Source organism: Aedes aegypti, chromosome 2 (assembly GCF_002204515.2).
Source record: "Aedes aegypti strain LVP_AGWG chromosome 2, AaegL5.0 Primary Assembly, whole genome shotgun sequence".
In the NCBI taxonomy this organism is placed as follows: domain Eukaryota; kingdom Metazoa; phylum Arthropoda; class Insecta; order Diptera; family Culicidae; genus Aedes; species Aedes aegypti.
In genome coordinates, this window is record NC_035108.1 from 105,127,960 (window position 1) to 105,200,048 (window position 72,089).

General features: G+C 35.9%; 4 long non-coding RNA genes across 4 annotated transcripts; 2 read left to right on the forward strand and 2 right to left on the reverse strand.

Annotated features, from left to right (window-relative positions):
- Positions 1-11,304: 11,304 nt before the first annotated feature.
- LOC5566367 lies at positions 11,305-22,173 on the reverse strand. The gene is made up of 2 exons (XR_002499878.1): positions 22,046-22,173; positions 11,305-11,678 (listed from the first exon to the last, which is right to left on the reverse strand). It is a non-coding gene; the product is annotated as an uncharacterized LOC5566367 (long non-coding RNA).
- A 6,177-nt stretch (positions 22,174-28,350) lies between these two features.
- On the reverse strand, positions 28,351-28,900 carry LOC110675232. The gene is made up of 2 exons (XR_002499301.1): positions 28,741-28,900; positions 28,351-28,661 (listed from the first exon to the last, which is right to left on the reverse strand). It is a non-coding gene; the product is annotated as an uncharacterized LOC110675232 (long non-coding RNA).
- Positions 28,901-30,366: 1,466 nt separating this feature from the next.
- Positions 30,367-30,959, forward strand: LOC23687699. The gene is made up of 2 exons (XR_002499302.1): positions 30,367-30,527; positions 30,628-30,959. It is a non-coding gene; the product is annotated as an uncharacterized LOC23687699 (long non-coding RNA).
- Positions 30,960-62,627: 31,668 nt separating this feature from the next.
- Positions 62,628-63,191, forward strand: LOC110675238. Its single transcript, XR_002499309.1, has 2 exons — positions 62,628-62,787; positions 62,866-63,191. It is a non-coding gene; the product is annotated as an uncharacterized LOC110675238 (long non-coding RNA).
- The last annotated feature ends 8,898 nt before the right edge of the window (positions 63,192-72,089 follow it).

The following is a 72,089-nucleotide window of genomic DNA, read 5'->3' on the forward strand; positions in this document are numbered from 1 at the left end:
TCCTTTTATAACAGGCATACTTTACACCAGCCGTAAACTTAAGTTTGCCGAAAAATACACACTAAATTTTCATCAAAAAATTGCCCAAAACCGGGTTAATTGTAAAATACTCAAAAATAGCAGTTTTTCGCAAAACTAAGTGGAAATATAAAATTTTGGTGACAGTTTTCACACGATCAGACAAATATAACTAAATTTGAAGATAATATGTGGATTTTGGGCAATTTGCAAATTTTTCCGTGATTTTATACATGGGTCGAACTTTTGCCCCGCTGATTCGAACTTTTGCCCCACTATGGGCCAAAAATTGTTTTCAAGCATTTATGCAAAATCGAATACACTTCAAAGCAACCTTATGATAGGCCTACAAACGCCCTTACATAAAATATTTAAAAAGATTTTATCTTCAATTGGTTCCATGCAACGAAAGTTTGACCAAAAATTACAATATTCACGTCGAAAAACAACAAATAGCCATAACTTTTCCAAGTCTCAATCGATTTTTATGATATTTGGAGTAAAAGTCTCTTACTTGAATAGCATTCGAACCACAATGACATTTATAAGATTTGTTTTGAATTGAGCTAGAAATCTTAATAAGAAACTCTTACCCCACTTTACTTGGCCTGCTTTTCTTACCAAAAAAAAAAACAATGCTGAAAAGTGCTACTTTTCAGCACTGTTTTCGGTGCTGAAAAGTAGCACTTTTCAGTACTGTTTGTGAGGCGTTAGCCAAATATCCCAGTCTATTCTGCCATAGCATCTGCTTTTATATGTGATGTGCGATCCAGATTCAGAACTGGTGGTATTGTCGACGCGATAAAAAGTTAGAATAAGTTTCTCGCCGAAGCTAGATTTCTCTCAGAATCTATGCGAGATACCTAACTTCGGTAGTGGTGCATTCGATTCGCATCCGAATGCGCTCCAATACGCCCTGCTTCCGAAATCTAGGGTATTTTGCATGGATACCGCGAAAAATCCCTCGGCGAGCCTCGTTGGATAAATGTACAACTCGTGCTGAAAAAATCATAATTTTGCAACTTGTTGCATAAATAACTATTTTTATGGTTCAGAAAAGTATTGTATTTTGCCATATAAGAGAAACGAAGAATTTTGTATGAAGACTGCCAGCATGTTGAAAAATAAAAAGATTTACACTAAATTTGGTCGGGGTTCTGCTAAACCGCACCAAGTGCCATTTTTTCCCAAATTGAGTTTTTCACACCAAAGGACTTAAATAATCATAACCTCACTACCATAAAAATATCGAGTGATTTGAACAATCCCTTGTAATCTTAGATCATAAATTTTGTTTGGAAGAACACGTAAAACTGTAATGTTGTTCAGCCAGAGTGAACCATAAACCAACGCACGTCATCAGAGAGAATTCATTTTTCAGATATAAAGCTATATTTTTCCAATTTCCTTCTATATTCTTACAATTTATCCATTCCAAGCAACTCATAGAAACAGAGGCCACTGAAATTTGGCAGCAATTGATTAATTAAAATTAAATATTGTTTCGGTGGCGTTGATCTTTTTTCTTTGAAATTTTATCCAGCCACACCGCACTAAGTACTGTTTATCTGAAAATCACATTTAGACATGAAGTAAAGGCATTTTCATGCCATAAATACTTGCATTTGCTTGTTATATAACATTTTTATCAATCCACACAGAAGCCGTAATGAAAAAACGAATTCATTTAATCTGTTACTGTGTTAACAACTCAGGTGGACTTGGTGCGCTTTAGTTGTTCAGAAAATGGCATTTTTGCCATCAAACCCCGTCAGACAAAGTGTACATTACATGATTCAAGTTTATCACCGTTCCTTCAAGAAGTGAAGATGACCTAGTGGTAGCACACTAGAATACCACTCAGAAGGCACGAGTTCGAATCCCGATGAAACTTTTTTTCTGATGTTCTATCCGATGGTGATGGAAATCAAACAACTTTTAGAATCTGTGGTTATTTTTATATTGCAGTAAAACATCAGCAGGTCAATGTACATCTGAAATGATGGTCATTCCTGGTGAACACTACGCATTGAACTGTGAACTTGATCAGCAAAGGTGCACAAAATGGGAGCAACTTGGCAGAGCAAATTCATGGTTTTCTTCGATCTTTAGGATTTATGTATGAACACGTGAGAACCTTGATTCAATACATACGAATCCTTCCCATAAACACTTGTGACATGGATTCCAACATGCACGGTGATGATAAGCATCATTTGTAACCAATTTTACTTGTGTTGTTGAAAACTGTGAAACACATCCAACCATACCGAACCAAGAACCATATTTTTCAATTTTTGTTCAGCCAGAGTGAACTGAGTGCTTCATATTGTTTAATGAAATCCAATTACATCGTTAATTTTTGATGATTTACTAGTATATTTAATCTCGGTGTACTTATTGAACACTGTTAATCGCATGTGAGCGATAAAAAAAAATTAAATTATCGTCCGCGATAAACTAGTACAGGAAAAGACTTTAAGGTAAAATATCTCGGAATAAAGATTTTGGCACTTGGTGCGGTTTAGCAGAACCCCGACCATTTAATCATGAAATTTTAACTAAATTGTATTTAAATTGATAGTTCAAGCGCTTTTTTTATGTTTGGTAGATTATATCACAAAAATGTTTGATAAATCATACTTTAAATTTCAGGTTAACATCAATAAAACCAATGTTTTATACAACTTTGGCGACCTGTAGCTAAAAATTGTGACGTGCTGGAACATGTCTGAGAACGGTATCAGATTCAGCGACCCAAAATCTACTAGAGACACATAATTTGATCCTTGAGACACGCAAAAATGTCATTTTTGTTACGCTGTGTATTAAATCGACAATAAATAACTAATGAAATAACTAACAATTTATCCGATTTTGAGTTATTTATTAAAAACATTATCAAGATGCTATGGAAGCTAGGATTTTTTTTTGTAATCTGAGTCGCTCTAATGTACATAATATTATAACATCAGCGAAAACAGGTTCACCTCTATATCTGATGAAGCGCTCCGTCGCACCATCTCATCAGAAATCTGGTACCGGTATGCGGTGGAAGCACAGAAGGGGTGCGATGCATCGTGTCACTACCATACCCTATGCAATACTTAATACCCACTGTCGAAGATTAATAGCATTTCAAGTCGGCAGATTGATACTGCTGCGATTGTCATCTGATTTGATTCGCATAATTATTCCATCGGTGTAAATAGCAACAAGTCTTCGGTAGGAATTTATGGAAATCGATATGCACCTGCGGCATATCGGGCACAGTGATGGTGGTTCTGAACTGGATGGAAAGAATTCCTTCCATATGACGAGAACGTTGTTTGTGGTTTGGTACTGTTGCAGCGCGACAAGGAGTGAACTTGAACTAGAAATTTATTAGACTTGTTTCAAATGAAGGATCACCAGTTTTGCAAAGGGGTTCCTTGCCTGTGCAGATGTTGAAGTCTTTCGTTCTGGTGGGCAAGGCGCCAAGAATCCATGGCGCCCAAGTTTTCAGAAGTGCTCTTATACGTGCTTCTTAGTGCAGCAATGGTTTCCTAGAATTACAGTGTTATAGATTTCCGTCTGGTCGAGGATGTTATCGGATAGAAAATTTACTAGACTTGTTGAGAATAGCGTATCATTGGGTGGTATGAATAAAAACCGCTTCTCTTTGTTACTTGTAGCATCTACTCAAAAATAAAATCCACACAGTTTACTATATTTTTGGTATGAATTAAAAACCTTTCGAACATGTAGTACTTACTACTTTCGAACATAAGCATTTACTACATGCGTGTACCAGTGAGCTGTCAACTGATGCTGCTCATAAGGTGGATGCAATACTAGGATGAACATCTGAATGGTGCGGGTAAAACAAGTACAAATGACCACAAACAAAACCACTCTACCTGTCTTATTGAGTGAAAACTGACACTTGGCAATTAATCAACTAATGGGGGAGTTGTGGCAAGTGAATACCTATATGTCCTCTTCTAGAATGTTATAAGATTCAGCGGTCAATCAATTAACGTCGTTTCGATCCGACATTCGCAAGTGTATAATTTCCTTTGTTATGATCCGCGGTAGTATATCAATCATATTTAGGGACTCAAGTGCTGTTTGCAAGTTTTGACCTGCGCCAACGAATTTAATTCATTTGAACATTACCGAAAAACTTGCCACCTCACGGCAGGAGGCTTCCCGACGCCAGTCGCCATCTATCCATTTTGTCTCGGTTGGGGGCTGAGATTAACACTCATCATTGGTACGGCAATCGACGAGACGGGTAATTATTGAACGTGATGTTTACCTTTCCGGGGTAGGAAAACGAAGCGCAGAGGGAGGGTGGGAGCCCAGTATAGTACAAACAACATTTGAAGCGTTACAGTTGTTTCTGCCAATTATGGACTCTCGTAGTCACGCACGTTCGGGGCTTCCTTTAATAGATGCAATCAAAGTATGATTGGTTTTTGACACCTTCCAGTGAACAGTGTTTTATTTCATTGAATTCGTTGTCGAAATGGAAAAGCTCCTAAATTGACAATTTCATAAACAAAGTTCATTCAGAAATAGACACTTATCATACAAAATTTCTTTCTTTTTGGTCAATTTATTAAGAAAATAAAATAAAATAAAATAAAATAAAATACTATACAATGTCAGGTATGAACGGCTTCTCTGAAAAAATCACACAGATCAGTTGAGTCTTAACATTCTTCAATCCAGTTTCAATAACAATGATGTCAAACAGTAATTTAGTTGTGGATTTCTATGTGTATGTTAAACCCATTATCAAAGTGACCCCAAAAACATGTATAAACTTTCAATCATATGTAATTTTTAGTAAATATTTAATAGGGTAAATGATGGCTTCGGCACCCTGAGGGTATTTTCGGCAACACTAACTTATCGTCCTTGTTTAAATTTATCTAAGGAGCAAGAGTTAACTTCAATGTACTCAACATATTCCTTGATTTATAATCTTCCATGTAAATCACATCTTTCACAAAAATATTATATAACATGGGTTTTATCATTAAATCAAATAAATGCTTACGAAATTATCGTCATTCGTGAGCTGCCGAATAAAACAACACAAGAACAGCTTACAAAAACTCACCACTTTAAACGGTCCAATTCTCAGCTCCAATGCCAATTTTTTCAAACAAGCTACGCACCGATGCACTATTGAACTTCTGATTTGTATATAAAGCACTCGAAAATACTTAATTTTTATGCTTTAAATCACAAATTGAAATTAATGCACTTTGATTTCCTCGGCAATCAATTTTTATTGCTGGACTAGGTTGCCAGAAAACCATATTCAATTGCGGTGTATTTATTATTTACGATTTAAATTCACCGAAAAAATAGAACACCATTAATTAATTTATTGGAATTAGCCAACAAATCATGCATTGGTAACAATTGATCCTTTTAATACTTTCTTATTAGTAGATTGTAGGGCATAATCTTCAATATACTGAAAAACATATAAAAGATACGTCTTTTAATAGTTGAACTATTTTGGCAACACTCCTGTTGTTCTACAGGCAATCAGAGGATGATGTTTTTGTGTCAAGTCATAAGTGAATTGATTTGCAAAGGGCATATTCTGATTTTCTCATACACTAAGAATAATAGGAACGCTAATCAATTTTACTGGCAAAGTTGATCCGAATGGATCGAACAATATTCATAAACCAGAAAAAAATCGTGGATCATTGAAAACAAATGTGCAAGTACCGTCGTTGGGGGTGAAATCTGGCCAAAAAGGCGGAAGTCCTCATTTATTTTTGAACAAATTTCGCAATTTGACTTGATGTGTTCGGCTAAAAAAAAATATGTATTCTCATTGCAAAAATATATTTCACGGGTAGGCATCAAAATTATCAGATAGACGATGATACTATCATCTATCTGATAGACAACTGATGCTACCAGTTCAGCCAGATGATACTATCACTTCTTGTCCATCCTGATAGTATCACTGAGAGAATGGTTCCTATCAGAGAAAGAGGATAGAGTGATAGTATCCCTATCCCAAAAAAATCTTATGATGATACTATCAGTACAACATCTCTCAAATAACAATGATAGAGGTTCTATCTTTATCAATTGATAAAAATAGAATAAAAATTGTTGGACGATGGGTATAGAAAATTAACTAAATTCCATATTTAGCAACCCAATGTGGCGGCTTCAGGAGCGTAAGAATTGTTGGAAAGCCATGCAATATGGGCATTTTCGGAACGGGCGCGAGGAGGGGATGACGAGAATCGATGCTCGACGCCATTTTGAAATCCAAGATGGCGGCATTTGGTCAAGGAAAATTGTTGAAGACCCATGCAATATGGGTATTTTCGGAACGGGCGCGACGGGGGGATGATGAACATCGATATTAGACGCCATTTTGAAATCCAAGATGACGGCCTCCGGATTAGTAAAAGTACAGAAAATACCCATGCATTTCAATGAATTTACAAACCGGAGCCCGCCATCTTGGACTTCAAAATGGCGTCGGACATCGATTTCCGTCATCCCCTCGTCGCGCCCGTTCCGAAAATACCCATATTGCATGGGTTTTCAACAATTTTCCTCGACCAGATGCCGCCATCTTGGATTTCAAAATGGCGTCGAGCATCGATTTTCGTCATCCCCTCATCGTGCTCGTTCCGAAAATATCCATGAGAACATACCTTGATTTATTTTAATTGGCCTTTTCCCATTATGCGGAAGATTTTGGTTTCAGTATTTGTATCAATGATCGGATAGATAGGGATAGCTATAGAATTTTGCAAATAGTATATTTTTACCCAAAGATAGATGATAAAGATATGCTTGATCCAACAGTGATAAAAAATGCTGATAATATCTCCATCCATATATCAATTGATAGAGATAATATAGTCTATTTTCTATTCATCATTTTTCAAGAAGATAGGGATACTATCCCCTATCACTACCCATAGTGATAGTTTCATTTGATAGTATCAAAAGATAGACGTGATAATGGCATGGGCGTAAATAGCCATCAGACTTGAGGGGGGCCACGGTCTCTTCTCATGAGAAATAAAAGTCGTAAAAGATAACTTAACAATGCTTGTTTCGATTATATTTGTGAACTGATTATAGTGGTGCACATTCATACAGAGGTAGATCAAAACCTAAAAATCGTCCAAAACCGATTAGTTGAACAATTCCTAGATACCAAATGTCACTTTTATTGGAAAATAGTAAACGTATTTAAAAATCTATTTTTTCTTTTTATATTGCCAAGATGACGTATTCAACCGAATCTCAAAGATCTCGGATAGAATACAAAGATTTGAAAACAGACTAAAATCAGAATTTACCATTCCAATTCGATTTGAACTAGAATTTTTTCAAAGTTGTAAAACAAGATAAAGATTTAAATGTATCAGTTCAGTTAAGGTTCAAGATCAATGTGAAATTCAAAGCTCTTGAAGCCGACAAGTCGAAAAAAACCCAAGCCATTGAAAAAAACAACACTTGCTAGTTTGAAAATATGGATTATTGTAACTCAGCATTTCTGTAGCGAATGATTCATGTCTCCAAACCTCTCGAAACCAAAATTTGTCTAAAGCATTGAATATTACCGTTTTTGTTAAAGTTAAAACTTTAAATCCTAAAGCTGCTTGGCTACTCATATTGAAGGATTGAACGATACAAAAATTCAATCAGAGTAAGATAAGGCAAAAGTTCGACCTTAGTGATACAGTTAACTCTCCCTTACTCAATATTCCGTATCTCAATATCGAGTTAGAGAACCATAGTAAAAGTTGGTTTTCATGGCTAACTCGATGGTCCCTTGGATTGCAGTTGCATTGGTTTTGTGTTCTGTAACTCGATACCTCCCTAACTCGTTGGTCCCTTCAATATCGAGTAAGGGAGAGATGACTGTATAATCAAAATTTTCATAAAGACAATACCATACCGTGAACCTACAACATATTTGCTGTGATTTCACTGATTGTCTTAAACGAACTTTTGCCCCACCGGTGGGGCAAAAGTTTGCTGGCCGAAATACAAAATACCGGCACTTTTAGGACAGACATACTTTATACCTGCCATAAACTTATGTTTACAGATAAATGCACACTAATTTTCCATAAAAAAATTGCCCAAATCCCAAAAAAAAGCAGTTTTTTTGCAAAACTAAGTGAAAATGTGAAATGTTGATGACTTTTTTTCGCACGATCAGGCAAATTTCGCTAAACTTGAAAATAATATGTGAATTTTGGGTAATTTGTAAATTTCTCTGCGAGCTTATATGAGTCGAACATTTACCCCGCTGATTCGAACTTTGGCCAAATTATGGGCCAAAAATTGGTTCCAAGCAATTACGTAGTAACTAATACACCTCAAAGCATCATTATGATGCCTAAAAACGCCCTAACATAAAAAATCAAAGAAGATTTTATCCCTTTTTATTTTCATACAATGAGTTTGACCAAAAATTATTATTTTTACGTCAAAACACAACAAATAGCCATGATTTTTTCAAATCTCAATCGATTCTTATGATATTTGTAGTTAAAGTCTCTTACTTGAACACTATGGCATTTATAAAAATAAAAATCTTGTCCCACGCGAACTTTTGCCCCACTCTCTCTAGTAATGTTCAATTTTGGGCTACTAAAAATCGAAAAATAAATCCGGCTGGTCTTAAAATATAAATGTACGACTGATAAATACATATTTACTGAAAAATACATTAGCTCATGCTTGAAAAGTAATCAGTTTTTATACACTAGATTGACATAGATTGAATGGTAAAGGTCGCCAAACAAACGTGTTTCATTGGACTTGGTAAAATGAGGAATCTGAGCCATGAGAAATTTAAGAATGTTTTGTGATTTTACATGCATAAAATTCTAATGTTAGTGTGACTTACAGAAAATTGATTGCATGCTTTCTCGATTTGTTCAAACTTGAAATAAAAACATCGTCGATATCTCGTCATTGATCTAGAAACAAGTTTTATCAATTTGTCACATTTTAATGCAACTGCTTCACTGTCGTCTATTTACCAGCAGTTCATATCTGTTCCCTACGTCTCGGAGACAAATTTATCGAATGACTCATAAATTTTAATATGAAACATTTGGAAGTTCGCGAAAAGTTTATATAAACTAAAATTGGCTTGCTGCACCATTGTTTATTTTTGAGATTTTTTTTACCACTTTAACAAAACTCTCATACACAAACATTTACCAGTAACTACGATTCGTTCTAGATAATTGATCACAAAATATCGCAGCTTATTTTAAAAAATGAAGAGACTTTGGTTTTCCAATTAAAATGGATCAAGCCAGTTCTGCTAATTCTAAAACATGCTTCAATGAATTCCAATGTCGGGGAAGGGCAAAAAGGGAACAGTATGGATATATGTGACGATTTAAAATTACATATTGCTATTGCCTGTCAAACAATCATCATTCATAAATTTATATTCAAACTGTACCAAACGCTTTAAGTATCATAAGTGCATGTTTGATACTAAAAACTAGTTTTAACTATATTGTCATTTTTTCTCCATTTTTTTTTCGGGGGGGGCTAAGCCCATGATTCAGGGGGGCCAGGCCCCCCCTGGCCCCTCCCTATTTACGCCAATGGATAATGGTAAATGAGAGAGATAAATTTGAAGCCTGTTACCTGGAATCGAACCAAGAACCTTGTGATCGATAGGCTCGTGCGCACTCCCCTCGTCTATCGGGTTTATGGACAAAAGGTCGAAGGACAAAAGGTCGAAAGGACAAAAGGACGAAAATGATTTGCTTGGTGGGAAATTTTTCCTTCTTTGAAAAAATATTTTCGAGCCTTTGTCTCCCCTTTTTTGTTCTTCGACCTTTTGTCCTTTCGACCTTTTGTCCTTTCGACCTTTTGTCCTTTCAACCTTTTGTCTTTCGACCTTCTGTCCTTTCGACCTTCTGTCCTTTCGACCTTTTGTCATAGATTCCGTCTATCGACGCCTTGATGTGGGGTGATGCTAAAACGATAAATAAAGCTTTCTATTGCAATCGTTCCATCTTTCTTAAGGCAAAATGTATGAATTTCTATAGTCCAGATCGCCGCTTGTATAATTGATACGCAATAAGAACAAATCAAGAGAACCGTGTTCGACCATTCCCCCCTCCGCAACAGTCATTGTATGAAAAAGTAAATTTTGTGTTTGAGCCGCAACGTTTGAGCCTACCCCCCCTCCCCCTAGAGCGTTACGCTATTTGTGGACGGCGCCTTAGTCTGCACAAATTAAGTGACGTTGTGTATTCAATATGACTCTCAGCTATTCTATATATGTTCTCAGTGTAGTCTGTATTTTTCTGCATTGGTCCTTTCAACGAGTAGAACATAATGAGTGACGTTATATTTCAGGCATTGTCAACAAATACGAAAAGTTACCAATACATAACCTAGTTTTTGTACTTTTTTGGATTGCCGAAGAGAACAATTTTGTTGCCGACAATAGTAATTGCATTGCCGATGAAAGAACAAGTGCCTCGTGACTTTGGTGAGGAAAAATAGACGATTTAGAGAACAAAATAGTGTTTTGTGCATAATAATTAATAAATTAAGTGTGCTCAAGTGTAGTTCAGGTGTCTTCTTTTAATTGTTGTGCTTTGTTGTTGTGTATATTTGCCTTCCTAAAAGTTCAACTGCTTAGGCTGCCGACAATACGTAAGTTCCCCTATACAAAATAAAAATGTTTGAACCAAAATGCTGAAATAATTAGCGTTTCTTCCGAAAATCCATCAAACTCACCCCGTTTAACGGTACTCGATACATACATGCAGTTTGGTGACCGCTGCATTAACCACTCGATCGGCACAATAATTTTCCTACTAAAAATATTTTTGCTATTTCTATTTACTAGCCTACTATTAATCAATAAAATGAGCCGTTATCTATTTTTCCTAACAAACGAATCAGAACTCTCTGTCGGGTGACTGTATTAACATTTGCTACCATTTTACCGGAGCTATCGGTAAACTAACTGTTAATCTTAGTTCTGAAATAAAAAAATCATGTGTTTCTTACCTCACTTGATCATCAAGCTGTTACTGTTAGAATAAGGGATTTTAAAAATTAAGATACTTTTTCAGAGAAAAACTTTGTTGATAAAATTTACAACAAACGAGCTATTTTATTGAGTCCATGAAATCAGCGGAAAAAGAACACTGTGCAGCGCAGTGGAAAGATGAGGTGGCCGGGAAGTTGTAGAACCTCCAAATAGGGATGGGGGTTTCGGATGGTCATTGCGGCACTAAGAGATTTCCTACTTATCGTACAAAGCATTTCGTTTATTGAGGATCATTCTGAACATATTGGCTATTGTCATGACTGGGCAGATTTGTGATTAAATTAGTGTGGTGGAAACAGGATTCTGTTTTTGCCTAATATATCTATACGGCTTATAGAGTATTTCAATTAACCTAGGAATGGCACACGGTCCGGGTAACGCATCGAAAAGCATCGGCTTAACCCAGGAACAGCAGTTTCTTCAGCAGAAGCTTCTTCTTCAGCAGGAGGATTTCCGAGGGATCCTGTGGGTTGACGACCTCATCGGCACCATGACCTCCCAGGATGGTTTCATCGTTGGTAGCGGCAGACACCAGGGCGAAAGCCAGAACGAACAGGCAGATGGTCTGTGAAAATACGGATGAAAAAGAGCATAATGAAATTCGGTTGTTTCTTCTTCTTCTTCTTGGCATTACATCCTCACTGGGAAAGAGCCTGCTTCTCAGCTTAGTGTTCTTATGAGCACTTCCACAGTTATTAACTGAAAGCTTTCTTTACCAAAGTTGCCATTATCGCATTCGTATATCGTGTGGCAGGTATGTCCAGGGATGTCAGGGACATTTTCATTACGAAAAGATCCTGGACCGACCGGGAATCGAACCAAGACACCTTCAGCATGGCTTTGCTTGGTAGCCACGGACTCTAACCACTTGGCTAATAAGTTAGCTACCAATGTTAATATTCACCCGTAACGCTGGTAGATTACCTTTCCGTGGTGCGTTACGGGGTAAGATCTACCAATGTGAACCCTAGTCTCATCTTGTTTGTCAGGCTATGATAAAATGTTCTGGTAATTTTAATTTGTAATGAACGCTTGTTTTTATTCAATAACACGAAAGAGCATGTTTTTGCAACTTTTATTTTTAACACTGGGGTTGTCCTATCTGACATTTTGGAAGGGCCACGGAAAACGATACACCCGAAATTTGAGTTTAAATCAAGGGATGTGAATTTGAAATTGTTTTTTTTGGACTTAAACTAACGATAGGCATTTAAAAATTGAGTAAATATGTGTTTCTGGCCTGATCTTCAGCGTTTAATACTAAAATTAGGATGGGGCTTTAGCACCTTTTCCAAGGACTCACGTGAATATTGACTACTGAACAAATTTTCTTCTTTATATTTTAGTGTAAATTTATCTTCAAATTATTCAAAGGTGTTTTTCAATAACCATTCCAATATTCATTCCTCACAGTAGCTCGAATTTCTCCATCGAGTCCAACCATATCTCAATATATTTTGGTGCCTCTTAAATTTATTTCAGAAGTTAATCATTTTTTTTTAATTTATCCGAGATTTTCTATAAAATCTTTACTAAAATTTTGGTGAAGGGACAAAATGTCGAAAGATGAAAAGTTGAATGCCAAAACGTCGAATAACAAAACGTCGAAACGACAATACGTCGAAAGGGAAAAATTTTTAACATTGTTTTTCAGATTTCTTATTTTACATTTACAAATGTGTTCATCAAACTCTCTCCATTCGACGTTTTGACTCTTCGTCGTTTTGTGCTTTCGACGATATGGTATTCGACGTTTTGGAATTTGATGGTACGTCTTTCGACGTTTTGTCACCCAAACAAAAATTATACTAATTTCCTCAATGTGTTATAAAAAAGTTCATCCAAAAGATCCACAACTCCAGAAATTGTTATTGTTGTATGTTTCTTGGAATTCCTCTTAAATTAAAACTGGAATTCCTCTATTAATAGATTCAAAATAGTTCAGATATTTTCCAGGACTCCATATGGTTTTACTAAAATTTGTCTCTGAATATCTCTAAGAATATTATTAAAACTAATATGCAGAATTCAAGCGAAATTTATCAAGATTTTGCTTCTGGAATTCCATGAATTTCTGCTTGGGACATTCGTAGAAAAAATCCTGGATAAATTCTTCAAGGAGTTCCCAAAAATTCTTTCACACGCAGAAAATTCTTGCACGATTGACATAACTTTTCCGATAGTTGCTTTAACATGCCTGGATACAATTGTTACAAGCATATTATCGGTGCTTCTAAACTGACAGTATGGTTGGCCCAATCGCTTTTGCTAAAAAAAAATAGAAAACTTTGAAAAAAAAAAAAAAAAATTTTACACATTAAAATATATGAAAATTTCTAAAAAAAAAACTCACGTTTAAACAAATTTTTAAATTTTGTGTGAATAGTTGAAATTTTAAGCTTTCATTCCATACAAAAAGATTGGAAATCGGTTAAGCTGTTCAAAAGTTATAATTTTTTTTAAACATTACAAATCTCATGCGCTAAGACCTACAGTGTGTGCCGATAAAAAATGACTGATTTTTTATTGTCAAAAAAATATACAGGTCAGACTTGATTATCCGGAGACTCGATTACCGTTTTGTCTCAAATTCCGAACAGACTCATATTCCGAACACTTGGTTTTTGTATGGCGATTTGGTTGAAATGTTTCGCTGAAATATGTCACCAAATAACAAGGAAATGGCAGTCAATTGCATTTCAATTTCAACGTCTCCAATATAATTTATACCGTGGGAGTAGTGATGATTCTCTAGTTTGTGACCAGTATAACAAGCTCACATTTATTTATTTGCCAAATTATTTCATATGAGACAGAATGAACACAGTGTTCGGCATTTGAATCAGAATGTCATTCCATACTTTTACGTAAAAACAATACTAAAACTAATAAAATCATCATTATTATTGGTACACCCAACAGCTAATCGTTAGACTTTGCGAATAAATAAAAATTTACACAAATATCAGCCAATTTTTAACAATCAGATGCATTTGAAGTCACTGTTGGCCTTAAGTGTTCGGAATATGAGACAAAACGGTATCCGGTGACTCGATTATCCGGGATTCGATTATCCGGCAATTTAGACTCGATTATCCGGAATTTGTTTTTTGATGTTCTTGTTTTTCAATTTTTATGCATAAATCTGAGATAATTTGGTATTGCAATATATAATATGAATGGTTTTGCAGTTAAGCGCGTATTTAAAAAACAGGGGTTTGAAAAAGTGTTTTTTGTGTATGCTGGTAAAAATTGTTTTGTCTTGTAAAGACCCCTACTGTAACTAGAAAAAAATGTCTGGCTACGCCACCGCATCATATAAATAAAACAACGAAAAAAGATAATATTTAAGTTATTTTATCAAAGATTTAAATTTTTTTCTTAGTGATTCGATTATCCAGAGGATTCAATTATCCGGAGTGAAAAAAAAATCGATACTCCGGATAATCGAGTCCGACCTGTATCTCAAAAACTAAAATAACATACATCGCTGAAAATTTGACGGTATACGTAAAATTTTCTGAACTTTCAAGAAAAAAAGAAAACAGCGATAGCCCCTTTGGTCCCGAAGCCTTCAAAACACCAAAAAACGGAAACTATTGAGTTTTTTCATGTAAAAAACACAATTTTTGTGAAATTTTATATTTTTCCTGAAAACTCAAAATCTTTAGCCTTCATTTCGTCCAAAAAAATTGAAAATCGGTCGAACGGTTCAAAAGTTATAATATTTTTTAAAAATAAAAATTTTGCAAAATCGCGATTTTTCTGGTCACCCTATTTCGGAAATGGTCACCCTAATCAAAAAATCCAAAAATACGTGTATCCTTATTTCGGATTAGGAACAAAATAGCAAATTTTCACGGAATTCGGAGACCCGCTAGATCGGTTTTTCATGGAATGGCTGTATATTATTATTGAATTAACTTTCTGCACATTATAACCTTGAAACGTTATGAGCTGTACCGCGTAAAACCGCTCTTGACCAACAAGCGATGTTGGAGTAGATGTAAGTTAATGCGCTCTCACTCTCAAGATAGTGGTTTGAATTCTTGCTCCCATATTTATTTATATTTTGTCGCATTTTTGCAATGTCGATAAAGAAGATTCGTTCCGGTTTTGACAACACAACATCAACAATAATACCATTGCCATGATTGTATATTAATATTGAGTCAACCATATCTATGGTTGATTCAATTATTTTATGTAAGGACTGTTCATTTTATAAAGTGGACACCTTGTGCATGCTGTATCTTTCTTATTAATCAATGAAATTTCAATCGGTTTTTTGCACATCGTTCGACTAGTATTGTACAATGTTGTGATAATGAAAATTCTCCAAAATAATTTAATTTCACACGAATATGGAACAACGATTAGATCGGTCGATTTTTTGAGGTTATCAAAATCAATGATTGTAAGAAATTGGCTGGAAAATTCGATAATTTATATTTTCTATTTTCAAAAAAGGCTTGTTCTTCGAAAGCATCATCAATCAGAAGCCTGATGGAAAAAATCAAGTTATTTTTGGAGCAACAATTTTACAGATATAATAAAATCAATTTTCCCGTATATTTTTAAAGAATTTTTTTTTTTAAATTTGATGGGAATTGATATGAGTAGAATTTTTTGTGTAAAAGTACGTCCTGACGGAAGTCCTAATATAGTATTAATATGAAAAATAACTTACGCCTTCATAGAGTTACTTAGAAAGTCCCCACGTCACATTCAAAACACAACAGAAACACAATTGCTTTATTCTTGGAAGACCTATCAAAGTACATTGACAATCATCAAAATTGGCAACACTGCTGTAATAAAATCGTTTTTATTTTCCACATATTATTTTCATAATATGTTATTCTGAGATTACCAATTGAAAAATTCGGAGAAAACTGTTTACAATTTGCTGTAGATCGATAAATATGCGTACATGATTTTAAAAGTATGAGACTTTTTAGTAAAACTACCATAAACAGTAAAATTTATACTTAAGACTGTAGTTTAATCTCACGATTTAGCTTTCGTTTATACTAATATAGTTTCTTTAGTAATCCAAACTAGTTTTGAACACGCTTTTTACTTTTCTCTTTTGCTGGGAGTGAAAGGATGGTGTATCAGCAAATTTGGCCATAAATGGGTAAATCACTAAAGTTACCTAATGTCATAGAATGGTGGAATATAATTGATTTTTTTAAAGCTTTACCTTTAGTAGAATAGTAAAGGATACAAACATACAATTTGTTCATAAAAATAAGGATTTTTGTTTTGCGAAAAATAATGTTAAACTTTGACGGACAGCTTTTTTTAAGAGTTTTTGGAAAAACTATTTAGCTCTTCAACCAAAAGCATTTTCAAAGATTTTATATTTTCTTAGCATTTTAGAATAATAGGTCAACGATACATAGAAAACCGATTACGATTTTATCAATAAATAAAAAAGATATAACATAAACAAAGTGTCCACTTTATAAAATGAACAGTCCTTAGTTGAACCAATCATACCAAATAGCTAAACCAAAGATAGATATTGTTGAATCAATTTTAATGTATGGTTTACTAATATCCAATATAAAATATGATTGATCTCCCAGCAAATATGATTGACTGGACAATTCTTTTTTCTCCGTGCAGAGGAAATCCATGACTTTTATAATGAACTCCCTGGCTAAAATTTTGGGGGAATCTTTTAAATGTTGCTCAGAGGATTGCGAAGAAGAGCTCCTTAGAAAATAACTGTAATGAGTTTCTAAATAAATCCACAGAGAAGCTGTTATATGAATCTCTGCAAGAATTTTAGTTATCTAAGAATAATTCTTGATTCTTGGAGCACTTGTTGGTGTTAATTCTAAAAGAATCCCAGAATTTTTCCCAGGAAGAATATCCGGGAAAAATAAAATTACTGTTTTCGTAGAGATTGTAGAAATCCTTAGTTGTATTTCACAAGGAATCATTGAACATATTCGTTCTCGATGGAAAAAAATCATTTTTAGAGTTATGGTAGAGATGTACGACATGTATGACAGAGTTCCAGAAAAAAATACTGGGACTAATGTCTCAAGAAATATCTTAACGATATCCCAAGTAGAAAATTCATGATTTGATGCCTTGTGCTTTTTTTCAGCTAGATTCGAAATTATCATTTGAAATAATGCATAGAGTAAGGAGGGGCAAAAGTTCGACCTTAGTGAAATATATGACATAGAAACTTTAACATGTTGGCTACAAATTTGCTGAACAATATTTTGTCAAAATATTAATCAAACTTAAGTTATAGCAGTTTTATAATTGCTTGTCTTAAATCAACTTTTGCCCCACCAGTGACAAAAATGACAAAAATGTTTGTGCCTTAACCTTCAGTTTCAGATATATTGTGTATTCGGGAAAGTTTCTCCATATTTTTCAGATATTTTTCATTGATTTGAAATTTAGACGGCCCGCTTGGTTTAAGAGATCAGAATACAAATTTTTTGCTGATGCATCTAGACCAATTCAATGTTTTAAAATGACCGATTTGGAGCAAGTTTGTCGGAAAACCCATATTTATATCTCTTATGGTTTTGAACGAAAAACGTCCATAACTTGAAAAATATTTGATATAGCTCTTTGGTGTCTTCAGCGAAAATATGCGCAATTGAATGTTCTAAAAGTGTCTAATACACAGTTTTCATAAAAAAAAATCAACGCTTTAGGATATCACTTAAACCAAAATGTATATGCTAAAGAAAGCAAAAAATAAAAGAATTTGCTAGAATTATCAAAATATTTGTAGGAAAAGTAAAAAAAATGTATTAAAAAACAAGTAACATGCTTGTAACATAGAAAGTGTTTTTTGGATTGTAGCCCGTTTGGCATAAAGTCGTTTGGCATAAGGTCGTTTGGCATAAAGTCGTTTGGCATAAAATCATTTGGCATAATGGTCGTTTGGCATAACGGCCGTTTGGTATAATGGTCATTTGGCATAATGGCCGATTGGCATAATGATTGACTTGAAATAAATATCGGCATTTTTTAAGCTTTTACCGAGAGCAACACCACCGAGCCCATAGCAAAAAATTTTGTTAGGTTCTAAACAAGCGTGGTGTTCGTTTAGAGATTTTCCAAGCTAAGAATTTCAATACTTGTTGTGACATTAGAGAACATTGCTGAATAAAACTCGTGACGGGTCTCTACATCTCAGAACATAGAGTATCCTTGAGCTTGTTGCGATATACATATTTGAAAACAGTAAATTGGCAAAGAATGTTCGTAGTTTTTCATCAAGGGAACGCTAATAGAATATTTCGTTTCAGATCAAGCTCTGTCCCAGTTTGGACGTAACACTGAAAATTACTTGATAATAAATGAATTTTTTGTTTGCTAAATATCATAAGCTCTAATCTAAAGATCTATCTATGCGACTTAATCCAAAAATAGCCTATATACTTTAGCAGATTATTTTTCGTTTAAAATGTTTAAGGCTCTAACGCAAGAAGATCTTTTCACAGCATAGCTCATATGAACAACACATCTTTAAAAAAAAAATATTTGTGGCAAATCTTTTCAACGGTTCAATATAAATTCAAATTTTTGAAGTGTTCATCAAAAACAGCGTATATTATCGAAAAAAGGGAAAATTTGTGATTGAAATAATACTTTTTCCAGCATATCTCGGAAGGAGATCACGCGTTTGCCCCAAAAAAAGTATCTGTTGAATATTGGCAGATTCTAAAGCAACTATCATTCTAACAACACATCTGGCAAGAATTGATAAAACAGCAAAATATAAAAATGGTTAACATTTAGCTTTACTATATAATAAAATTTAGAACAGTATAAATATAAAGAACAGTATAGTTTTAAAAGAAGGTAAAATTTATAATTGAACCAATAGAAGAATGGACGCCAAAAATTATTGCGGCATAATAAAACGAAAAGACATAAAAAAGTGCGTTCAGAATCATCTAAGTGATTGTGCTACTTTTCCCCGAATACCATTTCCCCGAAAAGTGGTGACGAGAAAGAACGATAAACAGCCAAAAGAAGGAAGTATTCTGTAATTCTCGGCTATACACATATTGGGAAAAATACTGAGGACGGTAAAACTAGAAAGAACCGCCCATTAAATAAAGAAGGGTGCATATTAGATGGTTAGTCGTCCACCACCCTGAAATGTATGAAGTTACGACAATTATGAGTGCTTAAAACTTTTCGGGGAAGTGGGATAGTCGGGGAAACGGGATATTCGAGGAACTGGCATTCGAGGAACTGGCATTCGAGGGAAACGACATTCGGGTAAAAGTAGCACAACCCATCGAAGTAACTGCAGTAATCGCAGTTCTCTTTTTGCTGATAATTTGAGCAGATCAATGTTATCGATTGCTGCCCTTTTGTCAGTTGGAAACAAAAAAATACTTTGAAAATATAGCTCCAAAGAACATGCTACGCATAAAAGAAGGAGAAATTTATTAAAATTTTAGATCAACAGATTTCTTACCTATAATTATGGTTACATCATATTTAGAAAAAAAAATAGAACAATTCAAGGAAGGGTAAATTTGTGCTAAATATATAAAAATCTTCAGTGCAAAAATTTGTTCCAATAGCGAAACTCAAAAGAAGAATTAATATTTGTAAAAAGGGTAATTTCTGGATCAATAATAAAATACTATTAGTGGTAATTTTCCTGATTTGCTCAAATTTATTCAAGAGCGAATAATTGTTGAATAGAGTGACATTTTGTATCAATTGACTCCAAAACAAGCCTGATGTCATCAGAAAGGTTCAATAGAAACGTAAAAACGAAATTGAGAAATTCTTGGTTTCAGACTCATTATGCCAAACGACTATTATGCCAAACGACCATTATGCCAAACGACTTTATGCCAAATGACCATTATGCCAAACGACTTTATGCCAAACGGCTTTATGCCAAACGACTTTATGCCAAATGACCTACCACCGTTTTTTGCCCCACTGTACTCTAACCAGAAGAAAAACTTAACACAAATTCGATGTATCTAACTGAGGAATACTCTGAAAAGCTATTTTTATTTATTTATTTATTACACATGTCTTCGAGCTGGTCGCACAGACTGATACTTAGGGACCGTTCATAAATGGCGCAGCATTTTGAGAGGGAAAGGGAAGTCTGCGATTTTGTGACGAGTCATGTATTAGGTATGGGGAAATAGATGGGAGAGGGGGTGCCAAAAGTTGGCCAAAAAATGCTTCGTCGCGGACCCCAATTTTCAAACTCATTAAAATATTGAACGTTATCTTAGATATATTATAATTAAATCTGTCTAACACTTCGTTAAAAGTACGATAACTACATTTTGGGGATGTTTACAGAAATTTGGGAAATACTTTTGGAGGACAAGTTGGTGGAATCATAGATAAAACTTCTGAAGTTTGTACCTAACGTAAATTCAAGAAAGGGTAAATTTTTATTTAAATTAAAATTAAATGTAAAATAATTTTATACGAAACAATTTTTTGCATGGAATATTGTATACAAGCAAGACCTCAGTATATGTCAATCTGTAATTTTGAAATCTAATGAAAACATGTAATGAATACGATAAAAGTTATTTTGTTACATGCAACTCGATGCAACATTTTTAAATTACGTGTCTTAGAAATTCTCGAAGGAAAAATTTGAACTTGCAATTAGAATCTATGCTAAATGAATTTACGAAATTTGTTTTTCCACAATCAGGAATTTTTCAAACCAATGGACCTGTCACTCAGAAAAATTGAAAAAAAGACGTGTTTTGGACTTTGCTTACTGTGATTGAAAAAGGAGGTTGAATGTTTTTCATACCTTAACCAGAGACAAACAGATGCAACACATATAACAGATCGCAATTAAAATCTTAATCACAAAGGCATTTGCCAAATAAAAAATATTTGAATTTACCGCGTTAAAAAGGTGGTTAATGAACAATGATGAGAGTGTGACGGCTGTTTGTCTGTGGTTAAACGTTATATGCAAAACGAGTTTAGAGGTTGTGTATAATGATCGTTTTTGAGTAAAATTCGTGAATGAACTTATAAGGTAAAAAAACACCGAACTTCATCGGCCCCCCTCCTCCCTTAGGGAAATCCTGGCTACTTCCATGTCTCTTTTCTACATGTTCAACGTTGTATAGAAATTTTTGACTTTACCCAATAAAAATAATGACCCGAAATTTGTAACAATGCTTTTGCACAGAGATTTAAGACCGAAATCAACTTCTACTGAAACTTAACTGGCAAGGATAAGTGATGACGAGCACTTCAAAAATTCATCCAGAACAGCTTGTTAAAAAAACTAAGAACTCATACATTTCTAATTCAGAACTTGTGTTATTTTGTTTATCAAGTTGTGGACACTGACTCCCCAAAGTTACACACATTGTCAAAGGTACATCGTTTTACGGTACTCGTAACTCCTAGTAAGATACTTGGCGGATTTCTGAATGTATCTAAGGCAGTACTTTGGTAAGACTCTTACTGTTTTTTTGCCATGGATCAAACAAAGAGTTTGAAAAATTAAGGAACTATTTAATTCAATTAAAATTAAAATGAATGATGAAAAAACTAAAGAAAAAAAACAAGATTATTTCTGAAACTATTCAGTCACGGTTGTTTGCTCTCCTCCGGAAAAGCCTAGCAAAAATACAAATGCACTTTTTTAGCACTTAATTTTTGCTAGATGCCGTAGACTCTATTATTCTTGAAGGAAGTTATTCAAAAAAAATGTTTATCAATAGACAAATATGTTTGCTGACGCATTTGCGATGCATTTCCGGAGCACTGATCACAACGGACACTTTATCAATCATGTTTCAAATGTCTTTCCATCCTTTATCCGTTCCACAAATTGCAACCATTAGGTTCAGCATCTCAGTTTTCAGAATATCCCCAACACTTTTTTTGAAAATCCAAACTTTAGGAAACTAAACGTACCATGATCAGGAATTTCATTTTGGAGAATCTTCTGGTTCACTTCTTCCACAAATTGATAAGAAAACACTTTCTAACAGCACTATGCCGAGATGACTGAATCATACTGCGATTTTGCAAGACATTTTATAGCAATCGGATGTGGGATGTTCGCTTTGGATGCTCAAGCTTTTCCGAGAAACTGGTTTCGAGAACATCAAAAATAAATCTTTCTTCTTAACCTTTGCATACAAATTTCCAATATTCTAAAACGGCATCGAATGGCAGTATCATTCACCGCACACAATGGTCGGCTGCATTAAAAGAGGCGGCCAAAACAAACAAAAACTATTTTGAGATTTTTAATATATATTATTGGTTTTAAATGTACCTAATATACAGTCAGTTTCATTTAAAAAACAAACATTATCCATTTTTGCAGGAATCGGCTGATTTTTTAATTGGAGCTTAGAATTTGATTGCATATCCAATTAGACCATGCATATGGCGTGCCTAATGTGAATCGTTTCTTCTGAAACAGTAATAACACCAGATAGTATGTTATGATTAGACATTTCTTCTAATAATGCAATGATCTAATCTAACCATTTTTTTCGGCCTATTGTGTACCGTACGTAGTTGCATCTGTACGGTGCAGGTGGTCACGGGCATCCCCCAAAAAATATGCGAGTGGGCCTTGATCGGAGGTGTCACACCCGTGTTGAATAGCAGCAATCTAGCGTCGTTAGCTGCCATAAGGAATGTGGTTATTTCCTCTGAAAATGCCTATTATGCGTTCGAATGACCGTCATTTTCGGAATCTATGAATGAAATTAGATGTTGCTGGTTGCGTGCAGTCATTAGGGTTTTGACCGATTACACTGCGGAACACGTTTTTGTCTCAAGCAACAAAATACCTCTATTCACTCAATTAAGGGTTGCTGAATCCATTGCCGTTTTCAAAAATAACATAGCACGTCTAGTTTTTGAGATATTGGCTGTTGAAAATGCAAAAATTGACTATTTTAGCCAACTTGCATGCAAGTTTGCCAGCTTGTAAGGCAATTTCTTTGCTTAAATTGCCACAGAATTCAAACTCTATGCGTAAAACAATACTTATCAACAAAGTTTATAATACTTTCGATGCGGAAAAGTTGTTTTTTGATGTTTTAAAAAAGTTTTGTATTTTCCCATATTAGAGAAACGAAGAATTTTGTATGGAGACAGCAAGCATGTTGAAAAAATTGGTTCAATCTAAATTTAGTCGTGCGATTTCTACCAAATTGTGCCTTAAATGAAAGTTTAAAGGCAAAATCGCATTCTTGTTGGATTAAATCACAAAAAAGTTTGATAAATTATACCTTGAATTTTATGTAAACATCGATAAAACCAATGTTTTACACAACTTTGGCGACCTGTAGCTAAAAATTGTGACGTGCTGGAACATTTCTGAAAATGGCAACAGATTCAGCAACCCCAAATAAACTCGAGACACATAATTTGGTTCTTGAGACACGCAAAAATGTCATTTTTGTTACGCTGTGTTACACTTTCCTGGTTGAATGAAGATGAATTTGAACTTGGAAGTTCGTTAATCTGATGGATGCATAATAGATGCGAGTTTAGTGATTTTTATTATGATAAGTTGATTGAGCTGAATTGGTCGGTGTTTGGACAGAATTGACTAGATGATGTTGTGGCCTGCTAAATATTAGTCAAGACCCCAAAAATTATGATCTTTTCAAAGCAGTTTTATCACACATGGTTCATGAAATATATTAGTTCCAACATTATGACAAATAATGTAAATTCCGGATGCTTGGAGCACGCTTTCCTGATATTGTTAAGGTGAACATGAATCGAAGCCAAACTTCAAATTTTCAAGAGCACGGATCTGAAGAACCAAACATCCGTTTAAGCTGAAAACTCAATCGATTGGTCCCTAGCTGGTGGTGACCAATCGATTAGGTTTTCAGCTCAAACGGGTGTTTGGTTCTCCACATCCGTGCTCTTGAAAATTTGAACTTTGGCTTCGATTCATATTCACCTTAAAAAAGCACTTGGTCCAGTCTGACTAAACACCGACCATTTTTTATGATCCTTTAGACGTAACACATTTGTAAATTCCTTCATTAGTATCATTTCAATTATTACATTCATGTGTAGATAACATTAAATCTGTTCGATGAATATGACTGGGGTTTCGATCTAGCAAAAAAGTATAAGTAAACTAGGAAAATTTGTTAATAATCTTTAAACACAGGTTTTTGTTAGATATTTTAAAGAGTGCTATTTTTACTATCATTTACCAATCAAAAACAAAACATGATAGCTAGGGGGCTTTCCTTAGCCGAGTGCCGAGTGCTATTGTGACATTACTTTTGAATAAGCATGAAAAGCTTTTCAATCGATTTTTTGTCACCTTTGATAAAATGCAAAAATACGTTTTAATCAATTACGCGCTTTAATCATGTTAGTCCATTGTTTTAGATATGGGCCTACAGTGACAGTTCGTGACAGCAGAATCTCGGCTCACCTTGACGTACATAAATTTCGTATTGGTTTCTCCCTCACAGGTACGATAGGAGTGAATTCACATGTTTACATTCAAACTTGATATTTACATCAGTAAAGAGCCTGCCTTAATTATTTTTATGCTGTGATAGTTTGCACAACTTCCACTAATGATGCGCCTCCATATTTCATGGCTAACGTTATTGTCAGCCGTCAGCAAAGACCTTGGATCCTTGGGTAGACGAACTCGTCGACCACCTAGAACGTATCCTCATCTATCGTAACACTGCTACCTAAGCGAGCCCTGTCGTGCTGTCTGGCTTAAAACGGCTTAAAACAGCATAAAACAGCTAAAACGCCTTAAAACGACTAAAAATGGCTAAAAACGGCTCAAAACGGCTTAAAATGCCTTAAAACGGTTTGAAACGGCTAAAAACGGCTTAAAATTACTTAAAACGGCTTGAAATGGCTTAAAACGGCTGAAAACGGCTGAAAACGGCTTAAAATTGCTGAAAACGGCTTATAACAGCTTAAAATGGCTAAAAACGGCTTAAAATGGCATTAAATGGCTTAAAACGGCTTAAAACAGCTTAAAATGGCTAAAAACGGCTCAAAACGGCTTTAAACGGCTTAAAATGCCTTAAAACGGTTTGAAACGGCTAAAAACGGCTTAAAATTACTTAAAACGGCTTGAAATGGCTTAAGGTGATTATAGAACGAAGCCACACCTCAAATTTTCAGAAGCACAAGACTTGAGAACCAAACAGCGTTCCGCGTTGAAAATCTATCCCATTGGTCACCACCAGCAAGCAAGCAATTTGATTGGTTTTCAACGCGAACTGTTGTCAGATTCTCTCGCCTAGTTAACTTAAAAATTCAAAGTTTGGCTTCGTTTTATAATCACCTTAAAACGGCTGAAAACGGCTTAAAATTACTGAAAACGGCTTATAACAGCTTGAAATGGCTAAAAATGGTTTGAAATAGCTTAAAACAGCTTAAAACGGCTTAAAATGGCTTGAAACGACTTAAAAGTCGCTAAAACGAATTAAAACACTTTAAATCAGCTTAAATAAAAATAAATACATTTAAGACAAACAAATTTCATGAAAAATTTAGCAACACTACGGCTTAAAATGGATAAAAATGGCTTAATACGGTTTAAAACGGCTTAAAATGGCTTAAAACGGCTTGAACGGCTAAAAATGGCTTGAAACGGCTTAAAATGGCTCAAAATGGCTTAAAACGGCTTAAAACAGCTAAAATTGCTTAAAACGGCTTACAACAGCTTAAAATGGCTAAAAATGGCTTAAAACAGCTCAAAACGGCTTAAAATGGCTTGAAACGACTTAAACGCCGCTTAAAACAGATTTAAGGCAAACAAATTTAATGAAAAATTTAGCAACACTACGGCTTAAAACGGCTTAAAATGGCTAAAAACGGCTGAAATGGCTGAAAATGGCTTAAAACGGTTTGAAACGGCTTAAAACAGCTTGAAACGGCTTGAAATAGCTAAAAACGGCTTAAAACAGCTTGAAACGGCATAAAATGGCTTGAAACGACTTAAAAGTCGCTTCAAACGGATTGAAACAGCTTAAATCAGCTTAAATAAAAATTAATAGATTTAAGACAAACAAATTTCATGAAAAATTTAGCAACACTACAGCTTAAAACGGTTAAAAATGGCTTAAAACGGTTTAAAACAGCTTAAAACAGCTTAAAACGGCTTAAAACGGCTTAAAACGGCTTAAAACGGCTTAAAACAGCTTAAAACGGCTAAAACAGCTTAAAACGACTTAGAACAGCTTAAAACAGCTTTAAGCAGTTTAAAACGGCTTAAAATGGATTAAAATGGCTTAAAATGGCTTTAAACGGCTTTAAGCAGCATAAAACGGCTTCAAACGGCTTTAAATAGCTTAAATTAGCTTAAAACAGCTTAAAATGGCTCAAAATAGCTTAAAATGGCTTAAAACAGCTTAAAATGACTTAAAACAGCTTAAAATGGCTTTAAACGGCTTAAAACAGTTTATATTAGCTTGAAACGGCTTAAAGCAGCTTAAAACAGCTTAAGGTGAAGATGAATCGAAGCCAAACATCAAATTTTCAAGAGCACAAATCTGGGGAACCAAACATCTGTTTGAGCTAAAAACTTAATCGATTGGTCACCACCAGCTAGTGACCAATCGATTAAGTTTTCAGCTTAAAATGATGTTTGGTTCTCCAGATTCGTGCTCTTGAAAATTTGAATCTAGGCTTCGATTCATCTTCACCTTAAAACAGCTTAAAACGGCTTAAAATGGCTTGAAACGACTTAAAAGTCGCTTAAAACGGATTAACAGCTTAAATAAAAAAAATAAAAATAAACATATTTAAGACAAACAAATTTAATGAAAAATTGAGCAAACAATACGGCTTAAAACGGCTAAAAGTGGCTAAAAATGGCTTAAAACGGTTTGAAACGGCTTAAAACAGCTTGAAACAGCTTAAAACGGCAAAAATGGCTTGAAACGACTTAAAAGTCGCTTCAAACGGATTGAAACAGCTTAAATCAGCTTAAATGAAAAAATAAGATTTAAGACAACAAAATTTCATGAAAAATTTAGCAACACTACAGCTTAAAACGGCTAAAAATGGCTTAAAACGGTTTAAAACAGCTTAAAATGGCTTAAAACGGCTTTAAACAGCTTAAGACGGCTCAAAATGGCTTAAAACAGTTTATATTAGCTTAAAACGGCTTAAAGCAGCTTAAAACAGCTTAAAACGGCTTAAAATGGCTTGAAACGACTTAAAAGTCGCTTAAAACGGATTAACAGCTTAAATAAATAAATAAAAATGAACATATTTAAGACAAACAAATTTAATGAAAAAAATTAGCAACACTACGGCTTAAAACAGCTTAAAATGGCTAAAACGGCTAAAAATGGCTTAAAACGGTTTGAAACAGCTTAAAACAGCTTAAAACGGCTTAAAACGGCTTAAAACGGCTTAAAACGGATTAAAACGGATTAAAACGGCTTAAAACAGCTTAAAACGCCTCAAAACAGATTAAAACAGCTTAATACAGCTTAAAACAGCTTAAAATGGCTGAAAATAGCTTAAAATGGCTTAAAACAGTTTAAAACAGCTTAAAATGACTTAAAACGGCTTAAAACTGCTTAAAATGGCTTAAAACGGTTTAAAACAGTTTAAATTAGCTTTAAACGGCTTAAAGCAGCTTAAAACAGCTTAAAACAGCTTGTAACAGCTTAAAATGGCTTAAAATGGCTTGAAACAGCTTAAAAGAGCTTAAAACGGTTTAAAAAGGCTTAAAATCTTAAAACAACTTAAAACGCACAGTGGCGCATGGCCGGACAAAACCTCAAAAATTCAAGTTTTCAAAATCACTTGTAAATATTTTTTATAGACTTTTATATCATTCGGTGACGGTTCCTGAAAATTTGAGAGTGATCTGTTTTGTTTCCGATTTTTGGCAGCATCGTAAGTGCGGGAAAGTCAGCAAAATTGGACTGCCTAAAATCCATCATAAATTTCATTTGAAAGCGTTGTCTTAAGCCTTTGATTTGACTTCATTTGAATACAATTACATAATTTTTAACACATTGAGTTGTTTTTCTTCTTCTTGGCATAACGTCCTGACTGGGACAGAGCCTGCTTCTCAGCTCAGTGTTCTTATGAGCTATTCCACAGTTATTAACTGAGAGCTTCCTTTGCCAACGTTGACATTTTTGCATTCGTATATCGTGTGGCAGGTACGATTATACTCTATGCTATGGTCTGGGTAGTTAAAATTATGTGAGGAATTATTATGATTCAAACAGTTCAGCTTTAATTAAACTTGTATTTGTCACACCAGGATATTCCTATATCTTAAACTAAATTTCAATTAATCTATGTGAGTCAGACATTGAGTCTGCTCTCAATTGTACACCTTTGGAAAGCAAACTAGAATAAATGGCGATTTCTATCCCAAGTGCAGTAGTTTCTTCAGCAGCCACTTCATCCTGAGATAGTGGATTTCCGATGGATTCTGTGCGTTCACGACCTCGTCCGCCGCATGATCTCCCAGGATGGTTTCATCGTTGGTAGCAGCAGACACCAGGGCAAAAGCCAGAACGATCAGGCAGATGGTCTGTGAATAAGGGATAATTTTAAATTAGTGACTCTTAAAATAGTAATAAATAACGCAAATATGAAGAAGTTTAACACACCATGATCAAGAATTTCATTTTGAAAGATGTTTGGGTTGTTAGCTTTCGCGATTTGTTGAGTAGAGAACACTTCCGATAGCACTGCGTACAGTTGGTGGGTTCGTTCGACTTTTTAAAGAACTGCAGCCGTCAATTTGGAATTCAGGATTTGACCTGAAACTGGTTTCGCAAAAATCATAAAGAAGTATATTTCGAGCCTATGTACATAATTTTTCAATGTTTTTAAGCCAGACGCTAGCAAAATTAGCTAGTCCATAAATATTCAAGCCTACCCCAGAATCAATGGGAAGACCTTGATCATCTTTGTCACACGCGTGAATCACGCTAGCCACTAGACAGATACAACTCGTTTTTCGGAATGGATATGCCTCCTGCAGCATGGGCCTCTTATGCTTGCACTTGACAAAGCACGGTTGCACGTTTTGAACTAGATCACTACATATGTAATAGTTCATTTTGTAAGACATTTAGTTGTTCATCGTAATACTAGTTCCACCTTTCAATCACTTTTTGATTTTCTGACAGTATAATGCTGTAATTGTCTCCACCAGGCTTTGCAGAATTCGCTCTAATTTGAGTATGAAGCACGATCAAAGTAAGCAAAGAAAAACATCCCATCTGTTGCGGTCCACGATCGTCATTGTATCGCAAGGTGTAACAAGTCTGATAAATGGAAGCAGCGAGCGAGAGCCCCAACGAGAGAGCGATGATAAAATCCATTTTTCTCGCTTGTTTACCGTTGGGGATAGGTGTTTTTCTTTACTGGCACGATAAACAATCCACGAGCTTCCAATAACAACAGTGTCCCCCAAGCTTGGAGCATGTTTAGAGGGGTTTTATCATGCACTACTATCCCCCCAATCTGATCAAAGTTGTAGCAGTATACGATAAACAGTCTCTCATAATGTGCAGCATGTTATGATAGTTACAGAGAGCGATACGTGAGAGATTCTCTCAATTTTTGCAGGATTCAATCCCTGGTCTCCACTCATTTCGATTTCTGATTAGCAATATGCATTGATTTGTGAGTAGAACTTGTTCGTTTTCTGAAAGCAATGGAAAGAATCTATTTTACAATTCTCGTATGTAAATATGTATTTAACAATTTTGAAATCAGCATTTGAAACTCTAGGTTTTGTAACTATCTCAATTTTTATGCTAATTTTGTAACGCCTAAACCTCAAATATGCCTTAGGTCATACTGCTCCTCAATCAAATATTATCATCTCGAAAAGTGTAAGACATTCATCATCGACCTCACCACACCCGCTGTATATGCGTGTGAAATTTGAATTCCAAATTTCATTCACAGATTCCGAAGATGACGGTCAAGCACTAACAGTCCACTCACGCAAACCTACTTTTTCAAGTGCATGCATAAGAGGCCTATGCTGCAGGAGGCAAATCCATTCCGAAAAAAAAACGAGTTTTATCTATCCAGTGGCTGGCGCGGTTCGGCGCGTGACAAAGATGATCAAGGTCCATCCGTTCTTTCTGGGGTAGGATCGAATCTTCATGGACAAGCTAGATTTCGCGAATGTCTGCTTTGAAAATATTGGAAAATTATATGCATAGACTGGAAAAGACTTCTTTTTGATTTTCGCGAAACTAGTTTCAGGTCAAATCCTAGCCAATCATTCGGAACGGCTCCGGTTCTTTAAAAAGTCGAGCGATTTCACCAAAATGCAACAGTCAACTGAGAGCAGTGCTATCAAAAGTATTCTCTACTAAACAAATCGTGAAAACTTAAAACCAAGAACTCTTTCAAAATGAAATTCTTGATCATGGTACGATATTCGTTCAAAGTAATCGAGAAAATTCTTTATTAGCAGATGTCATTACTTTTACCTTTTAAGTCACTAATATAAAATTCTATCTTATCAATAGACCATCTGCCTGATCGTTCTGGCCTTTGCCCTGGTGTCTGCTGCTACCAATGATGAAACCATCCTGGGAGATCAAGGCGCGGACGAGATCGTGAACGCACAGAACCCTGCGGAATTCCACTATCTCAGGAAGAAGTGGCTGCTGAAGAAACTGCTGCACTTGGGCTAGAAGTAGCCATTTATTCTAGTTTGCTTCCCAAAGGTGTACAAAATAGAGCAGACTGTGTCTGTTTCCCATAGATTAATTGAACTACATTCTAAGATAAAATAAAAAATATACTTGTACAATAAAAGTTACATATAATTTCAAATACAAACTCAACTTAAACAGTACTATTTTAATATTTTTTTCTTTAATAACATAATATTAGTCATTGTTTTAACCTCCCTCCACTTCCAACGTTACTGTAAAAAGTCGCGATTTTGTCGTCTTTCTCATTCGCTACCAGGCAATGGACATGCCCTATATCAACTGCAGCGATTTGCAGTAGACAGGATGTCCCGGGCCCGATCTATATGACAAGCCAATCGAGCCCTCTGTCACCATAGAAGATGGTGTCTCCATCATGTCGATAGCCTGTTCGCTACAGTCCTTGCATGTGTCCAGGCTTCTTCCTTGCTCTTGACTTATCCTCTTTCTCCCCCTTTTAATGATCAACTACAAAAGAGAAGCAATTTTACCCACACACAAACTGAGCGTACGAGCTCTGCGGGATGAAGAGTTCACACGTTTGTGATTTGTTATTTTCATTCCCACAGTGATGAAGAGCTTGTTTTGACAACCTCAGTGCTTAAAAGAGAAGGAGATTATTTTCTCCCTTTCTCAGTTAGGGGGAGAGCATGTTTTCCCATTTCTTAGTTCGGGGAAGAGCATTTCCAGACAGCTCTTCGTTGTCTCTTTGTAGCTCTTTGCCCAAAAGGGCAAAGAGGACAGCGAAATCATGCTCTTGTGTTGACGGAGAAACCAACCTCAGTTCATCCCAAAAGCAATGATGATAGGGCCGTTGTTAATTGTACCACGATTTTCTGGTGAGTTGCAAGCTTAGTGTCAATGATGATGTCGCGCTACACGATGATTGTTCATCTGCAACAACCAGACAGCTCACCAATCCACCAGGAGGTGGATCGTGCTGAGTTGTTGAGTTGAAGGAGAGCGAAAGAAGAAAGGCACAAAAGTCTGTTTGACAGCTCTGCAGAAAGCGCGTGCGCACGGACAGAGCGCGTGCGCACGGAAAGAGCGCCAGTTCGGCTCGATTTGCAATGATCGGTTATTATTATTATTTTTTCGCTATTGGATATTCTATGGCTTGGTTGATCGATGTTAAAGTTTGTTTTAAAAGCGGAGCTACTTATTTTGAAACATATTGCCGTGTACAATAGTAGACAACACAACTAATTTAATTAAAATAATTTGAAATTATAATTAGTACATATACAAAAGGGGAAGAACGTTTAGGCTGGTTGTGCATTACGATAAAATCTCTTAACATAAGCAATGCTTGTTGTTGGTTCTTGTGGAAGGATCAACATGTTCGGCTTAACGAATCTTATTTTAAATATCGAATAACACTCATGCAATTGAACAAAAAGGATGTGATTACAATAGACTTTTGATATTTTCAATTCTGAACCACCGCAAAAAAAAAATATTGGGAATCAAAATTCTCCTGAGAGGGATGATGTGGGGGAGGCTCATTCTAATTAATATTGTCGTTCAATTATGGGTATAAATTAAAATTGTTATTGTTCTATACATACTTATTTATTATAATTACCTGTAAATATTGATACAGCCCAATTCAAGTATTTAAATATCAAATAACAAACATAGATATGGTCGGTGTTCAGACAGACTGAACCAAGTGTTTTTTTCAATCGAGTAAGAAAAATGTACCCCAAACATGGGAAACATCAAAATATTATAGATATTTACTGTAATAATGGAACTTATCTATTTGATGATACATTTGTATCAAAATAACATGGAAGATTTAAAATTGATGGAGTTCTTTACGTATCCTTAGAGCTCCAAAATTCATCTAGTCTGGTCTGTCTAAACACCGACCATATGATTCTCAAAAACTCATGAGAATGGTATTTTACTCTTTGAACTGTTATTTAATTTGTGTAAGGGCAGGAAAAAATACCACCACCAATGTTCTGGCAGCACGGGTTCAGATGTTGTGCAGAATCCAATCGAGCGTGGGACGCACAACGGGGACTGTTAGGGGAACAATAGCTATTGTTGAAACTGCGAAAGTGAAATCACGATCGTATACTTTATTGAAAGTGTCGAATATTATTTGCTATCTTATTGTAATTGTAATTGTAATTGTAATTGTAATTTATTGGCAATACGATAACATGTTAGTATTTACACTTTAAATCATGTCAAGGAACATGATTAAAATTATTAATCTATTGCTCTGAAATTCTAGTTATTTACGGCATTGTTAACTTGTCGGCTACATTTACTATCATTGTGAATTCATTAACTAAAGTATATCGGTAAGAATTCTTTGAAAACGTCACGAGTCATTATCATGAATCCCCTTATGTTACACTAGGCTTGTAATCTACAGATACGGAAATCACGCAATACATACTAAACCAGTCTTAATCGCTCCAATCTAATCATCAATTTAGTGGCGAAAGGTATGAGTACTGTTCTACTTACGATTACAATAATTAAGTGAAGTGTTCTTTAAAATAGGGATTAGAAGCCACAGACCAGAACCCGGATATAAACGTATCATTCAGTGAATGGAATAAACCATTAATGTACAATATAACGTATTGGATACAATACAGCGTATTGTAATTGAATGTTGAAGCAATATTATTCTTGTTTGGATATACAATTCAAAAACAATATAATATATTGTAACAGAACATTGTATTGTTTTTAATTGGTTTTATACCTTACAATTTTGGTCAAATTCCTATTTTCGCATAAAACAACTGTTGCTTTTTTCTATGTAGCTTTGCTGAAAGAAATAAACAAAACAAGTTCAGAAAGCAAGAAATGTTGGGTAAAAAATATTCGAAAAGTAAAAATAAGTAGTTTTTTAGAAGTCACTTGACATTAGCTGTAACAACGAATGCAACCATGATACAGTTCGTTGAAATTGTTTTTGTATTGTACAACAATACACGAATTGCTCATAAAGACAATACATGAACAATATATCGTATTGTATTTTCAAAATGTTTGTATGAGAAAATATCTATATTTGTATTGTTACGATACTTAACCACCCATACATTATATTGCAAAAATCTCATATACCATACAGTGAACTGTTCAAAACAATATATTGTACTGTAATTGTATTGTCATTTTACAATATACTGTATTATATTTCCAATATATTGAATGGTACTGTTTCAATACGTTATATTGTTTTTGTATTGTATTTTTTATCCGGGAAGCGTCATCGGGTAGAGTTCTAAGCCGGTAGGCAATACCAAATGTAAGGGAAAATACTTTATTTAAATCCATTTAAACAAAGTATTTTCCCTTACATTTGGTATTGACTACCGGCTTAGAACTCTACCCGATGACGCTTCTGGTCTGTGGCTTCTAATCCCTATTTTAAAGAACACTTCACTTAATTATTGTAATCGTAAGTAGAACAGTACTCATACCTTTCGCCACTAAATTGATGATTAGATTGGAGCGATTAAGACTGGTTTAGTATGTATTGCGTGATTTCCGTATCTGTAGATTACAAGCCTAGTGTAACATAAGGGGATTCATGATAATGACTCGTGACGTTTTCAAAGAATTCTTACCGATATACTTTAGTTAATGAATTCACAATGATAGTAAATGTAGCCGACAAGTTAACAATGCCGTAAATAACTAGAATTTCAGAGCAATAGATTAATAAGATAGAAAATAATATTCGACACTTTCAATAAAGTATACGATCGTGATTTCACTTTCGCAGTTTCAACAATAGCTATTGTTCCCCTAACAGTCCCCGTTGTGCGTCCCACGCTCGATTGGATTCTGCACAACATCTGAAACCGTGCTGCCAGAACAATTTGGATGTGTTTAAAAGATTTATAAATTTAATTTATTATTGATGTTACGAGCTATGTCTGTAGTTAAACTTAATGCTACACAAGAAATATATTTGAATCAAAGTATTTTTATATATAAATCATATGAAAAAAAATGTTCCAGAAAGTACTCTAGAATTCTTTGGGAGCGTCTCCCGGGATTCTTCCTTAAATCATTCATGAATCCTTCAAATCCTCTCTGGGATTGTTCTGCTGAAAATCTTGAGATTATTTCTGAATTTTCTTCCAGATATCGCTTTGGGATTCATCCAAAAAAAATGTTACCATTCCGGTATTACTTCTGAGATTCTTTCGGATATCCCATTGCGATTATTCTGGACATCTTTTTGGATTTTTTTGCAGAACTCTGTATGTGATTTTGCGTGTATCTCCTTAAGGATTACTTTTGAAATCCAGGAAATTAAATTCTTTGAAATTCTTGAAAATTGTTTTCGAAATACTATGGAAGATTTTTCCATAAATCCTGATGCAATCCATTTGGATATTTAAAGAGGATTTTATCAAAAAATGTACGACTCTACTAGAAATTCTTCGAGAATTCTTCCGAAAATAACTCTAGATTTTTATCCGGAAATACTTCTGGTATTCTTATGAGAATGCCTCTGGTATTCTTCCAAAAATGACTTGAGATGCTTTCGGAAATCTTTCTGAAATTCTTCAAGAAATTCCACTGAGATTTTTACGCCAATATCTTTGAAATACTCCTGGGACTCTTACAAAAATCCTGTTGGAGTTTTTTTCGGATATCTTTCTATTCTAAATTTTTCAATAAATTTTGCTGGGATTGTGCTGTAAAACCTGCTAAGATTCATCCAAAAATACGACTGTCATTCTTCCGGATATCATTCAAGAATTCCACCGGAAGTTTTCGTGAGATTCAACCGTAAATCGTTCTGGTATTTTTCAGAAATTCCATTGAGATTCTTAAAAATATCCTTCTGAAAATTTTTCTGAGAATTGTTTTGGGATTATAGAAGGATTTCCAGAAGAATTCCAAGGCGATTCACAGAAACATCACTTCTGTATGAAGGATTATCGTTAATATCTGAAATAATCCCATAAGAATTCTAAATCCAAATTACAGTGTTATTCAAAAGAATCCCAGAAGTTATTTCGTCAGAATCCCTGAAAGATTTAAAGGATATTCACAGACATCCAGAAGATTTCATGAATATTTTCCAGAATAATTCCGATGTCCAGATGAAATGCAGAAAGATTCATGGAATAATTTCAAACGGGATTTTCGGAATCATTTGAAAGTAACTTTTAGAAGATCCTCAGAAAAAGAAATCAGAAATCAAAGCAATCGAAAAAATCTCATTATTTCAAGCAATGCTCGTTGGTTCATGTCGAAGGATCAACATGTTCGGCTTAACGAATCTTATTTTAAATATTGAATGACACCACATACAATTACAATTCTGAATCACCACAAAAAAAAATATTGAGAATCACAATCCTTCTGAGAGGGATGATGTGGTGGATGTACATTCTAATAAAAATTGTCGTTCAATTATGACGATAAATTAAAATTGTTATTGTTCCATAAATACTTGTTTATTATAATTACTTGTAAATATTGATACAGCATATAAAAAGACATTGGTCCAGAAATTACTCCAGAATTCTATGGAATTTCCCTCCTGGGATTCTTCCTTAAATCACTTATGAATCCTTCAAAACCTCTCTGGGATTGTTCTGGAAATCTAAAGATTATTTCTGATTTTTCTCTAAGTTCTTCTGGAAATCACAGAATACTTACAGATATCGCTTTTGAACTCATCTAAAAAACATCGTTAGCATTCCGGTACTATATCTGAGATTCTTTCGGATATCCTTTGTGATTCTTCTGGACATCTTATTGGAATATTTGCATAAATCTGTATGTGAGTTTGCGTTTATCTCCTTAAGGATTACTTTTGAAATCCTGGAAATCAAATTCGAATCGAAATTCTCGAAAATTCTTTCGGAAATTCAATGGAAGATTCTAACAAAAATCCTGATGCAATTCTTCTGGATATTTTTAGAGGATTTTGCCAAAAAATGTACTACGACTCTACTACACATTCGTCGAGAATTCCTCAGAAAATAACTCTGGCCTTTTTCCGGAAATACTTCTGGGATTATTATGAGAATACCTCTGGTATTCTTCCGGAAATCACCTGAGATGCTTTCGGAATCCCTTTAGAATACTTTCGAGGATGCTTCCGAAAATCTTTCTGAAATTATTCTAGAAATGCCACTGAGATTTTTACGTCCATATTCTTGAAATTTGTCTGGGACTCTTCCAAAAATCCTGTAGGAAATCTTCCAGATATCTTTCTAGCATTCTTTCGGGAAGCCTTCTGGGATACTTTCGAAAATCTTTCTGAGGATCCTTCAAATCCTTCTGTTAAGGATTCTTGCAGAAATTCTTCCCGAATTACCTCTAGACTCTGGGAGTTTCCTGAATTTTTCAAGAAAACTTATTTCGACTATCTCTCTAGGATTCTTTCGGAAATTCTTCTACAATACCCCCAGATTTCTTTCTGTTATCCTGCTGGAGGACTTCAAAACATCTTTCAAAGATTCTTCCAGAAATTTTACTGGAATTTTTCAAGAAATTCTGCTGGGATTATTCCGTAAAACCTGCCGAAATTCATCCGGAAATACGACTGGAATTCTGCTTGAATGATAAGCATTCAAGAATTCCACCGGAAGTTTTTGTGGGATTCAACCGTAAATTGTCCTGGTATTTTGTTTAAATACATTGAGATTCTTAGGGAAAAATATACAGGATTCTTAAAAATATCCTTCTGAAAATTCTTCTGGAAATTGCTTTGGAATTAAAGGAGGATTTCCGGAAGAATCCCAGGTCGATTTACAGAAGAACCACAGAGAAATCACTAAAATATTATCATGGAGATTTCTAAAGGAATTATTTTAAGGATTCTCGTAAATTCCTGAAACAATCTCAGGAGAATTTCGAATGGATTTTGAATGTTTTTTTACAGTGATATCCAAAAGAATCCCAGAAGTTATTTCGCAAGAACCCCTGAAGATTCAATGAAAAGTCACAGACATCCAGACGATTTCATGAATATTTTCCAGAATAATTACGATGTCCAGAAGAGCTCCAGAAAGATTTACGGAATAATTTCAAATTGAATTTCCAGAACCATTTAAAAGTCACTTTCAAAAGATGCTCAGAAAAAGAAATCAGTAATCAAAGAATCTCATAGGTATTTTTTTAAAGTCCCAGTGACTGTCCGGTAGTTTTCTTGGAGGATTTCCATCTGAAGTCAAGAGGGATTTTCAGAAAATTCTGCCAAGGATTTAAGAAAATTTTCAAGGAAAATCAATGATAAATCACGAAAAAAATCGAAAACACTTCCTTATAAATTTCCAGAAGAATCACAGAGTTTTTTTTTCTCAAAAAATCTTAGAATTTTTTTTTAAAGAATCACGAAGGAATTTTCGGAATAATTCTGGATATACAAAATTATCTCAGGCAGAAACAATAAAATCAATAGCAATAAATCTGTAAGAATATAAGAAGGATTACTGTAAGAATATAAGGAGGATTTACAAACAATTACAGAGGAATTTTCGGATGATTTCCATAAATAAAGATTTAAAAAAATCCCCGTCATCTGGAAGATTCTTAGCAGGATTTTCGGAAGTATTCCACAGGGATTTCTGGGAGAATTCCATTGGGATTTACAAAAGAATTCCAGAGGAATTTCCGAAAGAATCCCAAGAATTTGCACGGAAGAAAGTGAAGTGAAATAATAGATTTTTTGATTATAGTCTCAGGCGTCTTTCCGAGAGTATTCTAGAATAATAGGTATAATCTAAGACATTTTTCGGAAAGAATCTCAAAGGGATTTTGAAGAACTTTCAAAGAGTTTCACGGAAGAAATACTGAAGAATTACGAGGAAAATATAAGAATTTAAATAATAATTTCGATTGGATTTCCAGAAGAAATCCCGAGAAATTTTGTGAGAATCCTCGAACCCAGATTTTTAAAATAGATTCCATTACACTGGAAAGCAATCATTAAATCATTTTCGGCAGAATTCCAGAATTTTACGGCAGAATTCCAGAATTTTACAGCAGAATCCTGAAAGGATTTCCATAATAACCCAAGATGGGTTTCTGGGATAGTCCAATAGGAAGTCCCAAGGAGGTTATTGGAAAAATCAGAGCGATCAAAGAAATAACTACATATACAGCGGGGATTCGCTGGTTGGAACACGACTGCCTTCCATCTAGCGAATCCGATCCGTAAGTTGGAACGACTGACAGCAGGTGAAAATGCTCCACACTAACGCATCTGGAGAGCAAATTTTCATGAAACGCACATATACATACGCATTTGTTCAGACGTCAAAGTAAGTTTGACATTTTCTGTTGACATTTGAGTGCTTTTTAGTTGGAATATTTTCCAACCAGCGAACATCCAACCATCGAGTCATTCCATGTAGCGAACCCCCAACGAGCGAATCCCCACTGTAATAATTTCAGAAGGGTTTCTGAAAGAATCTCAGTGAATTTTCAAGATGTCCTCTAGCAACACAACTAATATATACTAATATTTACAACTCAATACTTAATTATAAATTGCGTTAAGGTGATTATAGAACAAAGCCACACCTCAAATTTTCAAAAGCACAAGACTTGAGAACCAAACAGCTCTCACCGTTGAAAATTTATCCCTTTAGTCACCACCAGCAAGCAAGCAGATTGATTGGTTTTCAACGCAAACTGTTGTCAGATGCTCCAGTCTTGTTCCCTTGTTTGGCTTCGTTTTATAATCACCAGTTTGGGGGCGGATTGACGGTATCGAAGTGGATTAAAAACAATTATAGGAGAACGTGTGGAAAATACATATGAACTGCGCAGAATACATCAGACCGATTTAGCATTGCTGCGCACTTCTAAAAGCATTTTATTCTTATTAAAATGTTTGATAATAGTAGAACGACAATGATAATCAGTTGATTTTCCGCTACTGTTTTTTTAAATCACAATTGTTATTTCTTTCCGTGCACGCGCTCGGGAAATGAATCTGGCCATGGTGCAACAACCGCGCTACATTCGATGAATCCTATGCGACAAAAATTGTCGGCGCTATCCGTCAAATTCGCTCACCAAAGCTATTTTGGTGACTTTAACATCACAGCTGATGTGTTTGCAGAGCCTCGCAGTAAGCTAGAGCTGTCAAATGGAAGATGTGCGTTTGGATAGAGCCAACGTTTCTCTCCACTCTCTCAGCCACGGATTATTCAACCAACAGCGAATGCTGGTTCATAATTGTTGTGAGCGTACGAGGTCGCTTCATCTATCAGATCAAGATGAGCAGAATAAAGCCTGCATGTGTCCATACGCTTCGTGGGACGAAGTAAAACAGTGACAAAAGTTCCTGACCGTTCGAAATACTAGCTGAAGTGTAAGATTTCACTCCTTCATACGTCACGGTGTCTCTGGTAGAACAACATTAATATAAAAAAATCAGTATCGCTAAAACATCCACCAAATGAAAGCATAGGCTTTCCCCTTTCATTTGAGACCTGTTTGGAAATGTTCTATCGGGGGTCCTGAACATTTTTTTCAAAACAGTACAATGCCGTTTTTTCAAAACTGATTTCTTAATTATGGTTCACACAGTCATTTTCTTTCATGCTTATCTTTCATGCCATGAGAAATTTTACTACGAATAGTTAACCAATTAATAAAAAGGATTTAGATTTAGCATTGTACCATTCTATTTAAACCAATTACTTATATACACGACATATCGATAAAGTAAATACGGATAATATGGCTTACAAATGCTCACTATTGTACATTACTACAGCGCAAAGAAGCTGTCGATCATATGCTTCGGAGTTCTCCGGAACCTTAACATGATTCCAAGCAACTTGAAAATCGAAATGCACGGTTTCACTGAATTGTTTCCCGTATTTGCTCAAACCACTTCCTGTGATTTCACAAAACTCCGGGATATGATAGCGGAAATATGGAACTTCGAGCTATTAGGTAAGCAATCCACGTTTTTGAAAAGTTCTCAACTTTTCTGCAAAATCATCATCCAGACTCGTTTGAAAATAACTTTTATGTACCTGATCAGAATGATCAAACGCCTGATATACATTTTTTCATTTAAAAGAGATAATTTACAGAACAGTACGATAAATTACAATTGCTAGCAAACTTAGATCCCATTACACTTCCAAAACATGCCGATTTTTCAAAAGCTTCTTACAGAACTCATCTGGTGAATCCACATTTGTTGTGGCGTTGGCAACTGATGATCCTCACCTGTGATAAAAGAATTATTTTAAGGTCATCTTTATGAATCACACAATCAAACTGCTGATACTTACCCATTCCTTGACATTATTTGGATCAATGTATTATACTTTTTTGTCAATTGGATTTACAACACCTAGTGTCATATGCAAGGAAGGTGATGGGCAATTTGTTCGTCGGGTGATCCATCGAGCAGTGGATAGTAAATACAATTGAAGAACTGCTCCGGCAGTTTATGGTCCGAGCCGAGACTTTTCCATTTCGCGGACGCGTATGTGACAAAGTATTCGTGGATGACCAGCTAAATTGGATAAATCTTTTTTGTGTGGTACAGTATGGTCAAGGAAATGTTGAACTACCTTCCATTATTACGAAAAACAGATGTTCAAATCTCCAACAGTGCATCCAAAAATTATTCAAAAGCAACAGTGTCTTCCACATTTTCTCAATATTGCCATATTTTTCTGGAACGCCAGAAGCAACAGCAAGCAGCAACAGTATTTTTACGCCAGTATCCTTACATCGGCCTTGAGTCCCGATGACGTCGAAATTATGCTCGATAATCGACAGGGTAAATGATTAAAGGACCCTTCTCCATCGCTTGCAGATCGAACTGCCCAGGCCAACCCCCCTTTTTGGACGTCACATAATCAACTAACCCCTGAACGTTCTTCTTCTTAGCATTAACGTCCTCACTGGGACAAAGCCTGTTTCTCAGCTTAGTGTTCTTATGAGCACTTCCACAGTTATTAACTGAGAGCTTTCTTTGCCAATGTTGCCATTTTCGCATTCGTATCTCGTGTGGCAGGTACGATGTTACTCTATGCCCTGGGAAGTCAAGGAACTTTCCTTTACGAAATGATCCTGGACCGACCGGGAATCGAACCCAGACACCTTCAGCATGCTTTGCTTTGTAGCCGCGGACTCTAACCACTCGGCTAAGGAAGGCCCTTGAACGCATTTATATACATTTACATTTACGTTATTACAGTTTCTGCATTATCGTTGAAATCAAAGTGCAAATGTGTTACCTCTAAAAACCCCTGAACTGATTGGTTAGGTCTGCTGATTTTGAAAGCGATATTTGGGGCGATTGTAACATCCAGACCCCTTAGACAGCTGCTCAACTGCAACGCTCATCTGGAGCTCAAATCATATTTTTTTAAATCAGAAACAAGTCATCAGCGAACAAATGGGTTTTTTAGGTTGCACAGATGTTGAATAAGATTCTTAGTTGGGTGGTAAACCGTGTAGATTCGACAACCAACCAATTCAATTGGCACTTACTTTTTGCATTACTGTGTCTACCACGTTTTCCCTTTAGTTTTGGTGAGATCGTTGTTCTCACATCATTACATGCTTCGAGTGGTAGGTTTTAAATTGTATTTATATTTATACAGTGCTATATTCAAAAGTTTGAACTGGTTACTGAACGAATAAACGTGCAAGCTCGACATATTTTTGTAGGACAATACCAGACTGTAATCCTGATGTCGTAAAGAATGTGCTGTTCAATAATATCAACCACTATTGCTGATAACGGCTGCAGACACAAATTCTTTAAACACAATACGCAAATCTTCGAACGATTGTTCTCATGGCTTTTCGGTTTCATGTTTCAGGTCTCCTGACAGAGTGTAGTGTAAATATATATATTTATTATTAGGTGTGAAATTGGGATATATTTATTGTAATTATTAACAGGCATACCTCTAATCAGCAAACCAAAATGTTGACCCAAAACAATGAATTTGACTTATCACGCGACACAAGCACCAATTTTTCGCTATACCACCTTAGAACGCGACAACTTAAGCAATGAAACGTTATAACGCAGCGCCGATTTCCCTACCATTGACGCCAATGTAGTTGTTTTTTGCAATCTGTGAAACCATTGGTAATGTAATGATCCATGAGTAAATGTTTTCAAACGCTTTGGTTATTACTAATCGTAAAAAGCAATATCTTATGAAAATATATTTGAATTTTAAGACGGTAGCAAACAACTGAATCTAAATAATGGTTATTTATTGGAAATCTTTCACATCTCTAAACATTTTTTTTATTCAAAATTTTAAATACTATTTACAACCATTTTAGTTTTGCATAAATGAATAAATTTTGATTAAAGATATACAATTTTACTATTTACTGAATTTATAATCAACTGAACTGCAACACTGGAAATCTGAACAAACATTTAAAAAGGGCACATCGACATAGGTAAACAATGTCTTTGTAAGACGCTGTTGAGCCCAATTCAACTCGATCACGCTTACCAATACAACGCTTATAATACTAATCAGAAAGAGCCCACACTAATCTTTCTGATAGTGGTGTTAGTTTGTATGGGCGAGCTAAAAAGGGCTCAACAGCAACGTTTCTGAAAAAAGGCTCAAGACCTCTCCAGCCCTTTTTAAATGTTTGTCCAGAAATATTTGTCATGGCCTTCTACGGTTCTATTGAGTTGTCATCATATGGTACAAGCGATTCATTGTATCATACTATTGGTGGAAGAAGATCACCTATGGTACGTAACTCTTACTAAAATAAAAAAAATGTTAAGGACCCCCCGATAGAACATTTTCAAACCGGTCTCAAATGAAAGGGGAAAGCCTAAGCTTTCATTTGGTGGGTGTTTCATCGATACTGATTTTTTTATATTAATGTTTTCTACCAGAGACACCGTGACGTAACTAGTGATCTCTTAGAAGTTTTCAAAAATGTTGTGTACCCAGAAACAATCATTAGCATCCAACACTAGTGTACCTGACTCCTGAAAGTTCTTTGATAACTCGGAATATCAGTGGAACTCGTTCATCAGGATACGTTCCTTGAGTATCCAGGAAATTGTCTGTGCTGCTGCGTGTAGCTTGGTAATTTATTTCCAGAGTGGGAAAATAAACAGTGCTTTTGAAATATATCAACATATGAACATGTACGCTTCCGTGCATAAGTTTGGGTTCACCCCCCAAAAAATATACAAAAGTGTTCTGTCCATACCTCTGTGATTACACGTTCAATTGGAACTCTCTGTGGCACATTCCAAAAGTAATGAGTTATTCTTGCTTCGTAGGTATTTCGACAGAAAATTTTCTTCTTTCTATTTTGTATGCTAAATTTTTACTTTAGGTTTAGACCTTTTTCAAAAAACACACTGAAAAAACAGAGCTAATTTCCCAGAATTGGATCAACCGAAGTTTAAAATCAATGTGCCATTAGAATCGTAATCTTATATTACTTGAAGAGCACTCACGAAATTTTTGCGGAAAAATCTGAAAACTTTTCAAAATCATAGGAACAGTCGTTCAAACTAATCCTGTACGCGATATTATTTGTGTGTTGAAAAAGCTATAAACAATTATGATCGGTTGAAAAATGGTAGAAATATTGACAAAAATGATTTGCGTGCGGCTCTGGTGAACCCAAACTTTTGCACGATGACTTAAGAGCCAGTTCGCGAGAGCCGCAACCCCTTCTTGTATCGATGTCCTCCGATCAGGCTGAAATTTTAAGGGATTGTTCATCTACATAAAAGAAGATGTTTTGCAAAATTTTAGATTTTTATATTAGGGGGAAGTGGGACAAAATGACCCCCAATGATTTCATGTCACTAAACATGCAAAATCACAAAAACTGATACAACTATAGTAAAAATGCACGGATTTTGTTGAAATTTGGCATGACTACTCTACGTTATATAAAATTTAAGATTGGCAAAATATATGGATTTTAAAAATACTTTAAATCGAGAAAAATGAGTTTTTCTTGAAAAAAATATTAATTTTCAAATCGATTTTTTTCTTGCCAACCGAACTAGGTCAAAAATCTAAATATGACGTTTTGTAGGGCAACTCATGGGCTTTCATTTGAGGTATAATCCAAATATGCCGTTTCAAAAATTTTCGAAAAAAAAACTAAATATGTAAAGTTTTGTAGGGCAACTCAAGGGCTCATTGGCGGTATATCTTGGTGTTGGGTTTTAGTCCACCGACCTCCAACACAGTAGGGAAATTAAGCCAGCGAAAGGACGTTGATCTCAACCAGATTGTAGATGGGTGATAAATCCATTTTGGATACCATTATCGAGGTCCTCCTTCGGTGTGGAGTCCGATTTACCGATTTTAACACATTTTACTTAGAAACGCCAAAACACATTAAAACACCTATTTACAATAATGACACAGTTTAAGCCAAGTTGAGCTTCTACCCGACGATTACTGTTGAGGACCTAGGTTACACTGAAGGAATGCTGAAGGGTAGTCCTCATCCTCTCAACACCAATGAATGTTGGAGAACTTTCTCTCCTCTCTCTCAGCTTGAATCCTGGAGAATACCATCGAGTGGGATGAAAGGAGGGGGGGGGGGTGGTTTGGTAGCTTTGCTAATTTGGGTTTATCCAGGGTTGAAGTCTAGAACCCAGTCCTAAACATACTCACCCACCCTGAAATGCCATACATTTCTGAATACCTTGATACCGATGTCCATTGAGGAAGTGATTGATGATAGTGAGTATTTGCTGGGATTGGCATCCAATTTCCGCGTGCCGTCCCTTGACGACATACCCTTTGTTAAATGACGCTGATCTAACATAATCCCCGATCATGTTTAGTCTTGGTTAACCCGTATAGGCCTGAGTGAAAGTAAAAATACTAAAACCCTCACCGCTCAGCGAATACTCAACGGATTCAAATAATTTTTTGTTAGTATACTGGCCCACATATCTTGTTTCTAGAAGTGGCCAGAGGAACTCCGGAATATTTCTGTGGCCGGAGTTATTCCTGTGGGTCACTGGGTCAAGTCGGGTGAAAAAGTGCGATTTTTTGGGACATGGAAAGTTATCTTTATTTATTTCCAATGGCAATAATTTTAATTTGCATGAGTCATTAAGATCTGATATTCAATAATTTAAATAAATAGTTTTGCACCTTTAGAATGTGCTGGATATGGCCATTCGGACTTAATGTCCTGAAGGATCGGCTCTAGATTTGTTGGATACTAGACCGTTTTAATTCTCTGAAAGTAGAGATCAAACATAATAGTTCACTGAAATGCGTTCCCATAAGTTTGACGAAGATGTTAAGATACAAATGGGCCACTTAACAGTGTTGTGAAAAACTCAATTTCTCACAACTCACGTCTTAGATTTTTCATGCGTGAGTTGTCAATCATGCAACTCAGCAGTCAAAAAATCATGGATGAGTTGGCTCACCTTTTTAACTCATTGTCTCGTATTTCCACAGCTTACTCACACACGGCAATAATTTTTTGTTTGTCTGGTAAAATGATATGACTCCTTTCTAACGTAAACAACAACATTCGGGTTTCACGAGTTTTTGCCGGGTTTTGCGACTGAATCATTTTTTACGGTTTGAGTTGATTGAGTTGATTTTGCATCAAAATCTCAAGCGTGAGATTTGCGTAACAGATCTCTATTGAGTTTGCTCTCACGGGAGAGCGTATTGATTGAGCTTTTGAGTGTGAGTCTATCAACACTGCCACTTAATCATAAATTTGCTGCTTCCGGGAGACCCGAAAATGGTCATTTATAGGACAAATCAAATGCAGGACACATGGTTATTCAATTCAATAGTTTCTCAAAAGGTCTACGCTGATGCGTTTTTCCTAATACTCCTTGATATAGTGACTACATTATAGCCGATTCCTGAAATTATCTGTGACTTGAAATTTGCCTACCTCCAGGGGCATAGAAGTACAGAACCCTTGGCACCCGACCTGACCCAGTGACCCACCGGAATAACTCCGGCCACAGGAAGATTCCCAAGATCCTTTTACCACTTTTCGAAACTAGATATGTGTACGAGTATACTGACAAAAAATAATTGAAATCCGTTACGTATTCGCTGAGCGGTGAGAGTTTTAGTATTTTTTCTTTCACTCAGGCCTATACGGGTTAACGTCATCGAAACTCAATTGTGTTCCAACAATTGGTTCTTGGATTACTAGCCACTGACCCTGGCAGTGTCTGGATGTAGAGAATCGCTCCATGGATTGATATTCCAATTATTGATCCTTATCAAATTGAAATGATGGTTCTGGAGCGCAAAACCAATCAACAGATCCCATCCGTGGAATCTGACCAAACCCTTTGAATATAAACTGATCCCAGCAACTATTGTAGTATTCTGTTCCGTGAATTGTGTTTGATGAACCCCTGTCAGTGCGATTATCTACAGTACTGCTACCTGAATTACGCTCTTCCCTTTTCTCCTTGATCTCATCTTTCGATTGAATATGAAGTGAGGAAACCGATAAAGAATGAAGAGTGTCCCTTGAGTATCCAATTCAGTTGCTCCGCGACCATGTCGATGACGTTGATTGTAGAAATATTTGGATTAGTGTAGCAACCACACGTCCGTGCCTCGGCCGGACATATACATTATAGTTACTGACCTGACCAGACATTGATTATTTCCAGCCTCCTAAACTCCGTAGATGCTCCTCGATGGACCTTCGTGGCACACAACTATCATGGACAAAATGTGGTGTTCTTGGTTTTGTTTTTGGATCCTTCAGCTACCCCAAGTAACTGATTCCGATGTAATATCGAATGCCCCTAGCATCTGATTCCTAATATGTGCCTGGCCGATTCCAATAACTTTCGATTCATGTTGAATGCGATGCAGTTTAGTAGAACCTTTCCTCCATTAGTATAAGTATGGGTCGAATTTCTAAAACAATCCTCCTAAATATGTAGCAGTAGAGCCACACATGCATATTGCAAACCGAGTTTAACGCTAAGTTTGATTGTGATGTATCCAGATGAACACAGCAAACCGTACAGCTATGGCCACTCATAGTTCAGTCGTCATATGAAATCGTCAACTCAGATGATTGGTGCAGTCGTCGCGTTTCCAAACAGGCTCGTCTTTCCGGAGTAATTGTGAGAAGATAACCGAAGGAAGAATTGTGTTAGCCAACAGAAATCGTCTTTGCCTCGGCAGAACATACACTAAGTGTTTTATATTTACCTTTGAAAATAGTAGGTGTTGCAAACTTAGTGATGATGAGTAACACGTTTGATCGAATAATTTTGATGTGTGCGATTGGGTTTGAGGTTTGCTCTGCGGTAATACCAATGTTGGCTATGTGTCCTAAACGTCTGGAATATTCGATGATCAGTGACATCCCGCAAGTTGAGGATGAAAATTCCTGTCGAGCTGCCCAGTGCAGCTTGCAGCCCATGCCTGTAATTAATTGCCCTTGAAATGTTGATCTCTATGCTGACTTGGTCGTTGAGATATCGCAGTTGTCTAGAGTGCATGCTCTCTCAGTGTGGTATTTCCATATGCGACAATCGTGGAGAAAACGAAAAATGATGGTGTTAGTCGTTGTTTTTCGCCTGCTTCGGCGGACATATACTGCACATTAATAGTTACCTGGACCATAGGCTTTCTTGCCAGTGCAGCATTCCATCCGGATACACTCTTTCGTTTTGGTGATCGATTGAACCAGCTAATTACATAATCGGTTGAGCTACTATCAGATGCTGATTTACGATGGTGACTTCTTTCGAATTGGATTGTTGATGTAGAGAAGTTGTCCTCAGTCATTTGTTCCCCTTGAACATGATTGTTGATCACAATGGCGACATTCCGTTTAACTTATTGTGTCAGTTTGATGGCGTTTACTTTCCTATGTTTTATTGGTGATGGTGATCCAAATTTCTTGCCTCCATTTGTAGGTTTCTACCAACGTCCATCCGGCTGGATCCGGTTCGAAGGACCATTATGTTGGGTTTTAGTCCACCGACCTCCAACACAGTAGGGAAATTAAGCCAGCGAAAGGACGTTGATCTCAACCAGATTGTAGATGGGTGATAAATCCATTTTGGATACCATTATCGAGGTCCTCCTTCGGTGTGGAGTCCGATTTACCGATTTTAACACATTTTACTTAGAAACGCCAAAACACATTAAAACACCTTTTATTACATATAACTATTTACAATAATGACACAGATTAAGCTAAGGCCTGTTCATTTAAGAAAGTGGACACGTGTTTTTTACAGTAAACTGTTTATTTTCGAACAAATTCATAAGTTTACCTAAAATACATGGAAATCAACGTAATTTCGACCAAATTCACATAAATTTGAACATTTATTGAGCATTGCTGGAGAATGCTCTTACTTTTCTCATTATACCTCCCATAAGGTTCTGCACAACTTTTTTCGGAACTTTTCGTTGTGCTGCTGTTCGTAGTGACCACATTTTCTTGAAAAAATCGATGGAGCTTGCTTCTCTTCCATCCTTCTTAAGATGTCGTTTGATTATTGCCCAATATGTTTCAATGGGGCGTAGTTCTGAGCAATTTGATGGATTCGATCATTTTTCTACAAATTCGACTTTTTCCTTCTTGAGCATCTCCAAAGTAGCTGAAGCATAGTGAGCCGATGCTAAGTTTGGCAAAAACAATGGAGGCATGGTATGCTTTCAGTAGATGGGCAGAAGCAATTTTTTAATGCATTCAGTTCTGTAATTTTCGCTGTTGATTGAACCCGTCGTGAAATATGTAGTATTTTCATACTGCAGGAGCAAATTGCTTGCCATAACAAATCATTTTTCCCAAATTTTTCTGTTGGGATGTATCGTACGTCGTCAGGAATATCTGTTTTGGTCAAAGCGTTGAAAAAATTCAATTTGGACACTTCGCGATTTTAGCCAAATCTCGGAACGACAGTTTTTCTGTACACCATTTGTGCAGAAAAAAATTGCGAGTCGCCATGTCAATTCGACCCATCGCTTGGAATTTATAATTTTTTTATGTCAACTTTTGTCTGCTGTCAAAATAAACACTTGGGTACACACTGAAACAAAATTTTATTTGTTTTTATGAAATTTTCACACCAAAATGTTAATATTTAGGTGTCCACTTACTTAAATGAACAGTCCTTAAGTCGAGCTTCTACCCGACGATTACTGTTGAGGACCTAGGTTACACTGAAGGAATGCTGAAGGGTAAAGTCCTCATCCTCTCAACACAAATGAATGTTGGAGAACTTTCTCTCTTCTCTCAGCTTGAATCCTGGAGAATACCATCGAGTGGGATGAAAGGAGGGGGAGGGTGGTTTGGTGGCTTTGCTAATTTGGGTTTATCCAGGGTTGAAGTCTAGAACCCAGTCCTAAACACCTTGGTGAATAAAAATCCGGACGGTACCAATATCCTGGCATTCTGATAATGTTGGTGTAATTTCCGTGGTGAACTTGTATTACTGATAGTGCCAACGAATACACCCACAACGTTTATACAACTAATTGAATGAAAAATATGCTTTTTATGAAGTATTTGTAACATAATTATATACAAAGTTATAGTTAAAATGTTTAGTGACACCAGATTGCAAAAATATGATGTAAATACAGTTTAAAATAGTAAAAAGAGGTTGTCCGGAATTGAAGCCAAATGTTTTTAAAATCCGGACATTGTATTTTAATCGTATAATTAGATGCCGTAAGTACACAATTTTCAAATAAAACTGAAATACTACTTTGAACATTATCAACACATGAGTAATATGTAATAAGAACAATACTGTGCGTCGTTCAATGCGGATTAATTGAACCAATCAGTGATGATTGCAGTTTAAACCATAAACATGCCTCTCCAATCAACTAAATCACAAACATTGCTTACTTTTGTATTTTTAACCGAATACAGAACACATGCATTCTACTAGTTATTGAAGACGTGATATATTTAGTTCAATTTGAAAAGCTTTGCATGGTTTAATTTTACAATTTCATGTTGAAACAAAGTTGTTCGGATTTTGATATAAAAGTGTCCTGATTTATAGCTATGATTCGCTGCATTTAAAAAAAAAAAGACAATTTACACCGTCTTCAGCCAAAGGCTGCACAGACTGAACAATCACGAACATTAGGCAACGGACAACACACAGGGTGTCTACTCGTTTACCGAAATAAAATTCCCTGATATTTCCAGGTTTTTTCCAGGTTTTATAAATTAGTTCCAGGTTCAAGATATACTCTAATTTTATATGACCAAAACAAACTAATGACAATTTTAAAAGTGTTTTAAAGTGTATTCACTCTTCTAGAAATTTTAAAGCAATGTGCTAACATTATTAGAGCTCAATTCAAATATTCATATATATTGTATTTAATAATGATGGTGTTTTTTATGTTGTTTGTTCTGTCCATCATTGTGTTTAGAACACGGATAATAAAGTTCCCGGTTAAGGTGCAAGAAAAAATGGCTCAAAAGACAGAACTGAAAAAAGAAGTTTTCTCCTCTTAAAACAATAAATTGATATAAATTAGAACACACAGCCTTTTTATTTGGCAAATAAAAGAGCTGTGTGTTTTTATTTTCTTCGATTTGTCTATTTAAAAAGAGAAAACTGCTTTTTCAGTTTTGACTTTTGCATCATTTTTACTTGGGCCTTAATTGAATCTGACCTGTATAACATTTACAAATGTGGTAATTTAGATAAATGATTAATTGTTTGCATTCCATTCGAAAACTTTCAAGAGCTCTGAATGAATCATAATTGTAAAAAAATAGTGGAATTTGTTTAAATTCTAGATTATTTTTCCAGAATCGGTTTTTCCGAAATTCAATATTTTCCAATAATTTTAGAAATTGTTCGTAAAGCATGGCTGATAGGGACTGAGTGTTTTGAAAATAGAACATTCAGAAAGCTTTTGCTTGACAAAAGAGACAAACAGTTATCTAAAAACAAATAGAAACCTAACAGAAACCAGGAAGAAAGAGTTTGATTATTTATGGAATCAGACATTTTTCTGAGATTTTTTTTGTTTGAACTTCCTCGAGACATTACGACAAATAATAGTGTTTGTATTACTGCATTTTCAATGATTTTCTTCAGATATTTCATCAGAAATAAACTCAGTTATCTGCCCAAAGATCCAGATATAACTCAGAAGATTTCTTCAAATTAGATAAATGGATAGATATTTTAATTTGAGAGATTTGAATTTTTCTCCAGGAGTTCATTTAGTGATTATTTCCCGTAAAACCACTTCAAGAATTTTCCTAAGGAATTTCTCCAAGAATTTTATTTTAAATATTTCTTTCACTACTGAACTGCAAAGTGCGGCCTCATTAGTGCGAAAGTGTGAATAGAAATGTGGGATTGCATTGAATCCTGTGGTTTCTTCAGAGCACTTATTCTTTGATTTACGAAGAATAAGTCCCCCAAAGACACCTACCCGATTTGATGCAATTGCGCACTTTTATTAGCGTTTCCGTACTTGTAAAAATTTCTGCGACAGTCCAGTGGTGAAATAAATGCACAATATCTTAAAATACAACCTGGATTTTTCCAAAAATAATTACAGAAATTATCTCGAAGATTCCATCAGGAATTACTTCATATATAATTTCAGATATTTTTCAAGAAAATCGCCAAGATTCCCGTTTTAAACATGTTGCAGTATTCAACCTGAAATGCCTCCAGGAATTTCTCAGGATTTCCAACATAATTGTCCTTCAGAATTTCTTTAAGATTTTGACTAGGAATTTATCTAAGGATATCTTCAGAAATTACTCCAGAGATAGCTTCTAAGATTTCTTTGATAATTCCAGTAACAGGAAATCCCGGAAATTCCAGTAACAGTAACTTTAAGAGATTCCTTAATGAAGTTTTCACAGATTTTTCAAAGCATTGTTCCAAGAGTTTTTCGTGACGGATTTCTAAAGCAAATATTAGAGTAACCTCTAAAAAACCTTGTTTAAGTTTTTAAGTCATTCTTGATAAATAAGGATTTTTAGAGAAACTCTTGACAAAACTTAAGAGTAATTGCTAAGATTAATGAAAAAAAAAGAAAACAAATGAATATTGAATGTCTGTGATGCAACTCCTTGAAAAACGAAATCGCTAAGAAGTTGTGTAGGAATGATCGGAGGATTTCTTGGAAAAATAGCTGTAGTAGTAACTATTGTGGAATCTTTGGTGAACTTTTGAGAATTCTATGGTATTTTTTATTAGATTCATTGAGGAATGTTTGGAACAACTGTAATCCTTGGATGAAGTGTTCCTAATAGATTTACTGATTAATTACTCGAGGAATTTTTGTAACAATTCTTTGGAGTGAATGTGGGCATAATTCTTAAAAAAAAAACCCTCAACGTATTGCATTAGGAACTTATGAATTAACCTCTGCGGGCTTCTTGGAAGATATTCTGTGAGAATCTTTGTAAGATCTGATAGAGTTACAGCTGGAAAATTCGGTTGAAAAGTTAGTGAAAAAATATCTGGAAGAAGTCCTAGAATGGTCTTAAGTGCTCAAGGATTGCATGAATCAAATTCTGGTGACACTTTCTTAAGCATTCCTCAAAAATTGCTGGTTGAATTGGTAAAGGAATCTCTTGAAGAATTCCTGGAGAAAATCCTGTATTAGTCCCTGAAGGTAATCCAGATGAAACATCTGGAGAAAACACAAGAAAAACTCATGGAACAATTTCTCTCGAAATATGTGAAGAATTTCTGAAAGAATTAGTTCAATAGTCTCGTAACAGGCTCTGAAAGTTTCTCGAGGCCTTGTAGAATTTTGCATTAGAACTCACTACAAGCAAGATAGGGAAAAGAGATCCTTCAGAGACCATATTGGTTAACCCGTATAGGCCTGAGTGAAAGCAAAAATTCTAAAACCCTCACCGCTCAGCGAATTCTTAATGGATTCAAATGATTTTTTGTCAGTATGCTGGCACATACATCTAGTTTCTAGAAGTGGACAGAAGAACGCGGAAATATTCCTGTGGTCAAAGTTATTCCGGTGGATCACTGGGTCAGGTCGGGTGAGAAGGGTACTGTGCGTATGTGCCCCTTGAGGTAGGCAAATTTCAAGTCACAGATTTTTTCCGGAATCGGTTATAATGTGGCCACTACATGACGGAATTTTAAGAAAATTGCATCAGTGTAAACCTTTTGAGAAACGATTGAATTGGATAACTATGAGTATTGCATTTGATTTATCCTACAAATGACCATTTTTGGGTCCTGGGACGCCTCAAACTTACGATAAAGTGGCCAATTTGTATCTAAACATCTGTGACAAGCTTCTGGGAATGCAATTTGGTGCACAATTATGTTTGATTTCTTCTTTTCGAGAATTGAAACGAATTAGTATCCAACAAATCTATAGCCGGTTCTTCCAGGCATTACGTCCGAATGACCACATCCGGTATATTTAAAACGGTGCAAAACTTTTTATTTATAATGTTGAATGTCAATTCTTAATGATTTATGCAAATTAAAATGATTTTCATTGCAAATAAATAAAGGTAACTTTGCATGTCCCAAAAAATAGACCTTTTTTACTCGACTTGACCCAGTGACCCACCGGAATAACTCCGGCCACAGGAATATTTTCGAGTTCCTCTGGCCACTTCTAAAAACTAGATATGTGGGCCAGTGAACTGACAAAAAATCATTTGAATCCGTTAAGAATTCTCTGAGCGGTGAGGGTTTCAGTATTTTTGCTTCCACTCAGGCCTATACGGGTTAAAATAGAGATCTTTCATCATAAATAGAGACTTATAAGAGATTTGAATAAAAATAGAGACCTTTAAACAGAAACCTACTCCCAGCCCTAGATATTTCAATCCTATACTGATCAAATATACCTGAAGATATTTAATGTTTAGATAAGTCGATTAAGTTCCATACCTGAAAAGATCTTCACTGAATAGCTTAAGTAACGTTACGATAGCGGCGCAGCCGAATTTTTTTTTAATTGAAGAGAGTATTCTGGAAAATTAATGGTAATCTCTGGATTTTGACGCAAAAATCCTTTGTAGGGAACACATTACTGCCCCAATATATTTTCCCTGATTGTTATTCAAATTCCCTGAGAATTCCAGGTTTTTTCCAGGTTGAATAAAATTCCCTGATAATTCCAGGTTTTCCAGGTTTTTCCAGGTAGTAGACACCCTGAACACAGAACACTCAGTAGCCCAGCGATGAATTTTTCGTTTGACGAAAAGTTTCCACCGACTGGAGCGGGAATCGAACCCACACTTCATGGCACAATACGCCAAAACGACTGACGCCGCTAACCGCAAGGCCACGAAGCTTACAATCTTTGTGGTGTTTGAACCTAAACAGTATAGTTACAATAAGCTTGTCAACTATCTCATAATAATCTATAGTTTTTCAATATGTTTTCAAAAAGGAACCCATTTGGCAGAACTACACTTTTCATAAGGGAAAAATGGATCAAAATTACCCCGAATTGTTTGTGTCGGAAAATACACAAAGTCATAAGAATTACTGTAACGTATACACGGGTTTCACTGATTTTTTTTTTGTAAAAATACATAACTTTCGTGAGAAAATGCAATTTTCAACAATCTTTCTCTCTCTTTCACTTTTTCGTGAAATTTGCAAACATCAAGGCCAGTAAAAGTCAAAATTCTATTCAGGATATAAACAGTACAATGTCTCATAACAGCCATATGTGCAGTCAGTCTAAACTAAGCTAAACTCAATCACCATCAAGGTTTACACACATATGTGACCCTCCCAATCGAATCCATCCAAACATTACCCAAATTAAAAAAAAAAATGCGGTAGTTGATTTCCAACCAAACAGTGCGAGAAGAAACAACGCTTACTGCTGAACCGCCGAGGCTGCTAACGAAAGCATTGGTGCTATGCCTTATTGTTATCCACATTATCACTTTTGCAAGGAAGTGACATTTCTTTCAGACATGGCAGTGGCAACACGGTATGATATAATCGGTATTACAACTACAGTGAAACCTCCATGAGTCGATGTTCCATGACTCGATATCGACTCATGGAACCATACTAGAAACAAAATTTCATGGTTACTATGATGTCCCGTCAAACAGCTTTCCAAGCATTTCTGTTCCTTTACTCGATGTTTCCATGAGTCGATGGTCCCTTGAGATATCGACTCATAGAAGTTTGACTGTATCGACAAGAGGCCACCATACGCTGCTCATACCGTCCGGATTTTTTTGATTTTTTCATATTTATTTTTTTTATCTAGTTCGGTTGACAAAAATAAGGTTTTTCTCGATTTGAAACATTTTTTCAAATCCAAATACCATGTTCATTTTGAAGTTTATATGACGAAAAGTGAACATGCCACATTTCATACAAATCCGTGCATTATTAATATAGGTATTACTTGATTTTGTATATTTTTTATATTAAATAATTATTGGTTATTTTGTACCACTTCCCCCTAATATAAAAATCTGAAATTTTGCGAAATAACTTCTTTTATATAAAAACAACTCCTGTAAATTTCAGCTCGATCGAAGAACATCAATACAACCTCTCTATGCAAGGGGGTTGCGGTAATCGCAAAACTCAAGTTCAAACCCTATCCAAAAAAAAAAAATTCGAGCATTTTTGAAACGGCATATCTGGACTACACCTCAAATGAAAGCCCATGAGTTGCCCTACAAAATGTCATATTTAGATTTCTGACCTAGTTCGGTTGGCAAGAGAAAAATCGATTTGAAAATCATTAAAATTTTTATGAAAAACTCATTTTTCTCGATTTAAAGTACTTTCAAAATCCATATACCATGCCAAACTTGAAGTTTATATAACGTAGAGTAGTCATGCCAAATTTCAACGCAATCCATGCACTTTTACTATAGTTATATCAGTTTTTGTGATTTTGCATGTTTAGTGACATGAAATCATTGGGGGTCATTTTGTCCCACTTCTCCCTAATATAAAAATTTAAAATTTTGCAAAACATCTTCTTTTATATAGAAAAGCAATTTCTGAAAATTTCAGCCTGATCGGAGAACACCAATACAACTTCCCTTGGAAAGGGGGTTGCGGTTCTCGCGAACTGGCTCTTAAATGACTGTTTCATTGATTTTTTTTCAGATCTTACCGCAAAAATCGTGACTGCTCTTCAAAGAATATAAGATTACAATTCTAATGACAGATCGATTTGAAATTTTGGTCGATCCATTGCTGGAACAATTAGCCATGTTTTTTCAGTGTGTTTTTGGAAAATGCCTCAACTTTAAGTCAAAATTTAGTATACAAAATTAAAAAAATGTTTGTAAAAATACTTACTAAGTAAGAATAGCTGTCTTTTGAATGCACCATAGAGAGTTCTCATTGGACATGTAATCACAGAGGAATGGACAGAACACATTTGTATGTTTTTTTAGGGGGTGAACCCAAAGTTTTGCACGGGAGTGTAAGTACTGCATTGATAAGAGTGTAGGTACTGCATTAATAGTGGTTTTCTTAATTGATAGTGCCTTCATTATGCTTCCTAGCGTTCAAGTTTTATTCAGTAAGTAATGGTGTCGAAGAAACCAAGTTAGTGACTTCAATACTTTTCAAGATTAAATATATATTTTTTTATATTAATCTCAACATTTAGTTTTTTGACATAACTTTTGCATTTATGATTTTATAGTTTTGGAATGCTTTAGGAACTATTAACCGAAGTAAACTTTAGTCATTATTGTCATTTAACGGTGCTGCTGATTGAAATTTTATATTTAAATTTTAGTTAGAATCATTCTTTTATTTCAGAATGTCATAACATTTGTTAGTGACAAAAGTTCGCGGTCAATCTTTTTCAGCATATAAGAATGAAACCTTGGCAACAATATATGGGTTTGACAACATACACGGTACCGTCATGCGGGGTGACATTGGTCCATAAGGGTGACTTGTGGCCAAGATTTTTACAGCATACTAAAACTATGATAATGAAAACAATGTGGCAAGCTTCAAGAATACGCTCCAAATAGCCACTGTATGGTCATGGATTAGTTTGTTGACTCCCGTATTAGCCATTGGATGCACCGAAAAGGGCGGTCAAAGTCACCCCCTAGGCCCAATGTCACCCCGCACCGCGATCTACCCCTACAATCTTGACAATATCAAAGGAACGGAGGAATTCATCGTTGCATGTTATGATTTGAAAACAAAAAAAAAAGTCAAAACAAGATTTGAACTTCCATTTTCGGAGTATATAAATCTTGTATCTTAATTTTCACTTAACTGTCGAGCTGTGAATGATACCATTCGCACAAGAGACATAATGCTCAAAATCAGTAGTGCTTAGGGCTTCGTTCTCCTTCGTCGTAAGCGCTCTCATTCGTCGTATCAAACATAAATCCACTACGGTGGATATTCAAACCTAAGATAAGATCGGACACCTGGCTTCTTTTAGTTGTTCTTCTTTTCATCCATGAGCCCAGTTGTGAATTTTCCACCCTTGCGTGTTACGTAAAAACAGTGATGCCATTTGTATGAAAGACGGTACACTATTTCACAAAAAAAATATTCCTAATTATTATTTATTTTTTAATTGTATTGATTAGGTGAATTATAGTGTATTCTTCTTCTTGGCATTACGTCCTCACTTGGACAGAGCCTGCTTCTTAGCTTAGTGTTCAATGAACACTTCCACAGTTATTAACTGAGAGCTTTTATTGCCAAAGTGGCCATTTTCGCATACGTATATCGTGTGGCAGGTGCGATAATACTTTATGCCCAGGCATAATCTATCAAAGGCAAAAGTTCTGTCACTTCGCCTTGTGCCGTCTTCTCCTGGAAATGTTACTATTACTTGTAGTTTTGCAACACTCAGTTTAAAATTTTTTATTCATTCCGATCTGATTTCGTTTCACTTTTTTGTTAGGTTTACATCAGTCGGCTACGAACTTTTATGCATAACCGCAAAAAATAACGACCCAATATAGCAAGCCGGCAACACGGGCAAAACAAAAACAAACGCATCCGATGGTAACTTTCCACACGCAGCTACACACTCGCAGACATAAAATTCAACCAATCAGCGACTGGATCACAAACTGGATTCAATTTTATTCCCAGTTGTCCTATCTTTATCTTAGATTCAAACTTAAGCTAAGTATGCAGTTCAGCTCAAGAAAAGTAAAAATTTCTGCTCAAGAAATGGTCAAGAAATTTTCTACAGTGAGCTCCTTTTGAATTGACATTTCTTTTCAACAGCATACTGCGATAAATGAAAAATGCTTTTCTTGAGCATTTCTTGCAAGAAATGGATCATTGAAGGTAGTTTTTGCAAGTGCTCACCGCATCAAAACAAAAGCGCCACTGTATATGGGATTAAACATTGTGACAGCATTGCTGTTCTGTCAAACACACAAGGCTACGGTGGCGCTATCTATGCTTTCCATAGCGGCCGTTTTGGTTATTTTAATGATCAATTTCCCACGCATCGAGATAGGCGACTACTTTTCTGTTGAAGTGCATACTTCCCTTTACCTGCAACATAGATTCATTTTCCAAGTGTAATTTTGTGAAAGCTGTTATGGTTCGTACATTTGTACACTAAAAGTGTGACCAAACTACTGTATTTCGATAAATAACTTCAGTTTAATTATCCACTTTGCACTTTTTCAGCGAAATCGCATGGACGAACACGATTCAAGAAAAATGCTTAGCGATCGACTGAGCCACACTACTTTACGAAACAAGTTTCTTCCCGCCCCCCTGTGTGACTTATTTCTTCGGGCACATATTTTCACTATGGAAAACCTTCGTACTCCTTCACTGTAGGTCCACTCGCACGTCGTAAAGCTTCTGAAATTCCCGAAATTTTATGAAATTCCCCCAACGACCGCGTTTAATTGAGAATGTAAACAAAGTTCAATATCCGTCGTACTGAGAAAAAAAAGCTTGTGCGCATCAATGAGTGCGTGAGGCTCGGCGTAGAAAACGGTTCCTTTGATTGTGTTGTTTTCGCTGCACTGTGAGCAGCTGTCATGATTGTTCGGTCAAAAGGAATTGTGTTTATATGTTTGGGCTGAATTTTGTTGGCGAACAATGAATTTAAAAGGAAATTAATATATTTCATAATGCTAAAGGACTCATAATTGTCATATCTTCATACTCTTCAGGGTGGTGAACGTACTGGTCATCTGATATGCACCCTTCTTGTTTTGATTGGGGGAGTTTTACCCTGCCGTTATACGCATAATTGTCCCATGTTACTTTTTGTGCATTTTGACTTTTTTTCATCAAACAGTTTATTTTTACGTATAGTTTTAGAAAACACTTACCAAAAATTAACTTTGTTCGGAAACTCAATGAAAAGCAAGCCAAGTCAATTTGTCCCATTGATGAATTTCCACGCATAACTGTCCCGCTATTGTATTTCTACGCATAACTGTCACACTATACAATTCGCTGCGCTGATCTCGAACAAAATATTCAGTAGGCAGTTTTTATTTAGCTGGAGTTTGGGAAAATCGTTTTGAATATCTTCTTACGTTGGCTTTACATCCCATTTGGAACACAACCTGTTTGTATTATCGGGATGTATTCATCATTCATGCGAGCCCAACGTCAATTTTGATTGAAATTTTCAATATCAAAATATTATTTCCCAACCGTTTTTCAATGAATTTTAGTTGAATTTTCAGGGTCAATCAACCGCGGTTTTCGATTAGAAATTTACCGTAATTTTGAATTTATCGCGAGGAGCTCTGAAGTAATCCCACTTGAAGAATCAGTAACCACTTTAATTTCGAGTCCATGGCTTGCGACAAATCAACATCATGATTTAGCAAACCAAGTCTAAATAAAAATGGTTCGACCATCATTTGGATGACTTTGCCACATGCTGGGTTATTCCGAATACCGGTTCACTGGTGAAAGTGGTCATCATATTAGCGAATCTGAAACCTGGCTTGCGACATATCAATTTTTACTAAAGGTGGTTCAGATGTATTTGAATGACTTGACCACATGTCGGATTGTTCCGAATTCCTGGTTTCCTGGGGGAAATGGCCACTAAATTGTCGGTTCTGAAACTTAGTTCCCAAACTTCATGAATTTGCAAATCAAGTCAAAAGAAGAATAGTTCAAGAGGTTTTAGATGACCTGGTTATTCTGGATAACTGGTTCTTCGGTGCAAGTGGCAAATATGTTGGAGGTTCTTAAACTTAATTTGCGATGATTTTATAAACCAAGTCCAAAGAAATGTAAAATCGGGTGAATATTTGTGTCTTGAATTTTGAGATGAATATTTACTCCGCTAAATAACCTTGAATTCGCCGATGAGTTTCTGTCAAGCCTGCAACTGGAAGTGTCGATAAGGAATTTATTACATCATATAAACTCTCAAACTTACTCATCCACTCTTTCTTTCACTAACTCATACATTTTTTCATTATCACACAAACAGAAAACTTTGATTTCCATCCCAAACTATAAAATCGTATTTCTTCTCTTCCTTACACGTAGCTCCGTTTGGCACATGTCACTTGAGCCTTCATTAGGTGCCTTAACATAGTCTTGAGGATGTACGTCTTCTACATTCGGTACAATATATACATAGGAACGGTCATCTACAGCAGTATGCTTAGCACATAATTGATCACTACTATCTGTGGGACTGTTATGCGTAGAAATTCACCGAAAACCCCGTATTTCTAGGCATAACAGTCCCACTATGAATTTCGTAGCTAAATTTACATTTTTTCCATAACACAAACTCTTGACTCTAATGAACACGCCATTCTTTATAGCTTAATACGATGGATACTAGCATATCACCCTATCCAAAGTTAGAACTCCACAACGCAGCATTGTTACATAACGTGTAAATCTATTCATTTGCTCAGTAACAACAAGCTACACACTTGGTTATTAGGGCTTTTTAGATCATACATTAACCGAGAACTTTTTAAACGTTCGGGGCAACTGGAGAAGTATCGCCCAAGATCGACGAAGATGGAGCTCTACAATACGCCCGACAATGGCGTGACGCGACGCTGTAGCCATCAAGGTATCTAGGTAGGCTAGGCAGGACTAAACACATACTGCCAGATATGCCGAGGACGGTAAAACTTGTAAGAACCGCCAATCAAATAAAAAAGGGTGCATATCAGATGACCTAATTCGCTCACCACCCTCAAATTTATAAAGTTATGAGAATTATAAGTGCAAACACTTTTCGTGGAAATGGGTATTTCGGGGAAACGGGATATTTGGGGGACTGCCATTAGGGGAACTGGCGTTCGGAAAAACGACATTCGGGGAACAGCAGCACAACCTTTACCAGCATATGTGTAAATCGACAGGATATCGGTTTGACGAGAAGTGTAGAACAAATGCATTGTATTGCTTTCTGAAAACATACAAATTCTAGAAGCAAATAAATGCATATTCCTCAGACCTTGAGCCAGAACTCGAAATGTGTAGGGAAAAGGATAGAATTATACTGGCGTGATCGTAAGGTGGTTTGAAGATGATAGAAGTATTACGACGAACACCTGAGTGATGCTCTAAACAAACCATAGCATATGTCGTTAGCTGGTTCAAATCGTGAAAACGTGCTTTTTCAAGTTCATGGAGAAAATGCCTATACTGCAGGAGGCATATCCGTTCCAAAAAACGAGTTTTCTCGAACTAGAGGCTATCGTGAATCGCGTGTGACAATGATGATCAAGGTCTCGCCGATCATCCTGGGGTAGGCTTGAATATTTATGGACTAAGCTAGCTAAATTTTGCTCGCATCTTCTTTCAAACATTGATTATTTATGTGCATAGGCTTTAAAATCGGCTTTTTTTTTATTTTCGCGAAACTAGTTTCAAATCAAATCCTGAACTTCAAACGGACAGTTTTGGTTCTTTAAAAAGTCGAGCGAATCCACCAAAATGCAACAGTCACCTGTACGCAGTGCTATCGGAAGTGTTCTCTGCTAAACAATTCGCAAAAGCTGAAAACCCAAAAATCATTCAAAATGAAATTCTTGATCATGGTATGTTAAACTTCATTATATGCGTGTTATCGCATCTACTTTGAAAGTCATAAATTAAAAATTCTATCTTATCCACAGACTATCTGCCTGATCGTTCTGGCTTTTGCCCTGGTGTCTGCTGCTACCAACGATGAAACCATCCTGGGAGATCATGGCGCGGACGAGGTCGTGAACGCACAGAATCCATCGGAAATCCACTATCTCAGGATGAAGTGGCTGCTGAAGAAACTACTGCACTTGGGATAGAAATCGCCATTTATCCTAGTTCCCGTTTCCCAAAGGTGTACAATTAAGTGCAGACTATGTCTGACTCACATAGATTAATTGGAAATTAGTTTAAGTTATAAGAATATGCTGGTGTGAAAAGAAACAAGCTTTCAAATACAAGTTCAATTAAAACTTTATTTTTTATTATATCAATTCCTCACGCAATTTTAACATCTATTAAAATAATGTTAGCGTAACCTAACATTTAAATATTATTTAAATCACTTTTGTTAGAGCGTTATACCATTCCGACAAATGTCAGATTGGTTGTCAGAATGATTTCTTGGACTGCGGAAAATCCAAGTAAATTATTTGTATCATTCTTGATCTTGTGGTGAAGGGCGTCCCAGCATTTACATTTGCTGTTTTCAGAATCTAAATGTACTTTTGCATTACAGAGGGAACTGTTTATTTTTATTATTTTTAATTTTGAGTAATTTATATCTGCCTATCATTGATTTATGACTAAAATTATCACTTGCGTATCATCTAGATAATTGTGGTTAGAGTCCGCGGTTACAAAGCAAAGCCTGGGTGTCTGGGTTCGATTGCTGGTTGGTCCAGGATCTTTTTGTAATAAAAAAATTTCCTTGACTTCCCTGGGCATAGAGTATCATCGTACCTGCCACACGATATACGAATGCGAAAATGACAACTAAGGCAAAGAAAGCTCTCAGTTTAAAACTGTGGAAGTGCTCGTTGAATACTAAACTGAGAGCAGGCTCTTTCCCAGTGAGGACATAATACCAAGCAGAAGAAGAAGACATCATCTAGAATTTTTTGTAAAAATTGAAATTTTTCATCACGTAGTTCAGAAAAAAGAACAGGTGGTTCCAAGGCTATAAATCTTCTTACAATCAGCGAATCCGGTTCAAATTGTATTAAAAATTGCTGGATCATTCAAAAATACTGCTTTCATGTCACATTCCATGATTAATTTTGCATACATTTCTTCGAGGCTCACTGTTTGTTTTCTTATTTTGTGGATCACCTTCCGTCGTGATTATAGTAGCGGTGCCACCGAACGTTTCTTAATTTGCATGCAAAGGCCAACGACGGCGACATGGCCTTGAAATTAGCCCATTGCCATTATTCAAGGTTTCCCCTTCTTGTTTGCTATCATCATCATCGTTAGCTATCTCATTGGCGTAGCCATCTCGGCAAGGGACCCCCCCCCCATCTGAGCGGCGGAAAAAATAGAATGCAAATACGAACGCTACGAAACTTAGTAAATTGTTTTAATATTTCAAAATCTAAAATCAACCATCTCCACCAACCATATAATATGTTATAATTAACTTTCTTTTTTGAAAATTTAGGTTCACCTTTTTAATAAAACTTTCAGTTCAAAAACTCAAATCCCGGGACTAGCTAATTGGCCGGGAAATGGATTCTCTAGTATTCATGCTTCAATGAGTTTTAGACCATGTAATTTCTAGCTAGTTTACCAAAACAAGTTTTTATGTAGCTCTTGAATTTTCTGATTTGGAGGTTTTTCTCTATGTTGACATAGGGTGGTCCATATAAAACTAGGCTCTAGCGTTTTCAATTCTAATATTTCATCAAAGTAGTCCATGAATCACTTTAAGAGCTTTGAAAAATGCGTGAAGGAAATTGAGAGTTAATTAATATTGTAAGGTACAGTGCCACATTGGACCGAATCGACAATTTAGCCGGAAAAACGTGTTATCTCTGTTCTCGTCGATTTTAGACGTTCAATGTCTTCAGAGAAGTTATTCGTAATTGAGTTTTGCATCTTTTAAGGAAAAAGTTAAATAGGGTGGCCCATATTTAAGCTAAAATTTTGACTCAAACTTTTTTGTTTGATGAAATTTGTGGCTGCGCTCTTCTGCAAAATTTTAGAAAATGTTATTTTGAACAACTTTGTCGAACACACTTTTGATCTAACTCTTCATTTAAGCTAAGTAAATTGATTTTGAAAGTTTTAACATAGGGTGGACCCAAAAAATCAGTAATTTTGATCTAATTTTTTTGTTTTCATTTTTACGTGAATGTGGTCTTGAGAAGAGTTGCAGAGGAAGTAAAGATACACATTTTTGCTGAACATCGCAAGTTTGTAATTCTTGTGATTTTGAAGTTATAAGCAAATTTAAGTGAAAAACTATGAAATCTTAAGATGCTCATAACTCATGGAGTTGGTTCGATAAATTTTTTCTTTAAGTGGCATTAGAAAGGCCATGCAACAGGCAACTTTTGCTGCAAAAACTGTGAGAACTTTTTTCGAAGTTATTTAAAAAAAAATTAAGCATGTTTTTATTTCAGGAATTTTGTACCGATTAATCATTCAACACCTTCTGAGATGCTTCCTAAATATTTGGTTAAAATCATTCCAGAAATACTTTCAATCTACCATGTTTATCAATAGAGCTAATAAATTATATAGGAAGAATTACGCGACATTCATTCTCCATAGTTTTTGTATTGCTATTTGTTTATGTCTATGAAATTTTTTCTAGATACTGTGGCTTCGGGACCACAATTACTAAATATGTATCTCCAAAATATTTCCCAGGGGCGACATGATTTTGGCGCCCCCTGGAGCCTGGCGCCCTTGGCGGGTGCCAACCTGGTCAACCGCACGCTACGGCACTGCTCATGGAACCATACTAAAAACAAAATTTCATGGTAACTATGATGGTCCCATGACTCGATATTTCCATGAGTCGATGGTCCCTTCAATATTGACTCATGGAGGTTTCACTGTAGATAGATAGTACTGTGTGAAAGGATAGAACAAGAAACGGTCAAGGAATGCTTCCGCTACCATTACATTTGCAGAAAAAAATTCTGGAAGAAATGAAAATGCTTCCGAATAATATTTTTCATTGCGTAAAATTCAAAGAAATTTTGATTAATAAATTTGTATTGTTCCGATTCTGGTCTTAATTAAAAAAATTAAAAAAATGTCGAAAGATGAAATTTGATAGTCGAAGTATACTGAATTGAATTCTGATTGTTTGTTACAAACTGTTAAATTTGTAACTCACCTAAATAAAACAAAAATTCAATTTGTGCTGTTCCTTATTTCTTTCCGGTAGGTATACTGCTTCACGACTAAGAATGGGTGAACCAACGTGCGATGTTTGATTTTTGACCAACTTCGCTGCGTCGCAACTCGATTCTCAATAGAGCGCATAATGCACACGGCGGAGGGCATAGATGCGCACTATGGACCAATGCACGAGTTCACTAATTTGACGTTTGAGCGGTGCCGAATTCACTCGTTGCCATGGTCACGTAAATAACACGGCACCACTCAAACGTCAAATAATGAACTCATGCATCGGTCCATAGCGAAGTGACTCGCGACGATCCTATAACATTTCCGCGAATACCATTACCCCGAAAATCAATACCCCGAACGGTCCACTACCCCTAAAACAATTACCCCGAATAGCCCGTTCCCCCGAACACAATTACCCCGAATAGTTCTTTACCCCGAATTTAATTTCCCCGAAATGATGATTCAAAAAATTGACATCAAATTGTTCATACAAACAATGGTAAAACACTACCCTTCACCCTCATAAACCTGATCGCCATGGAATGGATGTTATCGTTGCAAAAATTGTCTTAAATTCAAAGCAAAGTAAATCATAAGTAACAGGAATTGATTTCGCCTTTCTATAGTTATCAGGGACAGTTTATTTAAATATTTTTATTTCTCTGTAGACCCAAAAAACACAAGTCCGTATGTTATAGTAAACATATGTTTTTTTTTCTTATTTTTTATTCATTGATGATTTTTCCTTCTTTTAAACATAGGATTTTCTTTCATCCAATTGATGCTGAAATAATAGGCTTTGCAATCTAAAGACTCTGAAGAACAGCCTATGAAGAAAGAAGTAAAAATCAATGATTTAATTTAAATATTACACAGTTACAACGCTGAAAATCAATTTGAACAGTGCAAGCTTGTAATAACAGCCTATATATATTTGAAGGGATCATCCGATTTGCACTGGATCTGTTTCGTATGCTTACTTTTCATGCAAGGAAGGTTTATGAGATAAAAATCATGATGAATTCTACATAAATATAGGTAATTCGGGAATGCTAGAATTCCAACACACTAAATCATATTAAAACAACTAAGCAAGAATAACTATGATGGCCGGGTGATAACTAGTTATGTATAATTATCGAAAGAACAGCCTATGATCGAAAGAAGGAAAAACACTGATGAAAATTAGTCCATCAATCGTAAAACCACAAACTTGAAAAGTAGTCCGATGTTCGAAAATAGCATACTTAGTGTAAATACTGTGTGCCGCAACAACCAGTTGTAATTGATACTATATATAGCATAAATTTGTTTTTCTAAAAAAATAAAAGTTATATTTATTTCAATTCCAATTCATTTTTATTTGTTTTCAATTTGAATTCATTTTACATTTTACATTAAAAATACAACTAAATTATGTGTTAATCAATACTAAAGCAATTCCAGTGATGAAATCCATCTTATTGGCACTATCATAGTAAGTTACCTTATTCGCCAACTTCTCATCTTTTTCTACATTAGTTCTTACTTTTTTAGGAGCTGGCTGTCCCTGTATAGTACGTAGGATTTCTGTACTTGCGTTTCTCTCTGAAACTGTTGAAGGACGCAATAAAACGGTGGATTGCCGCATTTCAAGAGTGAATTCCATTTAGAATGCCAGCCTTCGATATTATTCGAAGTCCGAGGCAGATTATTTTTGACATTGTCAAACACAGACCACAGATTTGGCGGAAATATGGGTGCACGGTTCGAGTTTTTGTTCTACACTCTACGTCCGATCACGTAGAATTCAGAAACGTAGTCCATGAAATCGTTCATGGACTCTTGACTGTTTTTCCTGAGCTCTTGAAAAGCTTCCGGGATATCATTAGCCGGAAGAAATGCCATTGCAACAACTTTCTTGTAAAATAGTTGCAATCGATCCATACTTGGCCTGTAGCCCAATTTGCTTCACTTTTTTAAACCAATTCTGCAGAAATAGCAACCATGGAAACTAGCATCTGGAAACACTCTTTGAGCAGCGTTCATGGAAGCTAATTCGAAATCAATCAAAATTATGTCTGGATCAAGCTGGCAGTTAAGTTTTTCTGCTATTGTAGTGAGGCTACTGAACGCAGACTCGTAAGTGCCTTCGGTTTTCTTAGAAAGCAACATATACACCAGTGGAACGTATCGTCGAACAGCACCATCGCCAATATTCCCATGGATAGAAAATATTTGGGCAAAGTGTTTTGGCGCTGTAGAAAACGTCCCATCCATGATCCACATTTTTGCCATCGACAAAACCTTGATATGTGCGTTTGTCGTGAACAACATGATGCGACCATTTTCGGTTGCATAGTTTTGTTGAAGAAAACACTCTCCGTCCAACGTTTGCTTGAATTTTTCTTCAACAGCATCAAAGTCCTCACAGTCCTGAGGCTCTTTTGACGTATCGCCTATCCGAGATCGCTGTACAGTTCTTCGCTGCGCGTTTTTTTTTTTGAAATTGTAGTTTGTACCTAGAAGTAGTGTAAAAACATTCTAGTTAGTTCAGAAGAACAGTTGCTATGGCAACGCTTCCACATCATTTTTCACAGCGGTGAAAAATAGGCTGTAATCGAAAAACTACATAAAACCAACTGACCTCTGCTGATGTTCCTGCGGATACTGCTCGGATAACCTTTTCCGGCTTTTCGTTGCTCTCAGCTACACACAAGACCGAAACTCCGAGACTTCTGCCTTCAGAGCGTTTGGCTCATGGTTGTGAGTGCCTTTCACGCTAAGTTTGTCAGCTCTGAGCATGGCACGTTCTGTTCACTTTACTGAAATTCTGAGATTAAGGGGCCTATTTTGTAAATCGAGCAGATTCATGTGACTCGTCTATATTCATTGTCGATCAAAGCAAGCATGCATATTTCAGATGTCACCCATCGACTCCCATAGTAATCCAGTCACATAGAGTGATAACTGTCGAAAAACTCGAGTGACAGTGCTGAGTCGAGCAAATTTTTCGGTCGACAGTGACTCCAGTCGAGTCATTTTGATCGACTCGACTTATAAAATAGACCCCTTAATGCAAATGTAAACATTCGCAAAGCTTTCTTTATACAGCTTTATGCTGAGTAAATGCCCTGTACCTACGAACGAAAGCTTCTAAGCGATCCTTCTACTAACAAATCTGGCGAATTGACTCAGCTCTTTTTAACCTGTACTGGCAGCTATTGTACATACCGATCATTGTTTTGTCTCGACTGTTACACACTTAGGGGTCTATTTTATAAGTCGAGTCGATCAAAATGACTCGACTGGAGTCACTGTCGACCGAAAAATTTGCTCGACTCATCACTGTCACTCGAGTTTTTCGACAGTTATCACTCTATGTGACTGGATTACTATGGGAGTCGATGGGTGACATCTGAAATATGCATGCTTGCTTTGATCGACAATGAATATAGACGAGTCACATGAATCTGCTCGATTTACAAAATAGGCCCCTAAATCAGTCAGTCTAAGAGCTACAAAGCATTTTTTTGGCAAAGTTTCTTGAAGTTGAATGGTTTACAACTTTGCATGTATACCATAACTTTTACAAATAAAAAAGTTAGTTATACCATTTCTATGAAAATATGGACCACCTTAATTTTGAATAACACCAAACAAAGGACCTAATTAAAACAAATTACTTTGTAGAAGACATCTTATGTCTAATGTTTAATTCTAAAAACTTTAAAGGTCTATCCGTGTAAATCTGCTTCCTGGACCATACTGCCATAAAAGCACAGACAAACAGATGTAATAGCTAGAACAATTGTCAATTTAAAACATAGTCACGTGAACGTTTACGCCCAATGCTAAAAATACTAAATTTGGCCAACCGTGAACCAGGTGGCGGTAGTGCGCAAACGTCAAACTCGAACAAAAGCGATGCGAGTGCCACGAGTGGCCCGTCGGCCAACTACCAATTATTAGAATTCTGGCGCTATTCTGCTGTGCGATGAAAATAATTAGAGTGTTACGTCTGTTTGTCTGTGATAAAAGCATAACTGTTCCATGTGGATTTTAGAACCAATACCTAATTTCGTCGCCTACTATGCATATAAAAATTAACACATTTTGTGCAGTCCGATAATGAATAATATTATGCATTTTTAGTAGTCTATATATGAAGCAAATATATAAACATGAATTGTGAACAAGTTTATATTTTTGCTGATCAATAAAAGCAAAATAATAATATATGTATGAGAAGACTAACTACAAACTTTGAGCGCTAATTTTTCAATGCCTAATTTTTCCATACGGGACAGTCATGCAATTATGGGCAGCGTAGTCAACTGTGATTGAACTACGAGAGTGGACGCTCTTCATAATTTATGGTTTCATGCAAAAAAAGGATTCAAAGATTGTTTATAATGTTAATTTTGCATGAAATTCGTGAATAAACTTTAAAGGTCGCTTGACGACCCCCCCTCCCTCTGTTGAAAATCCCAGTTACGCCCATGAGCTAGCTCCCAAAGTTCGCTTCCACAGATCACACCCATCTCGCACCATTTCCTCATGAGAGGTTGGCTTGGAAGATCACGCACTCGTTCAAATAACACAGCCGTTTGCTGGAGTCGGATGAGCAGATTGGCTCAACAGAATTAGCGATAAACCGATCGAAACCGGAATGCGAAATTTCCTGCAGAAATTAAATCGCGGTGATTTGGCGCTTAGTTCTCATGCGTATCGGTAGAAGCAAATATTGGCCGTTTGGATCGCACGGATCCATAAGACTAAATATTGACTGTTTAGAGGATAATGACTTGCAGTCTAACGATCGATGGTTATTCATGATCATCATCACTAGCCAGGGCGAGGAAGTAGCCTTTGGGAATATGAATGGAAACGTACAAAATTAAGAATTGAGTTAGTCTTAGGTGAGCGCATGAAATATGGTTTTACTAACCTTCACGACCGTTGTTCTAAAATGTTCTTGTTATGGACATAACACAGAATATACCTATTTGTAAACTTTAATCTATTTTCGACCCACTATAATTCCTTGCCAGTTTTCGGATTTTCATTCAAATTAGGCCAAAATCGTATGAATGAGTCGAAAATTAGTGTTCTTCCTCTAAACGCGAAAAATAAGAAAATGTTTCCTCGCGTTCAGTATCATAACGACGTATCTATTTATATTCTTTATCGATTCTTTCTAAATTTGGTCGGTGTTCAGACAGACCTGACCAGAAGTTATTTTGGCATCATAAAGATATGTTGATAACTGCACAAATTTTGATGTTTCCGATGATATGATAGATATGATCAGATAGATAAGTTCCAGGATTACAACAAATATTATTATAAAAATGAAACAGACAATTTTCCAAGTTTAGTTCGTCACAGTCCTTAAGTCGAATGTAATTTTTTGGATAAATTCAACCTGAACACCGTTCTATTTAATATTCAAACGCAACGTCAACATTGTGCAATTCCTGCGCTGCCCTGGATAATCCACGCAACAAGTTATCTATTCATCTGCTGACACACATTGCGCTCGAAAATGTGTACACCTGAGCGGCCATTCACACCGGATTGCATCGCAAACAATGCCTCTCGATACGTCATATTTGTGGCAGGAAACTCCCATTGCGGCCTAATGCTCACAAAAAAAAACAAACAAATTATGTATGACACACAGGTTTGGTCATATTTCGGTCAAACACCTCGTTGTACCATGCGTACCAATCGCCAAAGGGCCCTCCTTTAGCTAGATATGTGGCTAAGTAGGACTAAGGCGATTGTGCTTACGTGATTCACGGTGTCAATATTTCGCCAGCCAAATGCATTCATATTGCTCGAAAACGGGTATTTGGCTGAAACCTGTTCCCACCCGAAAACGACGCAATCCATGCCTAAAACTACACATGCGAGGCGGAAACATATTTTGATGGCTGCACCCGCTCGCCCCTCGCGCCTTTTCCAATTGAAAGCACTAGTATTTGCCTGCGTTCGATGAATAGACACAATAGCGTTGGATATGATT